The following is a 72,089-nucleotide window of genomic DNA, read 5'->3' as shown; positions in this document are numbered from 1 at the left end:
CTCTTGTGTTATGCTTAGATTGAAAGGTCTTTGGGGCAGCGGTGGGCTTTTTGTTCTGCATAGTGCCTAGCATGATGAGTTCCCTTGCTATGAATAAGGCTCCTAAACTCTAAGGCAACACAAATCGTAACAGATGTGAAATCATTTCCCACTCTTTTGACTGAGTTCTGAGCTTTCCCTTTGAAAACAATTAAATAGAAATGGAGCATCACGTTTTATTTTTGTCGTGGTACACGTAGAATTATAACAGTGCAGTCCACACTTCTGAAATCTCATCTTGAACTCAAACCAAAGACCATCTTTGTGGTGTGAAAACGTTTGTTTCTTCCACTATCGCTGTCATTATTTTTGTCCAGCTTTATGCTACAAGGTTCCTTTTAGGAATGTAAGTGCTGAAATACCAGAAGAGCGAGTAATATTGGTGTATCTGTCTCCTAGCCAGGAGCAGGTTGTGTTAATACCCTTACAAGAGAGCTTCTTCTCTAAAGATGTCATCTGGACAGGTTTCTAGGTTCCCTTTTTTAAGGCAAATGGAACACACACTCCTCAAGCTTTTACAGTTTTTTGGTCCCTAAGGACAGCGGTAGAGAGCCATGGCATGAGGATGGCTCCTGAACTAGATGAAGAGTAGATCAGTGTATCTGCAACCCTTTGCTATTAGTGGGGTGAGGCTTTAAGACTTTTGAACCAATTCTCCTGCATTAAGACCATCCCTGAGGTGTGTTACATTAATGTGGTTCTGACAAAGCTGTTGCAAACTGCCTTTGAGCCAATCAGTACTTGTCACCTCATGTTGGTTTCCAGAGCAGGTCATTTCCCTGGTAGTGATGATTTCACTTCATTCATGCATATCAAGTTTTACAAGGGTAGGATGGTGATAGGGATACTGCTGAGATTCCTTTGCCAGTGGGTGATGAGGTTCCACCTTCTTTAGCCTGCCAATGCCTGATTGCCCATCCTGGTGAGGTTCTGTGGTACTTGCTCAGCATTGCAGTGGTATTGCAGTTCTCCTGGGAGAGGACCAAAGTGCTTAGAAAGTCCATCCAAAGCTTTGTTTCCTTTGGCACTGATGCCATGGACAATACTGACTTCAAGAGGGCCAAGTTGAAAGGGCCACCTGGCTATTTCATTTTGCATGGGTAGGCTCATTGAATGATGCTTTTGCAAACATTTGTTTTGATATTTCTAATTAGAATTAGCATATCATTGGCAATCACGCTTGTGTAACAATTGGAGCCTGAGTATATAAGTTTCCTTTGGTGTTTTAATAGGTCTCATTTATTGGACGCTTGCCAGAAGAAGAAACCAAAACTAGGTTGAGTCACAATATTTAATGCTCAACATTTTGTTAGTTGAACCTGAGATATTTCTCTAAGCAACTTCTCATGAGAAGACTCATTCAGTGTTGCTTTTTACACTGAATGTGATGCAATCCAGGCTGTTCTACAGAGTGATAGAGACAAATAAAACTTGTATCCTCTACAGACAATAGCGCCTGGATACTAATGTGATGGGCAGACACCCTGTATAAACACCTAATACACCCCTATATAAACACCTAATGCACTGCGTGAATTTTAGTGCTTCCATGCAAATTCTCAAGAGCTTTACCGTGAAATGTGGCACTATCTTATAATAACATTTTGTCCTACTAGGTAAAATAAATGTACCGTGAGAATCGGGGAGATCATGCCAGGTCCCATAATAACTTGAAATCACCACGTTACTGTTTTATTGCAGTCTTAGAAATAGAAGATGGTCAGCAAGAAGCACAATATATCAGTGGCTGAGCAGATTTACAAGTTGTGATTTAAATGAACATAATTCATTAATATAGGACTGTTTGTAAATTACCTACCCTAGCTGAGTGATTGGTGAATAAAGCTACAACACACCTGGGTTACATTTAGGGCTTTTAGGCCACAGTTCATACACAACACACAGCCTCTCTATCACTTAAACCCATAGGCCTTGCGCTGACCACCTGTAGAAAGGTGAATTTCATTGTATGTGGGGACAGCGGGCGGGGGAGCCCAAGCAGGAATCCTTGGGGGCCTTCTGTGTGACTTTTCCCTTCCTCTGTCTTCCTTTTGTAATTTAATAACAGATCAAGCACTCAAAAGTCAGGAGGGAGGGATAGCTCAGTGGTTTGGCTATTGGCCTGCTAAACGCAGGGTTGTGTATTCAATCCTTGAGGGGTCCATTTGGGGATTGGTCCTGCTTCCAACCCTAATAATCTATGATTCTATCTATGAAATTCCAAAAGGTAAGGCTAGAAAAGCCAACTTAGGTTGGATACTTTGCACCCATTTTCACAGGAGACTAAGAGAGGTTGGTGCCCAACTTCCAATGGAAAATGGATTACTCACTCCTTTGGGACCATTGAATACCCCAGCCTTATTCCATGAATTGTTAGATGAGCCACAAATTTGAGTTAACCTTCTCAAAGCATCCTCAGTTACCATTTCTTCTTCTCTCATGCTTCCCAACCACAACACTGAACACACAAGACCCTTACTGGTAACCACCTGCTCTCCAAGTCCTACTAGCCCACTCAAAATGCAAATTCCCTGTCTCTCAGTGATCTTACTTTTAAAAAGTATATTGTAATCTTAGAGGTAGGAATGTGCATTAGGGGCACACCCAGATCCTGGCCTGAGAAATCAGGCTTGGGGCTGAAGAGAGAGTGGTTGGAAGGGATATGGAGAGGACAAGGTAACATCTATTCCAAGCTACTGAAGAGTGTTAGTGCAGCTCTGCTGAGTCTGTTTGACTACAGCAGGTAAGACAGAGCCTTTATGTGCATCTGTTTCCTGCTGATCTTCTCACCTTTTGTGATGGAATACACCCCTGTATTCACATCCTACATACTGTTGTAATAATCTTTGTGCAAAGTATGCCTTGTAAGGTATCAGCTGAAAACTCATAATTTGCTGGTTGAAATTGTCCTGGGAAAATAAGTGTGGCAACATTGTATGTGAAATTATAAGATTCCTCTGCATGATGTTCTTAACACATGTTCCAAACCACAGCCCTGCCCAAACAGCAGTTGGCAAACAGGTCTGTCCTAAACAATGGAATGGGTGCTTTGCTTAATTTGCATTTAAGCAGCAAACAGATTAATCAAGTAGGAAGGGAAGACAAAGGAAGTTTAAACATGTGAAAAAAAAACAGCAGGGAACATCCTTTCACACAGACACTTTGGATCCTGGTTCTCAGCTGGAAATGTTTTTCATGAGGGCTGACAAACATGCGTAAGGGCCTCTCTCTCGACCTCTGCCCATCACACCCACTGCACCTGCAGATACAAATGAAATTGCTGCTGGACTCTGGGGCAAGGAGCGTAACCTAAACCATTTGGTCAGTAAGACTGCTGAAAGCACGGGGTGAGAGAAGTTTGTTTGAATCTAATGTAGTTTGTTGTCAGGCATCAGTAAGCATTTTATCTTTATCTTTCTTGTAACCATTTCTGACTTTTATGCCTCATTACTTTTACTCACTTAAAATCTCTCTTTTCAGGGAATAATGGTGTTTTGTTGTTTTATCTAATCCAGTGTGCTCAAACTGAAGTGTCTGGTAACTCCATGTGGGGTAACAAGTTGTATGCATATTATTCCCTTAAAGAAATACACTCTGTATTTGCACTGTCCAGGAGAGGGCTGGGTAGTACAGAACATGTGTCTCTGGGGGAACATGTGGGACTGGGAGTGTTCTGGGGTCACCCTGTGATAATCTGTAAGGCTGGTGAGAGCCAAGGAGTGGCTCTCACCGGAAACATTGCTGGAAGGGACTTGCATGCTGGAGGCTGTTTGTGAGCAGCAAGACATTGTAAAGCCCCCCCCCCATGGTATTTAGTTGGGGATCAGTCCTGCTTTGAGCAGGGGGTTGGACTAGATGACCTCCTGCGGTCCCTTCCAACCCTGAGATTCTATGATTCTATGACAGAGCTACTCAGTAGTCTGGATTGTGCCCTGGTATGTCACCCCTTCTCTGACCCACTGGTTTCAAACCCATGCCCATAAGGTTCATATGAACTGCCTCACTCCAAACCCCATCTGGTAGCCTGATGGTAATAGGTCTCCTGGGACCTCCAGAGTCCAGCCCCAGTGTGAGGCTCTTCCCTTGAGGTCTGATTGGCAGCATCCCAGAGCAGCTAACTGGCCCTCTGACCCTACTTAAACCCATAGCGGGAGCAGGAAGCTGTCTGAACTCCGGGGTCCATTTTACTCTGGACTATGGGACTTGTGGCTCCCTTGGCTTGATTTCCTGGCATCCTGACTGGTATTGATTCCTGCCATCTGACTTGTATTCCTGACCTCCAGTTTAGCTCCTGCTTCTGACTTTCCTGTCTCCTGACTCAGGCAACTCCTGTCTTGTGGTGGCATGGTCCGGCTGCACAAGACATGGCCATGACATCATGATACATAGCTGAAAAGCACCAGCTGTGCTGCACAGGGCCCTCTGCAGTTGTGGAGGAAAGGGCTGTGTTAGCCCCTAAATTCCAGTTCTGGATCTCCAATTTTCAACACCTTACTGCATCAGGTACTTGCTCTTGTTAGATGGCTTTTCAGGGATCTTCGCATGCCCCGTGAAATATATTGTGTGAAATATGGGCTAAGACTTCAGCTATCACTTATAGTACAGTTTGCTTATGAATTACTGTGCAGTTAGCAATGAGCATCAGCACTGTCTCCCCAACCCTCCAGAGTGATGTTAAGATATACAGGTTTCAGAGTAGCAGCCGTGTTAGTCTGTATCTGCAAAAAGAATAGGAGTATTTGTGGCACCTTAGAGACACAAATTTATTGTAGCATAAGCTTTCGTGGGCTACAGCTCACTGGATGCGATGAAATAAGATATATAGGTTATCCTTTGGTGCTGATCCAGTAGCTTTCTCTAAAGCCCTGCATTCAGTAATTAAAACATTTCATGTTACATTTCGGAAGTCATGCAATACAGAATTCCAGGATATATTCTGTCCTATTGCCCTGTGAGTCTACTGAATTCATTATTAGGGATGTTAATTGACTGCCAATGCTGCTCTGAGCCCCTGTAGAAGAAGATGGAGCAGGATTTCCAGAGCCTCAGAAAAGTTGTGCTTCCCAGTCCTGGCATAAGCGGACCTCTCCAATTATAACTCAGTAATGAGTTTATTAAAAAAGATGGATGAGGTCAGTAAGTGGTGAGATCACAATTGTTTTTCATAACTGACCTTACTAAATTTAATTTGAATAGACATGCATAATGTTAACTCGGAGGATTTAATTTTGGTTGAGATAATCATGGTTCGAACATTGCAAGCTGCCTTAATTCAAGACATTAATATATTCAGGGCTCTCTTAAGGGCCTTGGACATATAGTTTTGTCAACAGACATGCAGCAGATTGAGTTGGTAATAATTTAAGGGTAGTAGTAGAAAGTTACTTTTTATTGTAGTTTATAATAGGCAGATAGTTTTTAATTTAAAAAATATATTAGGTTGAATGGATGCCTTCAAATATTTGCAATTCTCAGGCACTTAACACTAGTTTCCATTCATGGTAAATGATGATGATTTACATTATGCTAATATGTATTCATTATTTAAATCCTTAATTAAGTGTGCAGCCATGTGGCACAGTGAAATGATAAAAGAGTAATACATGCAGAAAGCAATGGTTCTTTCAAGCACATTGGAAGTCAGGTGGCCACTACATTTCAAGGGGAGAGGTCAGGGGTAATCATGTTTGTGTCACAGCGTATGGCTCTTTGCATGATTGTTGTTGGAAATGGGAGGCAATTTGGTCTACTTGAGTGGAACTTGGGAGACCTGGCTCTGATATTGACCTGCTGTGTGATCTCAGAGAGTCATTTTCCCTCTCTGCTTCTGTTTCCCTCCCCACCCTTTGTCTATCTAGCCTATAGGTAGTTTGAGGCAACCTGCCCCTCCCACAGACCCTTCCCTGTTGGAACTGCTTCTCTGGTGAGTTCCATATTAAATGTCTGGGTTTTCTTGATCCGTGGTGCTTTTTTTGGTTCTCCAGATCAGCTTAAGCCTGTCCATTGCTGGTGTGCTGTGACCCTTTGTGTTCACTGCCTTGGAGCATCATTGGGTCCCATTCAGAGTCTGGTAGCATTTCCTGGACCCCTTTCCAGTTCAGTGTCTCAATGCTTTGGTGCTTTGTATCAGTATTCCAGCCCTTAGTGTGTTGCCTGGGCTTTGGCAGATATTTTGAATGCCCAGGCTTTGCAGGGCTCAGAGTTCCATGTCAGGACACTGGTGAATTGTCCTTTCTCATTCCTCAGTCCTTCTGCCCAACCTCTCAAGTGTTTCTGGAGCTTCAGCCCATTCCTTCTGAGGCCAGTCTCCTTTCCAAATAATGATCGGACAGTCACACAGTAAATTTCCAGTTTCCTCCTCTGTTTTTATTTCCATGCAGCGAGTGATTTGGTCCTAAGACAAGTGCATGGTTCCCTGTACTTTCATGGTCTCCATCACCTCAACTTGTTCTGCTGCTGTGTTTAGATATTGCTGAGGATAATCATAATTCCTTTGACTAACTCTAGGCAAAGCTGCGGGTTAGGTTTTTCCCAGGAGCAGATAGTCCTTAACGCTGGACTAAAGCTGATTTGGGATTTTTCAATGGAATATGAGTTTTGTTGTCATTGTTGAAAAATACCAATTCATTGAAACTGAAATTTCCATGGGAACATACCAATTCTGTTGGGAAGATTTCTCAGGTCCATAATGGAATTTTACACACACACACACACACACACACACACACACACACACACACACACACACACACACACACACACACACACACACACAAGTTTCATAGTTAGGGTCATCACTTGAGATGTTGGAGTCCTGCACTGCCTGATTCAGACCAGGGATTCTTTCTTTCTGGTTTTTCATGAAAACTTCTCAATACTCTGGTTTCATTCAAAAAAGAACTAGATAAATTCATGGAGGATAGGTCCATTAATGGCTATTAGCCAGGATGGGCAGGGATGATGTCCCTCTCCTCTGTTTGCCAGATTCTGGGAATGGGTGACAGGGGATGGATCATTTGATCATTATCTGTTCTGTTCATTCCCTCTGGGGCACTTGGTATTGGCTCCTGTTGGAAAACAGGATACTGGGCTAGAGGGACCTTTGGTCTGACCCAGTATGGCCATTCTTATGTTATGTTCATTCCTGATGCAGAATAGGGAATCTTTGTGTGATAGGAAAACCATTTCCTGCCCAGCTTTACTCACGAGGCTAAACTAAGCAGAAATTGCTTTTCAACTGCTAGATATGCATCATGCAAATCGAACATTGCAATGTCCACTCAGTGCTCAGAGAAATTCACACAGGGCCCAATTCCCCAAGTCCTCACTCCAAAATCCCTTCAATATCAATGGGAACTTTGCTTCAGTAAGGACTTCATGAGTGGACCCAGAGATTAATGATACTACAACTACACAAGACCTCTCTGTCGCTGCTGTGAATTGCTATCATAGCAACACATACTAACTCTGTTAATTGGAGTAGAAGTCACTGGCAAGTTTTCCATATATAGTCAAAACTTGTGAAGAAAGAATCCCCACATGATTTAATTACCCTATCAGCACCTGCTAGGTCAAGTTAATACTTCTTAGTAACTAATAAGGCTTGGCAGATTAATGCATGCTTAGAATAACTCTCCCAGAGATTTGTAGACACACAATTACTGGTGGTTGCCTTAATTCTTTCCCATAACTGTGAGCTTTTGTAAAGCACAGTTTTTGTATCAAGTCCAATATTAGGTACACTTTACACAAACTGAATACATGTGATCATATTTGGCAGCTGACAGGCAAGAATGGGTCCGGGAATGATTACCAAAACATTGATGTCATGTTAGATTAGCCCAATGCCTCAGTTGTGTTGGGCCAGCATTCAGAAATACTAGGCAGGATGTAAAAATTGCATGGACGAAAGCAACTCTATTTGGCAGTGGACCAGATTTCTCAGGGGTTGCCTGTCAATTTTCAATGTTTCCTTTTCCTTCCAAACAAAATAGCCAATCTAGAGCTATCAAAAATTAATAGCTAAGGGCCTATCATCAGCCTGAAACCTCCTATTGCAATTAACAAGATGAATGGCTTCCGTTTTGGCAGGGAACCCAAAAGGAGTGTGGAAATGGCATTGCTTATAAAATCTAAGGGCTCCATCCAACTCCCTTCGAAGCAAAGGGATTGACACCCATCCTCTTCATGGGGGCTGGATCAGGCCCCTAATCTCTTGTTTATATGGTCGGGGTAGCTGGTGTCTAGCCCCTGTGTGTGTCTGCTAGGTGGGAGAGGGTGCAGGGCAACTACTTTCCACTAGGGTCAGTCAAACTCACAATCCCGGCTCCTGTGGGAATACCATTGTCCCAAAGTGAATGGGGCCCTAGTTCTCCTCAAGATTCCCCCAGCGTTAGGGAGCCTACCTTGCTCCCAACCCAGGACGTTAATGATGCAGTCTATTCCTAAATGCCTTCAGTATAAGGACCAGCAGTCCCCCTGGTCCCAGCGATCTCCTGAACATTCTGCCCCTGCCTTCAGTGGGGTGCAGATCAGGCTCTCAGTTATAGACAACCAAGGGCAGAGTGTGTGGTACCTACAGGTCTTTGCAGGGGGCGGTGCACGGCCACACTGAGCCACAGGGAGTCTTGGGAAGGTTGGGTCCCCAGGGTGAATAATTCCTCCAGGCGTCCTAGCACACAGCAGAACTGACAGTGCCCTCCGCAAGATTTATGGAGAAGGGAAGGTCCGTTATCCATATCCTCTTTTCACTGGTTCCTGCCTCTTTAGGACATCATACATCCCCTCCCAGGGCCCATTAACAGTTCACCAATCCCTGCCATGAGGGGGTCATGCCAGGTGTGGGAGCCTCTTTGCACGCTATCCCTGCCACAACCTCAGAAGGGGTAGCAGTAACAGCATTATAATACCACTTGTAACCATACTTCCCAAGGTTTCAGGTGGCTAAAGCAGAATGCAGTGCCACTCAGATTTGGCCCATCTGCCCTTCCGTAGATGGGGACAGATGGGCCAAACCTCTGGGAGGCCCTGAATGTGGGAAACATTGTGTTTCAACTGGAACGGGGGTGGGAGGGTTGGATGTCAGTGTGAGACAGTCCCCGGTACTGCTGGGAGATCTGAGGTGTAGCACCTTTAATGAAGGTACCTCACTGCCTCCTGCCAAGTGAATTCTATTTTAGAATGGTATCTAGATAATGTAAATAGAGCCAGCTATTGCCAGCAAGATCACCAATGCTACTACGTAAGTCTGTAGCTTCTGTAAAGTTGGCGAAAGTTTCCTCAATGCAGCTCTGGTGTCAGAAGCAAATATTTCTTTCTCTTTGCTGCAGCTAACCAGATGCACCATGTCACTTCAGCCATGGCCGCGAACAACCTTTGCACTCCGTGCAGGTAGGCAAATAAACACGTTGGGGCAGAGGCGGTCCTTTTGTTCTGTGTTCTTGCAATGCCTAGCACAATGTGGTCCTGCTCCATGACTGGATAAATCCAGGATGGCAGTTAGAATGACCACATTAAATCCTGCAATGGATGAGTAGCGCTTTCTATCTGCCAGTTTCTAGGGCTGGGTAGGTGTTGGGAATCCCAATAGAACCCATTCAGATATTGCAATTGGTCTATGTCAATATTTGTTGGCCACTCCTAGTTTTATCGGGTGGATCAGCAGCCACAGATGTGTGGACTCCAGGGCTGGCTCTAGCAATTTCGCTGCCCCAAGCACGGCGGCACACCACGGGGTGTGCTCTGCCACTCTCCGGTCCGGCGGCTCCGGTGGACCTCCTGCAGGCGTGCCTGCGGATGCTCCACCAGAGCCGCGGGACCAGCGGACCCTCTGCAGGCACGCCTGCGGGAGGTCCACCGGAGCAGTCTGCTGCCCTCCCGGCAACCAGCAGAGCGCCCCCCATGGCGTGCCACCCCAAGCACATGCTTGGCATGCTGTGGTCTGGAGCCAGCCCTGGTGGACTCCATTGTTCTGTTTCAAATCCAAGTAGCCAGCTAGATTCAGGAGAAGGCAACTGAAAATGTTCAACTGGAATTTCTTCTAAGGGGGAGTATGCAATCTTGCCTCTTATGTGCCAGGTTTTGGAAGGGAGGAGTGTAAGAAAAGAATGGCTCCTGCTTCTCCCAGCAGCATGTCCTTGAGCTGCCTGGTTTAGATTTAAAGAAGCAGAACATATATCCCCACCAATCTTCTTGGAGATTATTCCTGTTTATTCTATACTTTGTTCCCTACCTTTCCAAAACTCCTGCAGCTTCATTCCCCCTATCCCTTACCCATTTTATTATGGTTGCTCTGGCCGCCAGGAATCTTGAGATCAGATATTTTACAAATGCGATCTGTGTTTGATTCGAGCATTTAATTTCAAACATGTTCCAATCTGTCTTTGAGCCATTGATTAAGATTCATGCACCGTGGGATGATGCTGCGAGAAACAGGAGTTCATTAAATGTCAGCTTTGATAGGCCTGAAATAAACATATTAAGGGCCAGCCCTTCAGCTGAGGATCTGTCCCAAAGAATATACATAATGGATATTTTCAAAAAGACCTAAGTCACATTTTAAAAAGTGATTTAGGCACCTAAGGTAGGATTCACAAAGGCATTTAGGTGCCTAACTCTTGTTGATTTCAGTGGGAACTGGATGTCTAAATGCTTTCTGGGTCTAGGTGTCTGCACCACCTTTGAAAGTGGGATATAGGCTCCTAAATCACTTCGGCCTTTTTGAAACTATTACCCATTAACTGTATCTAAGACCACTTCAAGTTAACTCTGCTTGTTCCTTTCATTTGAACTGCATAATCTCTGCAACTCAGCCAAAGATCATTTTAGGGATTCTTTTTAAAAACGAGGCTCACACCTGAGAAGCTGTTAACTTCCCAACTGGCTTATTCTGTCTGTGGGCTGTTTGTACTTTGCCATGGCTGAGAGAGCAGCCCTAGCTGCAGGACAACACTCACAGTAATACTTAGCTCTCATAAATCGGTTTTCAGCCTCCAGTATCCAAGGGAGGCTGAATATCACTCCCCACCTGTGGTGCGCCACAATAGCGATCCTCTAACAAAGCACAGCCAGTGTGTCAGATTGCTCAATTCTCTTCCGTAGGCTTTTCCCAGCTCAAATCTTAATTCTCTCCACCTGTTCACAGTCCAAATCCTCCCCCACCTGCTTCCAGCCCTGCACAGTCCATTTCCCCTACAGTTCTGTTCCCCACCCTCTCCCACCCTGACCCCTGGATCCCAACTTCTCTCCCCGACATACTGCCCTGTGTAAACCCACCTCTTCACTTGTCACATGCTCACATCCCTGGTCCCCACCATGCCAAATGCTAACCTTCATTCCCCAGACAGCTCCTACCCCATGGCACTCTGGTCACCCTCCCACATCCACTTCTAAAAGTCAATCCCTTGCCTTCTCACCCTTGCTCCGGTCTCACTCCTGACCGTTCAGAACCAAGGAGGGCCCCACAGCACAGAAAGATTTTGGAGGCCCTCTTTTGGCCTGCACCTTCCCCTGGGTAGAGATGGGACTCTCTTACATTTCATTAATATGAACTAGGGACCTTTCATTTTGCTCCTGCAGCACCAACCCAGGGGTGTTAAAGTGCAGCATATTTTTACAGCCTTTTAATACTGTAGTGCAGAGGATGAGAGAGGACTCGTTTAATGGAATCTCTCTTTGCATCCGTGCGCTCGGGCTACAGGGAAACAATACACTGAGCTCCCCTAATCCAATGAAGTCAATGCAAGATTTTACCTGCTATTGTGAATATTTTGATCACGTTTTTTCCCTGGGCTCTGAGGCCTGTGCCATTAAGGGTCACAGAACCCACCACCTACTCTCAGATTTGCCCGTCACGTATGCTTGATGCAGAAAAGAGACAAAGGTGCCCTGATGTAGCAATTTGCTCTCTGGCTTTGGGGCTGCAGCAAGGGGAACACCAGGGGCCAGATTGTGAATGTCCCATGCAGGAGGGTGCTGGGCACAAGGATCTTCCTCCTTTTGTGTGTCCCTAAACCCAGGCCACTTGCACTTGCTATCCTTGCCCTGCAGGGAGTTCAGCAACTCCTACTGGGGTAGAACACACCATCCTTCAGAGTCCCATTCCCTCCTCCTTCATTTCTCAGGCTCTTTTTTGCCATTCAGCATCAGAGACATTGTTCTCCCTGGGTGCAGCATTTTTCACAGAGTGCTGCTAAACAGCACTAGCCGCTTTATATTCCCACATACTGGCAAATCAGACTCCTGCTCCACTGGGCAGTGCAGGCTCAGGCTACAACAGGCACACCCGCTTAGCGCACCAGCAGCTGGACAGATTTATGTGAGTTCAGAAAGAATCAAGCGAGAGAAGCAGAGGTGGGAGTCTGATACAGAGCAGGAGGGAGCCTGGTCGTCACGTGGCCTGGGAAAGCCTGGCTGCACTGCAAAAGTCAATGGGAGTTTTTCTGCTCAGCCCAATGGAAGCAGGATTGGGGCCAGAATGTAGCCTTGTTAAATAATGGTGCTAGAAAGTTTCCGCACTTACTTATTTTATCCATAAACACAGGTTCTTTTTCTCAAGTAGGCAACACAGAAGATTCTCTCCAAAACTCCTCTCCCATTAAGGGATTGACATAATTTACGACAGAGAAGTATAGATTCAATTACACCTTTATAAAGAAACCAAATGATTATATTACCTAAAATTATTAACCAGCATAAAGCCTATCCTTCTGAACACCCGTGTACCCAGAGCAGTAGAGAGAACTGTATTCCATACATACATTGGAAAAGATGAGACAATATAGGGACGAAGAATCATTAAGTGGAGCACCACGCAGACGGCCTTGGAGCCTCAAGGAACTGGATAATAGGCAAGCAAACAAAGTATTCATACCCCACTTCCATGTAACCTGTCGGATATATAACCATATTTGACCACCTTCTGTGACCATAATAAGATTGCTACCTGTCTGTTAGCCTTCTGTGGTCTTCTGGGTGTCTGTAGCCATGTCCCCAATTATTAATAGTAATCAACTGCATCACTTAATTCCTATACATAAATGTGGATTAACTGTCTAGTTACTGTTTCTTAACCTTAATTCACAAACTCCTCTCTTGCAGAATTAGGTGGTGTACTGTACTTGTTTGTGATTACTTGCTGGTCTCTCAGAATGAGAATGCAGAATTTATGACCTGGAATTATCTCCTTAGGCCTATGCTATTTTAGCTAAAATCCAGCCATTAGCATAACTGCTTCCATAAGCCCATAATAACCCGGTCACTTGTGTTCACCTATTTGCCCCCAGGCATGTTCCAAACTAGTAAGCTTTACATAACTCAATATATACCACTACAATATCATTCTACTTATAATAAGCTTAAAATCCATTATGAAACATGAGACAGGGTCATAGGTCAACAAGCATGACGAATTCACGGTCTGTGCTGTCTTAGCCAAGCCATAGAAAACAAATTTAACTGGTAAATGTGAATACGAGTTGTCTTTGCTTAAATGATCATTCCTATAGTAAAGCTCCTTTTTTGTATCACAAACATCCTGATAGTTCAGTGGTTTGAGCATTGGTCTGCTAAACCCTGGGTTGTGAGCTCAGTTGTTGAGGGGGCTATTTAGGGATCTAGGGCAAAAATCTGTCTGGGGATTGGTCTTGCTTTGAGCAGGTGAGTGGACTAGATGACCTCCTGAGGTCCCTTCTGTCATGGTATAATCCCCAATCTGAACCTTAGCGTCCAAAAGATGGGGTACCAGCATGAATTCCTCTAAGCTTAATTACCCGCTTAGAACCTGTAGCACTGCCACCAACCAGGAATTCCAGTGCCTGGTACACTCTGGTCCCCCCAAAACCTGGCCCAGAGACCCCCAAGACCCAGACCCTCTGGATCTTAACACAAGGAAAGTAAACCCTTTCCCCTACCGTTGCCTCTCCCAGACTTCCCCTCCCTGGGTTACCCTGGAAGATCACTGTGATTCAAACTCCTTGAATCTTTAAACAGAGAGGACAATTCACCTTCCTCCCTCCTTCTCTTTCCCCCTCCCAGACTCTTCCTGAGAGAGAAAGTAATCCTGTCACAGAGAGAAATTAGCCTTTCTCTCCCCCTTCCCTCCTTTCTCCCCACCAATTCCCTGGTGAATCCAGACCCCGTCCCCTGGGTTCTCACACCAGAATAAAAAAACAATCAGGTTCTTGAACAAGAAACACTTTTAATTAAAGAAAGAAAAAACAGTAAAAATTATCTTTGTAAATTAAAAAAAAATGGAATAGGTACATGGTCTTTCAGCTATAGACTCTGGGAATACCCTCCCAGCCTAAGTATACAAGTACAAATTAAAATCTTTTCAGCAAAATACCAATCTGAACTCCTTCCAGCCAAATACACATTTGAACTCCTCCCAGCCAAATACACATTTGCAAATAAAAAAAACAACCATAAGCCTAACTCGCTTTATCTACCTAGTACTCACTAGTCTGAACTTATAAGAGCCTATATTGGAGAGAAACCTGGTTGCACGTCTGGTCCCTCTGAGCCCCCAGAGTGAACAACCACCAAAATCTAACAGCACACACAGAAACTTCCCTCCCTCAAGATTTGAAAGTATCCTGTCCCCTGATTGGTCCTCTGGTCAGGTGACAGCCAGGCTTACTGAACTTGTTAACCCTTTATAGTCAAAGAGATATAAAGTACTTCTGTGCTATTAACGTTTCTTATCTGTTTATGACACCTTCCAACTCCAATATTCTATGATCATTTGGCTTGCACTTTCTCAAGATGTGTTTAAAAATCAGAGAGAACTGAACATGCACAACTGGAAACAAGCGCTTCTGCCAAGAGCAAAATCCCAGGTGATATTTTTGGATGCTTCATGTGTTTGAAACTGGCAAATCTGCTCAGGAATTGAACTTTGATTTGAAGCATGGCCTCATGATCTCACCTTTTTACAATGTCTCACGGTGCATATTTAATTGCCACACTTATTATGCTAAATGTTCCATGTGCTAATTTGAGCTTCTGTGATACTTGTGCTGAAAACATCTGTCTGGTGCTTGTGACTGAAATGACCCCCATGACTGGAATATCACAGCACTTCCCAAACTTTAATGTATTTATCCTCAGAACATAGCTGTAGGGTAGGGAACCCTATTATATAAATGCGGACCTGAGGTACAGAGAAGCTAAACTACTCGGGTCCCAAAGGAAGTCTGTGAGGGGAGACCTAGGCTCAATGCCTTGCTCTAAGTCCTGGCCTAGTGACCTAACCACTGGTCTATCCTTTCTGAGTGGGTATATCTGAGAAAACAGACATGTAAAGAGTAGCTGAATACACCTGGTACCATCCAGCTTTCTTGAGAAGTGTCTACCAACCTGTAGCACGCAGCACTGTTGTAGTGGTGTTGATCCCAGGATATTAGACAGACAAGGCTGTTGAGGTAATATTTTTTATTGGACCAACTTCTTACAGTTGGGCCAATAAAAGATATTGCCTCACCCACCTAGTCTGTCTACCAGCTTGTGTGCATTTCTGGCTCCAGTGTATAGGTTCATAGATTCCAGTGTCAGAAGGGACCATTGTGATCATCTAGTCTGACCTGATGTATAATGCAGGCCTCAAAATAATTCCTAGAGCAGATCTTTTAGAATGACATCCAATCTTGATTTAAAAATTGTCAGTGATGAAGAATCCATCAGAACCTTTGGTAAGCTGTTCCAATGGTTAGTTATTCTCACTGTACACCTTATTTCCAAGCTGAATTTATCTAGCTTCAACTTCCAGCCACTGGATCACATTATACCCTTCTCTGCTAATATGAAGGGTCCACTATTAAATATCAGAGGGGTAGTTGTGTTAGTCTGGATCTGTGAAAGCAGCAAAGAGTCCTGTGGCACCTTATAGACTAACAGACGTTTTGGAGCATGAGCTTTCGTGGGTGAATACCCACTTCGTCAGATGCATGTAGTGGAAATTTCCAGGGGCAGGTATATATATGCAAGCAAGCTAGAGATAATGAGGTTAGTTCAGTCAGGGAGGATGAGGCCCTGTTCTAGCAGTTGAGGTGTGAAAACCAAGGGAGGAGAAACTGGTTTTGTAGCTGGCAAGCCATTCACAGTCTTTGTTTAATCCTGAGCTGATGGTGTCAAATTTGCAGATGAACTGAAGCTCAGCAGTTTCTCTTTGAAGTCTGGTCCTGAAGTTTTTTTTTGCTGCAGGATGGCCACCTTAAGGTCTGCTATAGTGTGGCCAGGGAGGTTGAAGTGTTCTCCTACAGGGTTTTGTATATTGCCATTCCTAATATCTGACTTGTGTCCCTTTATCCTTTTCCGTAGAGACTGTCCAATTTGGCCGATGTACATAGCAGGGGGGCATTGCTGGCATATGATGGCGTATATTACATTGGTGGACGTGCAGGTGAATGAACCGGTGATGGTGTGGCTGATCTGGTTAGGTCCTGTGATGGTGTCGCTGGTGTAGATATGTGGGCAGAGCTGGCATTGAGGTTTGTTGCATGGATTGGTTCCTGAGCTAGAATTACTATGGTGCAGTGTGCACTTACTGGTGAGAATATGTTTCAGGTTGGCAGGTTGTCTGTGGGCAAGGACTGGGCTGCCACCCAAGACCTGTGAAAGTGTGGGATCATTGTCCAGGATGGGTTGTAGATCCCTGATGATGCCTTGGAGGAGTTTTAGCTGGAGACTGTATGTGATGGCCAATGGAGTCCTGTTGGTTTCTTTCTTGGGTTTGTCTTGCAGTAGGAGGCTTCTGGGTACACGTCTGGCTCTGTTGATCTGTTTCCTTATTTTCTCCTGCAGGTATTGTAGTTTTGAGAATGCTTGGTGGAGCCACACCATCACCGGTTCATTCATCTGCATGTCCACCAATGTAATATATGCCATCATATGCCAGCAATGCCCCTCTGCTATGTACATTGGCCAAACTGGACAGTCTCTACGGAAAAGGATAAAGGAACACAAGTCAGATATTAGGAATGGCAATATACAAAATCCTGTAGGAGAACACTTCAACCTCCCTGGCCACACTATAGCAGACCTTAAGGTGGCCATCCTGCAGCAAAAAAAAACTTCAGGACCAGACTTCAAAGAGAAACTGCTGAGCTTCAGTTCATCTGCAAATTTGACACCATCAGCTCAGGATTAAACAAAGACTGTGAATGGCTTGCCAGCTACAAAACCAGTTTCTTCTCCCTTGGTTTTCACACCTCAACTGCTAGAACAGGGCCTCATCCTCCCTGATTGAACTAACCTCATTATCTCTAGCTTGCCTGCATATATATACCTGCCCCTGGAAATTTCCACTACATGCATCTGACGAAGTGGGTATTCACCCACGAAAGCTCATGCTCCAAAATGTCTGTTAGTCTATAGGGTGCCACAGGATTCTTTGCTGCTTTTACACTATTAAATAGTTCTTTCCCATACAGGTACTTAGAGACTGAAATCAAGTCACTCCTAAACCTTCGTTTTGTTAAGCTAAATGGATTGAGCTGCTTGAATCTATCACTAGGATCCATATTTTTTTAATCCTCATTTTTTAATCCTTAAAACTCATTCTCGTGGCTCTTCTCTGAATCCTCTCCTATTTGTCAACATACTTCATGAATGCTGGATACCAGAACTGGACACAGTATTCCAGCAGTGGGTTGCATCAGTGCAATGTTTTACATTTACATTTTGAGACCTATCAGTTAGCCAGCTTTAAGCCATCTTAATTTTATATTGTTTAAGGTTTTTAATCAAAATGTCATTTGGTACCAAGTCAAATGTCTTAATGAAGTCTAAGTATGTTACATTAATACTATTAGCGTTCTTAGCTACATTTGTACTTTCATCAAAAAAAGATATCAAGTTTGACAGGATCTCTTTGCCATAAACCTAGATAGATAGGCATTAATTATATTACCCTCCTCTAATTCTTTATTAATTGAGTCCCATATCAGCCATTCAAGTATCTTGCCTGGGACTCATGTCAGACTGGCAGGTTTATAATTAACTGGGTCATCCCATTTACCCTTTTTAAATATGGGTGAATGCAAGTTAAAACATAACACTGACTAAAAAGTCTCTCTGGAAAAAATGTTTATTCAAAGTTACTCATCGTAACATAGCCTCACTGAAGGGTTAAAATCCGTGTGCATTTTATATAACAACCTGGTATATGAATTGTGCCAGCTCTTTCTCAGACCCAAAGTCCAGAGTTTGGTCAAGAGACCAGAGGCCTAGCAAATAGTGATTAGCTAAGAGAAAACTGGGGTAAACAGATAATCTTGTTTTGCTAAAATAGGCCTGATCAGCAAATTGCCAGGTGTTGGAGCTAAGAACTAAATAATTGTGTCTTATTCAGAGTTGCAAATTGAACAAAGGATCCCTGTTCCTATTGTGTCAGTCTCTTCTATAGGGAACGTTCTTCCTACAGATCCAACCCTGAGTTTATGAAAAGTTGGACGTCAGTGTAAGATATGGCATCCTTCCACCTCTCTTCCCAGGGACCAATGCCTGCCTTAAGACATAAAGGGGACAATCTTTATTGCCATATACTTTCACTGTTTCGTTGCTTTAACCTCTAGGAATGAACCTGTTGGACAATCAAAGGAGTTGCTCCATTCCTATGGACCCCAAATCAGAATTCAACATATATATTTTATACTAATAACATTTCAAAGTATTAATTAAATGTTAACTTGCTAACTTGAGACCATGGGCGGAGACATTATGTAACCTTTTAACCATTGGCTAATGTGCTATCTTGTCTTGCTGCAAAACCTATCCCAGGGTGTGGAACTGCCTACCCCGTCACTTTCCCCCGCCCATGGAAAATCTATATATTCTATTGTAATCAATTGATTGACAGTATCTCTGAGCCTAATAAGCCAGGTGACACTCCGCCAGCGCTGTGTGTAATAAACTGCTATGCTTGGCCTCTACACGGTATGGACTGATGTCCTTCACCCATTCTTTGTTCAGTCATGCTCTTGCATGTGATCAGGGTTGGAATTCCCCAGGTTAAAAGTTTTAAATGGGGGCAGGGGGCTCCTTGTATCATTTAGTGCTCCAACTATTTGTTCCATTGTGACTCAGATCAGTAAAGAGGAGCACTTGGGATCACTGTGGCTGGATTTCCCAGACTGCATGTCTGCTTAGCACACTACAAAACCTCAGATGCTCCCTTTTCTTACCTACCATGGGAGCATGCTTTCATCAACCTCTGGAACAAGGGTTAGATTAATTTTTGCAGACACAGGCTGTTGAATCAGACTGAAGCCACATGTATCTAGAATAGGATGCAATGTAGTATTGGCAGGGCCGGCTCTAGCCATTTCGCCGCCCCAAGCACGGTAGCACACCGCGAGGGGCGCTCTGCTGCTCGCTGGTCCCACGGCTCCGGTGGATCTCCCACATACATGGCCGCGGAGGGTCCGCTGGTCTCTCAGCTCCAGTGGACCTCCCGCAGGCGTGCCTGCGGATGCTCCACCGGAGCTGCGGGACCGGCGGACCCTCTGCAGGCATGCCTGTGGGAGGTCTACCGGAGCCACCTGCCGCCCTCCCAGCAACCGGCAGAGTGCCCCCACGGCATGCAGCCCCAAGTACGTGCTTGGCGTGCTGGGGCCTGGAGCTGGCCCTGAGTATTGGAGCTTCCTGCACCCCCATGTGTATATCTCAAAGCACTTTACAAAGAGGTTACGTGTCGTTATTGCCATTTTACAGATGGGGAAACTTGAGAAGTAGCGGCTGGAATTTAATGGGATTTGAGTGGCCATGAGCTATTTTGAAAATCCCCCCAACTCTACCCATTAGGTTAGTAACAGAACCAGAGGTAGAATCCTGGTATCCTTACTCCCAGCCCTCCACTCTCTTAACTGGACCATGTGACACAAAAAGCATGTCCTTTTCTGATAGTTCGCAGGTTTGGCACTAGAGAATATAGTCTAGAGCAATTTCCCAACCAAGATATCCTAGCTATTTTCTGTAGATGTTTGCTTCTCTCCTTCCCGCATGCCTATTACTCTCACATGGGCCAATGACATGACAACAACACATCTTTCCAGCATGGCTGTCCCTTCCCTGTGGAATTAATATGCTGTTTCCCAAAGCCAAATTCAACCAATGCACCATTGTAGTCAAGGGAAAACAATAGTATAACTACAGTTTTCAACATCAAACTGCTCACACCTTAAATGATTCTTGAAATAGCTAGCGTGAGAGCACACAAGGATTCACAGAATTTAAGCTCAGAACGGACCATTAGATCATCTAGTCTGACCGCCCTGTAACATAGTCCAGAAAATTTCATCCAGTTACTCTTGTGTTGAGTCCAATACTTGTGCTGGACTAAAGCAGGCCTTCCAAAAAGGCAGGATTTGAAGGTCAGGCTACTCTCAGCTTTGTGCTAAGGAACTCAAAGGAGCTGGTTAGGGAGGAACTATATTTGAGCATCTAAGTAATAGTGGCTGCAAGATGATTAAGCTCAGCATTCTTGGGAGAGGATTCACACCAGAAACTAGCACAGTGGCACTAAATTTTGGAAAAGGAGATTTTAGAAAAGTGAGGAGACCATTTTTTAAAAAAAACAACAACAACCCTCAAAAGACAAAATCTGAAGATGGAAGTGAGCAGTGATGTGGCAAAATGTTTGTATGAGACAATTATTTAGGATAGTCAGGGCTGGAGAAGACTATGAGTAAGTCTGGAGGAACCTTAACAAAGGGACATGACCGGGCAGTATGCTGGCATTTGAAATTCAGTGTTGTCTAATACGATGCAATATACCTGCAGTATGGGGAAATGCAATGTAGCACACAGGTTGAAACGGATCATTCCAATGACACACAGTTCTAGGTTCTAAATTAATTCTATTTGAAAATAGACCTTCCTCCCTCTCTTCCTTCCTGGACCCTGCTGCTGTGCACCCCTATGAATGGTCCTCTGCTGCCCCCAGGGGGGCACGCCCCACAGTTTGGGAACCACTGCACTAAAACTATGGGCTTACACTGCAAAAAAAAAAAACATTGGGGTGCATTTGTACCCCACATACCTTTTTGATATAGAAAAAATGTTTTTCATGCAATGTTAAATTTTTTAAAGCTGAATTGTGGACATGTGCCTCGGTAGCAATGGCCTAAATCAACATAGTTGGAGGGCCACTAGTCTATGAGTTATCACAGCAGATATGCTTGTAGGTACAACATTACCCCAGAATGTGGATGATGGTTAAAAACAACTTTTACCACTCTCTAAAACTGGGCGGTTCCCCAGTATTTGCAGGGCTGAAGGTTAGGGGGAAAATATTTTTACTTGTAACCCACAGAATTTATATATAGTTGCAATCAACAATCATAGAACCGTACACCACAAAAAAAAATTTATAGGGCCTGATCCTTAGCTTATGTGAATCATAGAATCATAGGACTGGAAGAGACCTTGAGAGGCCATCTAGTCCAGTCCCCTGCACTCATGGGAAGACTAACTATTATCTAGATCAGTGGTGGGCAACCTGCGGCCTGCGGGCCACACTCTCAGAGTAATCCTCTGGCAGGCTGCGAGACAGTTTGTTTACTTTGACCATCCACAGGCATGGCCGCCCGCAGCTCCCAGTGTCCGTGGTTTGCCATTCCCAGCCAAGTTCTAGCCCTCTCATTGGCTCTTTTGGTCAGGTGCCCACTCCCTTTCCTATACCTGGGAACTTTGTTAACTCTTTACAGGTAAAGCGAGCAGAGAACAGCCACCAAGAGGGACTTTATAGCTAACTGGCCATCTGGGTGTCCATAAAAGGAAGCTACCGCCCCACGTCATTTATCACACTTCCTATCTTTCCTATGCAGTGGGATAGTTTGCTGTTGTATCCTTAATAATGTCTCTTTGAAAAACTGCCAACTGTCTTCAATTGTTTTTTTTCTCTTAGGTTTACTTCTCATGGGATCTTACCTACCAACTCCCTGAGTCTGCTAAAGTCGCCTTCTTGAAATCCATTGGCTTTATTTTGCTGATCTTCCTTAGAATCATGAACTCTATCATCTCATGATCACTTTCACCCAAGCTGCCTTCCACTGTCAAATTCTCAAATTCTCATAGTTCATCATAGCTTCTGTTATGTCAGTGGAACTTTGGCAATCTATGCCAGATCATGATCTGGCCCATAGAGTCCTTTTTCGGATTAGAATTGGCCTTTTTACTAGATATCTCCTTAATATAAGATCCTGCAAAGAACTTTGAATAGTGAGCTTGCTTTTTTGCCAAGTGTCCAGTCTTGGCAGATCTGCCTCTGCCAGAATTAGATTCCTTCACTTAAAGTGGCCCCTTGAAGCATGCATTTTAAAATAAAGTATTTTACAGGCTTGCGTGTCTGATCTGAAGGGCAAGCTTCTCTGCTGGTTTAAATGGGTGCAACTTCATTGAAGTCACTGGGTTGGATCTGTTTACACCAGCTGAGCATCTGACCCACGACTTGTAAATACACTATTGGATGATTTCAGCGTGTATGTATGATAGTGAATGTGAAATAAGTTCCCAAAGACTATTCTGAAGTAAACAGACCCTTTTCATTATTATGAGAGAACTGCTTCCTTTGGTATTTGAGTTAAAATAACCTAGTGTGCTATCATACAAATGCAACAAGAACTTCACAAGTGAAATGAAACCTCCGGAGGTCTGGTTATTATTTGGAAATAAAACCTTCATTTTTAATTCAAAAAAGGGAATTTGAAAGTCTTTTATAAAGAAGAAAAGCAGCTTGGGTTAATTTCCACTAAAATTACTCCTGAGTTTTTATTTCCCCCCCTTCTTTGATTAAGATAGTTCCTGGGTACATTTTGGAAAGGCGTTTAAAGAAAGTTTCCTTGGAAGCTGTTGACTTTTTTTTGAAGGTTAGCTCAAGGAGGCAAGAGGACATAGAGTTTGTCCCTTGGCAATACCCAGCTGCCTGCAGCCTCTTCTTTTTTCATTCTCATCCTGCTGTGAAAGGCTTCACTTTGTGGTTTTGGTTGTTTGTGAGTCTCCTTTTCTCTGAATTGCTTTCCTATCAAAGTTTGTCAATGTGTCTTCGGAGACGTACTCTCGGGAACTGCAATCTTGTTGTGTTGGTTTAAAAGAAGGTGGGTCAAAAAGAAAGCACTCAGAATTAGTTTTGTACCAAGTTTTCAAAGGGGATAGAAGAAGTTAGCCACCCAACTTCTATTGACTTTCAAAAAGAGTCAAACACCTAGCTCCCTCAAGGCTCTTTGAAAAGCCCCCATCTAAAAGCTTTTTTCCAAAGTTCCCATTTGTACTAAGAAATAAGCCAGGCGGTTTTTCAATAGAAACAATCCAATAGGGATCTAGGTATTATGCTTACAGTCTTGTCAAATGCTTTTAAAAAAAACATATCTGTGTTGTTTCTAGACAGGATGATAATTTATTGCAATATATTTCACCTGAAGCTTATTGGGGATGGGGGGAGGGTATGGATACTTACTCTTATATAGCACTTTTCATCCATACATGTTAAAGCACTTTAATAAAGGGTGTAAGCATCACTTGCACAATTTTACAGATAGGGAAACTGAGGCACAAGAGGGGATGCTGAAGTGACTTGCCTAACAGTGCAGTAGAAGAGTTGGGACTAGAACCCAGGTCCTCTCAGTCCCTTTCCAGTGCACCATCCTCATGGCCATGCTGCCTCCCTTAGAAAGCTGCGTCTGCTTGTATTAAACACTGTATTGACTCAATAGCAAGTTTGTAAAACTTTACCTTCAATTTTTTGAACCTGGCTGAGTCTGATGATGATTAGTTATTTGTATTGCTGTAGCTCCTACCTAGCCCATGCAGGGATCAAGGCCTCATTGTGCTAGGCATCGTATGAACACACAACCAAAAGGTGTGATATGCCCTGAAGAGCTTACACAGGGGAAAGAGCTATGGCAATTTTGTATAGCTCCACAGATGGATGATTTAAGGGTATCTAAGAACTAAAATACTGCAATATTCCTCTCTTATGTCCCCAGAGAGGAAAGATGGGCATGAGGCTAAGGCACTGGACCATGTAGCTAATTACTTATATAGTTATGTCATCAATGTATGGGCAATAGGTTGGATTTGAATTGTAGGTTTAAGTGGCAAAGCATAAGTAGGACCACACCTCAGAAGTGTAGGACTGGCAAGGGAGTGAATGTCACAGAGTGCAGTCACTGCTGGGGTGCCTCCTGGTGGCCACTTTAGGGCATTAGTTCCACCCTGCTCTGACCCCTTTTCTCGCCTTGTGGTTTCTCTCACTCTGGGACTTGGGGTGCTCAGTCTTGATTCAGCCCTCCAGCCTGGTCACTATCATCATCTTCTTCTGGGGTATCAAAGTCCAACTGGATCAGCAGCCATCTTGCTCTTCCCGTCAGCCCTCCGGTCCAAGACCAGGTCCAGCGCCTCTTTTCCTGAGGCTGGTAGGGGGACCTGGGCCCACCCACTACTCTGGGTTCCAGTCCAAGGACCCTACATCTGGCAGCTGTAGTGAGGCTAATCAGCACAGAGTAGTGGACAAATTTCATCTCCTGTCCTGCTTACAACACTCATGCTGATGCATCCTAGAATGACGTTGCCTTTTTTTGCAACAGTGTTACACTGTTGTCTCATATTTAGCTTGTGATCCACTAACAGATCCCTTTCTGCAGTACTCCTTCCTAGGCAGTCATTTCCCATTTTGTGTGTGCGCAATTGATTGTTCCTTCATAAATGGAATACTTTGCATACGTCCTTATTGAATTTTATCCCATGTACTTGAGACCATTTCTCCAGTTTGTCCAGATCATTCTGAATTTTAATCCTATCCTCCAAAGCATTTGAAACACTTCCCAGCGTGGTATCGTCCACAAACTTTATAAGTGTACTCTCTATGCTATTATCTAAATCATTCATGAAGGTATTGAACAGAACCAGACCTAGATCTGATCCCTGCTGGACCCCCATCTATATACCTTGCTGCTTAACTGTGAACCACTGGTGTCTGGGAGTGATTTTCCAACCAGTTATGCACCAACCTTATAGTAGCTCCATCTAGACTGTATTTCCCTAGAAATATGCGAGGGATCTGCCCCTCAGTCTCTCTTTGCTTCATTTTCCCACTTGTAAAGTGAGGATAAGACTCTTCTGCCCCTCAGGGTGTTGAAGATAAATCTTTTAGTGATTATTAAGCACTCAGATATTATTATAACTGGGACCCTGTAGGTACCTAGACAGATGGTTGTGGGGTTCCATTGGATATTATAAATCTAAACAAAATGTCTTGTTTTTATTCATGAAAAAATAAATGGAACATTGCAAGCATGATGAAACTCTGGAATTTTTTTCTTTTGGTGGAAAAGCCATTTCAATTCTAACAAATATTGCAATGAAAAAATGTTGACCAGCCTACCATGCCCGCCTTCATGTGCATAGATTCCAGAAGAGATCATTATGTTTATCTGATCTGACCTCCTGTATAACATAAATTACAGAACCTCATACAGACAAGTCATGGGAGAGTCAGGGAAAAGAATACAGCTCTTCTGAGTGCAAGCCTAGTGCTCTACCCTTTAAGAAACATTGCTTCTTTATTTGGGCTATATTTCTACCAGAATTAGGGTGAGTTCTGAGCAAACCCAGGCTGATGTTTGTTTTGGTATTGAAACCATGTGAAACTCTGTCAAAACTTTAGCCATTTGGGTTGAGATTAGAATAGAAATAAATGACTTGACTGAAACATTTATTTTCAGTGAAAAATGCCGATTTGGGTCAATCAAAATTTTGCAAATTCACCTTGAATTCACTCAAGTTGCTTTGGTTGGGAAAAAAAAACCTACAAGAAATTCTGTAAAATTAAAATTTTCATGTTAATATTTTCTAAATAAATTTTGATTTTTTTCAATATGAAATGACTTGCAATTCCCTTCAATTTATTTTTTTAATTAAATAGTAAAAAAAGATTGAAATTTTAAAAAACACCTTCATTTTGAGTCTACTGAAACAATTCATTTGACCTGATTACTTTTCTGATTTGCTGAACGTTTTGAAACACACTTTTTAATTTTTTTTCAAAATTTCAAATGAACCAAAAAATCAATTCCTTGCACAGCTGTAGCTGATATTTTGGGTTCCTTTGAGTCTGAATCTCTAAGCACAGCTCAGGAGATGCAAACATTCTTAGACACAGAAGTTCACACAAACTCCAGAGAGGAAGTCCTGGCAAAGCACTAATTAAAACAGCAAATTGTAAAGTTGCAGGAGCTATAAAGCAATTTTATATGGGAAAAAATGCAATCACACGCACTGCTGGAGAAACAAAATACACTTCAACATGATACTGAGTTATGCTAAACTGTTTGATGCTAAGAGAATGTGTGGGATACTAAAAACATTTTCATATATTTGTTTTTAAAACACATCTGTGTATTTTAAGTGACCCTAAACATTGGCCTTTTAAAGCTATGGGGATGACCACTGGACATAGTCTAGGTGCGGGTGGGCAAACTACAGACCGTGGGCCATGTCTGACCCATCAGACCTTTTAATCTGGCCATCGAGCTCCCACTGGGGGGTGGGGTCAGGGGCTTTCTCTGCTCTGTGCCTGCTGTGGCTCCATGCGGCTCCTGAAAGCAGCAGCATGTCCCCTCTCCAGCTCCTACGGGTAAGGGCAGCCAGCGGGGCTACACATGCTGCCCACTCATCAAGCAGTGGCTCTGCAGCTCCCATTGGCTGGGAACCATAACCAATGAAAGTTGCAGGGGCAGCACCTGCATATGGGGCAGCGCGCAGAGCCGCCTGGCTGACACCTCATCTCCGTGTAGGAGCCAGAGGGGGGACATGCCACTGCTTCTGGGAGCTGCTTGAGGTAAGCACCACCTGGAGTCTGCACCTCTGACCTCCTCTCACACCCCAATCCCTTGCCCCAGCCCTGATCCCCCTCCTACCCTATGAACCCCTCGGTCCCAGCCTGAAGCACCCTCCTGCACCCCAAACTCCTCATTCCCAGTCCCACCCCAGAACCTGCACCTCCAGCCAGAGCCCTTACCCCCTTCTGCACCCCAATCCCTCATTTTGTCAGCATTCATGGCCCGCCATACAATTTCCATACCCAGATGTGGCCCTCAGGCCAAAATGTTTGCCCATCCCTGTCTAGCTTTATAGCAATAAGACAGCCCATCTGATTAAAAAGAGGGGAGAAAACACTTCATGCTTTGCCTACAGCCAGAGCGAGGAGGCACACACTTTTACTAACAAACAGCCATTATGCGAAGCATAAAATTAACGGCTTGTTTTACAATCAGATTTTAAAACTTCCTGCAGAATGTCAGGAGTGGAGGATTAGAAAGCGCGTGATGGAAGATGGAAGCTGTGGTTCTGGCCTTTCCAAAAGAACTCTGTGCTGCCTTAAATTTGCTTTAGCTGTAAGGACAAGTTGCTACCAGGACCTCAGCAGAGCTGAAGATCTACCAGGATCAGGCCTGGATTATGTGAGTTAAGTAGTGGGTCTCTTAGGTCTGTGCAGAATTATGATTAAAATAGGGCTCTGCACAGGCAGAGGGGTTGGCCCATGTAGAGCAATTGACAGGATCAGGACTTAGTCCTCTTCCCCTCCGTGACAAGACATTATCAAACCCTAATACCCTAAGAACCACCCTTACCTCTACTAAATAGCACTGGCACCAGGCAAGAGTCTCTCACTGTGAGGAAGGGGCGCAGAGTCCATGTCCAATAGTTTAGCCACTTATGTATCTAGCCCGGAAGTCTTCATCCTCTAGAGATCTTGAGTTAAGTAGGGTGGACGTGACCAGGTTGTCCCTACCTGTGTCAAGGAAATTTAACCAAGCATCACTGTACGGAGTTCCCTACACATTCTCCCATCAGCAAGTAGACATGCCCAGTGGAAATAGGTAGCCCTAAAGCTGTGGGGTCCCCAGGGGGTTGTGGGTAACTTAGGGGATCAGCAAAGAGCCAACGCCATTTGCATGGAGGCGCTGTGCCTCCACACTAGCTATGACCTCCCGTGTTGCTCTCTTCATCTGCTGGACAGTGCAGCTCTGTCAGAGCACTGCTAAAAGGAGCTAACCCATTGCTACAGCAGCACCCAGGGTAAATTCCGTGGGACCAAGGGAATTCTCCCACCTGAGGCTCACCCCAGAACCACATGAGCCAACCTTCTGTCTGCAGAAGGGGGAGGTTCTCCATACTCAGCTGCTCCAGCCCTTACAGAGGACACCTGGCAGGAAAGCTCAGGTAATTGGGGAAGTTGCAATAAATGCATTCTTCCCCTTACACCAGCCCATTCCCTGGCCTGTCACAGTGCCATTGGAAGTGGGACAATTTGGATGGGGCATAAAGCCAAGACCTCCATTGCTAATGGTGATTCAGCAGTGGCAATTTTTCACAAGATTAGGAGGTAAATGTTCTTCCCAGATTCTAGCTCACGTAATTAAAGTACAGCTACCTACATTGCTCCCTCTACTTTCAGCTGACATGTTGTTCTTTACTAAAACTCCAAAAAATCTTGCTGCTGGGGCAGCATTGTGCTGTCATACCCCAGAGGCTGCTGCATTACATTAAAAGGTGAAACATTTATTTGTTTGCACAGAGATATTTCCTCCACCAGTGAAATGCAGCAGCCAGACTCAGCCGCTCTGGATTTTAGACCCAACTCTGCCACTGACCTTGGGCTAGACACATGACCTCTCTGTGCCTCAGTTTCCCAGCTGCAAAGTTCTTTTAAATCTATGGAAGAAAAGTTCTATATAGGAGGTAACAATTATTATCATTATCAGACGGAGAGATGCCCTTTTTGCATTTCCATCTAATAAATAAAATAAATGAATAATCTAGTATTTCATGTTCATTTTTAGAAATAAGTTATCAATTTGTATTGTAGTGCCACCTAGGATTCCCAGTCATGGATCAAGACCCCATGCTGCTAGACCCTGTGAACCTATAGAACAAAGAGACAGTTAAGGGAGCCCAAAGGGAAGCCAGATGCAATCCCTGGCTATGTTTTGCTGTAGTTGCAACACAATATTCAGAACATTCATGGAGACCCTTAACATGCTTTGTGTTTTATGAGAAAAAATGTGTTCCACTTAAAAATCCTATTTGGCAGTGTCTTTGGGGGGGCGCTTTCTTAGATATGGATCTGAATCAGAACCTTAGTTATACACCCTTCTTCATGTGGGGAAGTTTGGGTTTGCAATGTCTGTCTATCTGTGATGGGGTGTGCAAGAGTGGTGCCAGGGTTTTTGGTGCCCTCGGCAGAATTCAGGGGGCAGCATTTTGTGCTCTCCCTACGGGGTGCGTGGGAGCTTCCGGTTCTGCTCCCATCGCGTCATCGAAGAAAGATCCTCTGCTGAAATGCCGCAAGCTACAGTGGCAGTCATTGAGCTGCTCAATTGCCTGCCTCTGTTTTCCGCGGCACATCGACGGAGGGTCCTTCTTCAGCGGTGTGACGGGAGCGGAACCGGAAGCTCCCGTGCACCCCGTGGGGAGCACACAAAATGCCGCCCCCCAAATCCTGGCACCCTAGGCGACCGCCTAGGGTCACCTAATGGAAGCGCCAGCCTTGGGGGAGTGCCAGGCCTTCGTGGCTCCCTGCTAGAAGCCCCACTGCTCTGTTGCACCACGTCCCAGGAAACAGAAGAAAAGAACAGCCAGAAGGGCTGGGGACCAACAGCAGCCAATCAGGGCTCACCACGCCACAATAAAAGGAGCTGGCTGCCATCAGCAAGTCAGTTCCTAGCTGGAGCCAGAGGTGTGAGGAGGGATTCTCTCCAGGCTGCAGCCACAGGAGACACTCTGGGCTAGTGCTTCTTACTAGCCAGTGGCAGTAGCTAGGAAGGAACTCTGCTGCTTTAGCCACACAGAGGGAATTTAGTGCAGAAAGGGTAAGAAGCTGCATTGTTTATAAGTGGCCTGGAGTTTGTCATCCCAGAAGAGGTTTTGAACTGACACCCAGCTGGCGGGCTGAGTCAGACGACCCACAGCGGCAGGCTGACAACCTGCAGGGGATGCCGGTAGCTGATGAGAATGGCAACACTGTGATGACAAGGGGGAGTGCAACCCACCATGCTCTCTTTTACTGACTTACACACACACGGTACATGCACATTTGTGGCAGCATGTAGAGTACAGGCACTGCATGCCTAGTTAGCACCACCGTAAAGAGCAATGTAGGAGGTTATGCATGGCTTTGGGGAGTAGAGTGCCCAACACCCCTGAACCCTACGGTATGTACCCTGCATGGCTCTCTATGTGCCCAAGCACTGCCCCCCAAATCTGCTCTGCTATTTGTAGCAGTATAGTTTCCTGCTGCCCCCCCCCAAACCCATAGGGGGACCCTTTCCATGTTACAGTGAAAGGCTCTGGTGGTAGGGAGGCATCAGAGAAAAGCTCTGGCAGGTCCCAGCTCTTGGAGCCTTTCATTGAGGTGTGTAGTTAGGCACCTTAGTCACCAGTGTGGCTGTAGCCCACTTTCAATGTGGTATATAGTCCACACTGTAAAGAAAGTGTAACCAAAGTCAAACACACGTGCATCCTCTTCCCTTGTCTTTACCCATAGTCAGGGCCACCCAGAGGATTCAGGGAGCCTAGGGTCTTCGGCGGCAGGGGGCCCCTGCTTTGGCGGTAATTCGGAGGCAGAGGAGTCTTTCCACTCTGGGACCCGCTGCCGAAGTGCCCCGAAGACCCACGGCTGGGGCACCCTGCAGCCAAATTACCGTCGAAATGGGACCCGGCACTTTGGCGGCGGGTCCCGTTTTGGTGGTAATTCAGCGACTCAGGGCAGAAGGACCCCCTGCTGCCGAAGACCAGGAGCGGAAGAAGCTCCGGGGTCCTGGGCCCCTCGAGAGTTTTCGAGAGCCCCCGGAGCGAGTGAAGGACCCTGCTCCAGGGGCCCCGAAAAACTCTGAGGGGGCCCCTGTGGGACCCGGGTCAAATTGCCCCACTTCCTCCTCCCCCTCTGGGCGGCCCTGCCCATAGTTTACCACAGTCATTCAATTTCCACACATTAGGAGAAGGCAACTGAACATACTAGAGCCACTGGAGGTCGCCTGCGTGTGTTCTTTGCTTTGCTTCTGGACCATTATCTTTATTGCACAAGACTTTTCTCCAACTGTGACACACAATCCAAATGGGGAAAGTAGAGGCACAGTTCTCCATTGCATATCGATGTTTTGCTTAATTTCCAGCAACGTGCTGTGTTCTCTGAACAGAATACTATATTCACCCACACTCGCATTTAGCTTTGAACCAAAATTACATATACCCACGTCTTTATTCTTCATAAGTCAATTTAATGACTGTTTTCATTGGGAAGGATTTTTAAAAAAAATCTGTTTTTTGAATTCATCTAATCTGTTAAAGATGTGGCACTGCTGAAGAATATCTTGATGACTCTAGAGTGCTATTTTTGGTGATCTGAGGTTTTTTCCAGGATGTATTTAGGAGTCTCAAGAAAAAAAATCACTTGAATGCAATAAAATTGGTGGTGTACATTTACTTCAATGATATCAGTGATTTCAGAACATTCCAAGTGTTCAAGTGTGTAGGGTCAGATTTTCAAAAGACCTTGTCTCCTGTTTAAACTCTTAATTTAAATGGATGCATTATCAAAAGGACTCACCACCCAACAACAGCAGATGCTGGGTGCTGAGCACTTTTGGAAGTCTGGCCCATAGAGAATCATGAACATTTGTAAACAACCTGTTATGTGTGCATTAGCTCCTGAGAATTGACCAAGAGATGGAAAGAGCTCTTTGTTTATGGGGGATTCAGATAGTAGCTATTATGAGCACAATCCACTGCCCAGGGAAGTCAGCTGGAAGGCTCCCATTGGCACAAATCGGCACCATCTCATATATTGCACTTGTATATTATACTATTATACAGACAGAAGGGATTATTAGATCATCTAATCTAATCTCCTACATAACGCAGGCCAGAGAATTTCCCTGAACTAATTTCTGTTTGTACTAGCAAATATCTTTTAGAACAAATCTCATCTTGATATAAAAATGTCCTGTGGTGGAGAATTCTTGGTAAATTGTTCCAGTGGTTAGAAATTGGGTGTAATCTTTTAAATCTGAATTTATCAAGTGTAAACTTCCAGCCTTTGAATCTTGTACCTTTGCTGCCTAGATTAAAGAGTTCTGTTATCACATTTCTGTTCCCCATGCAGGAACTTACAGACTGTGATTAAGACACCTCTTAATCATCTGTGTTAGGCTAAACCACAGTATCTGAGCACCTCACCCTCTTTAAGGGCATGTCTATATTATGCGCTGGATTGACGGGCAGTAACCGATCCAGCAGTAGTCAATTTATCGCGTCTAATCTAGACACAATTAATTAACCACCGAGCACTCTCCCGTCGACTTCGGTACTCCACCAGAGTGAGAAGCATAGGCAGAGTCGATGGGGGAGCGTCAGCCTTCGACTGCCCTAGTGAAGACACCACGGTAAGTAGATCTAAGTACTTCGAGTTCAGCTACGTACTTAGTTATTCACGTAGCTGAAGTTATGTAACTTAGATCAATTTCTTCTTTCTCCACAGAGTAGACCAGGCCTAAGATAGCAAACCTCACAACACACCTGTGAGGTAGGGCAGTACTGTTATCCCCACTGTAAACTGTGGCACAGAGAGACTAAGTGACTTGCCCAAGGTCACTCAGGAAGTCTGAGATAGAAAAGCAAATTGAACCTAAGTCTTCTGAGTCCCAACCTCCATGCGTCTGATGAAGTGGGTATTCAGCTACAAAAGCTTATGCTCCAATACTTCTATTAGTCTATAAGGTGCCACAGGACTCCTTGTTGCTTTTTACAGATCCAGACTAATCACAGAATCATAGAATATCAGGGTTGGAAGGGGCCTCAGGAGGTCATCTAGTCCAACGCCCTGCTCAAAGCAGGACCAATCCCCAACTAACACGGCTATCCCTCATACCCAAACTATACTGTAACTGACTGGCTACTCTACATGACAGCTGTTTGACACTCACTCCCAGTCAACGTTAGGTGAATTATGGGGAAGAGGGGTTCTCTTCCTCTAAAACATTAGCTATTCATGATTGTCAAAGGACAATATGCCAATATGATGATGATGTGTTTGTTGTTATTTCAGAAATGTACTGTAGACTTGATGTACCATTGATCTCGTGTATAGCAAATCTCTGTGCTTACGTACCAAGGTAATAGATGCCTTAGAATTCTGATAGCAAGGTAGTTAGATCCTTTGTTCCAGTATGTTCCTATACCTGATGAGTACAGTATTCACACTGATGTCCTCTGCCATGCTGGCTTCAGTACTGAAGCTGTCATCTCAAATCAATGCAACGAAGTGTAGCCTGATCTATGGATTGCGTTAATTATCTGGATTACTTAAAATTTCCCAGTTATCACTCTGTTTGACAGGTTGATGTCCCAAGATCAGGCCCAGTATTATTAAAATTACTGTTCAGCTGGGAACCCTAATGTGCAACACTCATGCTTTAGGAACACTTCTGTATTTGTAATAATTTATTAATACATTTAGCAAAGTCACAAACACTCTAACCCAGCAAGGTAGAGAGAGACAACACAGAATGTACATCTGGACATCTGTATACTCACACCATCCCCCGCAGAACAACCTGAAATATTAGCCACGATGTTCATCACCATCACCTCCATCATCATCACCAGTGGCCATAATCCTGGCACCTCTCAAGGGCTACATCTCTCTCTTCCTGTACACAGACCGGGATACAACATTTATATGTTTCTGATCCCACTATGTCTCATACATATTCAGTAGGGGTTTCTTCCTCTCTTCCTTATTTGTTTCCTCAACCTGCTAATGTTGGGGTGCTCTTCTCCTATAGGTTAGTACATTAATGATTTCAACTCATTATCATCTATTTCAGTTCCTTGCCACGGCACTCTTATGGACAAACTTTCTGCTTAAACACTCTGTCTCAGTTCATTTAAACTTAGAGGTGACCGTCGGACCATTTCTTTGTACCAAAGTTCAGAGGCCTCATGCTAACTGCTGAAGTCCATGTCTTCCAGGATACAGGCCTGTAGGTTCCTTGCTTTACTGCTGAATAAAAGAAATGCTAAAGCTAGCTCTATGGGCTACAGAAGTAACAATCCGTTTAGATAAAACACACCAAGAGCTTGGCCTTTCCATCTGGGAGGGGGCTTAAAGGCAGCATCCCTGAAATAGTCCTGGGAATCAGCCTAGGATTTCCCAATTTTAACACACTCTGCCTAAAGAAGCTCAGATACCACAATGGACAGGGCATTTTTAAACCCTGAACAGAACAGAATGGCTCTGCCTTTCTGTTTTGGCTGTAATCAAAGGTCTGGCTGGGGGTTGTGTTTAGACTAAGCTTTCTTACTCATCTCCACACCGCCTGCCTCAAACCCTGAATAGGAAACAGTGAACTCTTGTGCCATCCCACGTGCAGCCTAGGAAGAAAGTGTCTTGCAACATCTCCTGGTCCTGGGGAAAGTCATTTGCTGCAACCATTTTTCTGAGTGCCGCATGCAACATATATCAGAGGGAGGGATAGCTCATAGACTCATAGACTCTAGGACTGGAAGGGACCTTGAGAGGTCATCGAGTCCAGTCCCCTGCCATCATGGCAGGACCAAATACTGTCTAGACCATCCCTAATAGATATTTATCTAACCTACTCTTAAATATCTCCAGAGATGGAGATTTCACAACTTCCCTAGGCAATCTATTCCAGTGTTTAACTACCCTGACAGTTAGGAACTTTTTCCTAATATCCAACCTAAATCTCCCTTGCTGCAGTTTAAGCCCATTGCTTCTTGTTCTATCATTGGAGGCTAAGGTGAACAAGTTTTCTCCCTCCTCCTGATGACACCCTTTTAGATACCTGAAAACTGCTATCATGTCCCCTCTCAGTCTTCTCTTTTCCAAACTAAACAAACCCTGTTCCTTCAGCCTTCCTTCATAGGTCATGTTCTCAAGACATTTAATCATTCTTGTTGCTCTTCTTTGGACCCTCTCCAATTTCTCCACATCTTTCTTGAAATGCGGTGCCCAGAACTGGACACAATACTCCAGCTGAGGCCTGACCAGCGCAGAGTAAAGCGGAAGAATGACTTCTCGTGTCTTGTTTACAACACACCTGTTAATGCATCCCAGAAACATGTTTGCTTTTTTTGCAACAGTATCACACTGTTGACTCATATTAAGCTTGTGGTCTACTATGACCCCTAGATCTCTTTCTGCCATACTCCTTCCTAGACAGTCTCTTCCCATTCTGTATGTGTGAAACTGATTGTTCCTTCCTAAGTGGAGCACTTTGCATTTATCTTTATCGAACTTCATCCTGTTTACCTCAGACCATTTCTCCAATTTGTCCAGATCATTTTGAATTTTGACCCTGTCCTCCAAAGCAGTTGCAATCCCTCCCAGTTTGGTATCGTCTGCAAACTTAATAAGCGTACTTTCTATGCCAACATCTAAATCGTTGATGAAGATATTGAACAGAGCCGGTCCCAAAACAGACCCCTGCGGAACCCCACTTGTTATACCTTTCCAGCAGGATTGGGAGCCATTAATAACTACTCTCTGAGTATGGTTATCCAGCCAGTTATGCACCCACCTTGTAGTAGCCCCATCTAAATTGTACTTTCCTAGTTTATCTATAAGAATATCATGTGAGACCGTATCAAATGCCTTACTAAAGTCTAGGTATATCACATCCACCGCTTCTCCCTTATCCACAAGGCTTGTTATCCTATCAAAGAATGTTATCAGATTAGTTTGACACGATTTGTTCTTTACAAATCCATGCTGGCTCTTCCCTATCACCTTACCACCTTCCAAGTGTTTGCAGATGATTTCTTTAATTACTTGCTCCATTATCTTCCCTGGCACAGAAGTTAAACTAACTGGTCTGTAGTTTCCTGGGTTGTTTTTATTTCCCTTTTTATAGATGGGCACTATATTTGCCCCCTTCTAGTCTTCTGGAATCTCCCCCGTCTTCCTTGATTTCCCAAAGATAATAGCTAGAGGCTCAGATACCTCCTCTATTAACTCCTTGAGTATTCTAGGGTGCATTTCATCAGGCCCTGGTGACTTGCAGGCATCTAACTTTTCTAAGTGATTTTTTACTTGCTCTTTTTTTATTTTCTCTTCTAAACCTACCCTCTTCCCGTAAGCATTCACTATACTAGACATTCCTTCCGACTTCTCAGTGAAGACCGAAACAAAGAAGTCATTAAGCATCTCTGCCATTTCCAAGTCTCCCGTTACTGTTTCCCCCTCCTCACTGAGCAGTGGGCCTACCCTCTCCTTGGTCTTCCTCTTGCTTCTAATGTATTGATAAAAAGTCTTCTTGTTTCCCTTTATTCCCATAGCTAGTTTGAGTTCATTTTGTGCCTTTGCCTTTCTAATCTTGCCTCTGCATTCCTGTGTTATTTGCCTATATTCGTCCTTTGTGATCTGACCTAGTTTCCATTTTTTATATGACGCCTTTTTATTTTGTAGGTCACGCAAGATCTCGTGGTTAAGCCAAGGTGGTCTTTTGCCACATTTTCTATCTTTCCTAACCATCGGAATAGCTTGCTTTTGGGCCCTTAATAGCGTCCCTTTGAAAAACTGCCAACTCTCCTCAGTTGTTTTTCCCCTCAGTCTTGATTCCCATGAGACCTTACCTATCAGCTCTCTGAGCTTACCAAAATCCGCCTTCCTGAAATCCATTGTCTCTATTTTGCTGTACTCCCTTCTACCCTTCCTTAGAATTGCAAACTCTATGATTTCATGATCACTTTCACCCAAGCTTCCTTCTACTTTCAAATTCTCAACAAGTTCCTCCTTATTTGTTAAAATCAAGTCTAGAACAGCTTCCCCCCTAGTAGCTTTTTCAACTTTCTGAAATAAAAAGTTGTCTGCAATGCAGTCCAGGAACTTATTGGATAGTCTGTGCCCCGCAGTGTTATTTTCCCAACATATATCTGGATAGTTGAAGTCCCCCATCACCACCAAATCTTGTGCTTTGGATGATTTTGTTAGTTGTTTGAAAAAAGCCTCATCCACCTCTTCCACCCGATTAGGTGGCCTGTAGTAGACTCCCAGCACGACATCACCTGTGTTTTTTACCCCTTTTAGCCTAACCCAGAGACTTTCAACACTTCCATCTCCTATGTCCATCTCCACCTCAGTCCAAGTGTGTACATTTTTAATATATAAGGCAACACCTCCTCCCTTTTTCCCCTGTCTGTCTTTCCTGAGCAAACTATACCCATCCACACCAACATTCCAGTCGTGTGTATTATCCCACCAAGTTTCAGTAATGCCAACAATGTCATAGTTGTATTTATTTATTAGCATTTCCAGTTCTTCCTACTTATTACCCATACTTCTCGCATTTGTATATAGGCATCTAAGATACTGGTTTGATCTTGCCTCCCAGCTTTGCCCTGACCCTCCTTTCTCTCTGCCATTATAGCCCGTGCTCCCTCTTGTTTCCAACACATCTCCCAGGTCTTGTTCCCCACTTACCTGTGGGGTTTGCTTACCTGTCCCCGTCGAACCTAGTTTAAAGCCCTCCTTACTAGGTTAGCCAGTCTGTGTGCAAATAAGGCCTTTCCCCTTCTCGAAAGGTGAACGCCATCTGTGCCTAGCAGTCCTTCCTCGAATAGCATCCCGTGGTCGAGGAAGCCAAAGCCCTCCTGGCGACACCATCTTCGCAGCCAGGCATTCACCTCCACGATGCATCTGTCTCTGCCCGGGCCCCTACCTTCGACAGGAAGAATCAAAGAGAATACCACCTGCGCTTCAAACTCCTTAACCCGTACTCCCAGAGCCCTGTAGTCACTCTTGATCTGCTCAGCATCACACCTCGCAGTATCATTTGTGCCCACATGGATGAGTAGCATGGAGTAGTAGTCAGAAGGCTGGATAATCCTCGACAATGCCTCTGTGACATGTCAGATACGGGCCCCTGGCAGGCAGCATACCTCCCGGGATGAACGGTCAGGGCGACAGATGGATGTCTCCGTCCCCATCAGCAGAGAGTCTCCAACCACCACTACCCTACGTTTCTTATTATCAGTGGTGGCAGCAGACCTCCCAGCCTTAGGGGTACGAGGCTTCACCTCCCTAACTGTTGGGGGTGATTCCTTCTCTCCTGTATCAAGAAGAGCATAACGGTTATCTATTACCACAGCAGGAGGGTTTGCAGCAGGGGTGGAGCACTGCCTGCTGCCAGAAGTAACCAGCTGCCAGTGTCCACCCTGAGCCATCTCCTCCTCCACTGGTGTGTCAGATACACCCTGAGCCATCTCCTCCTCCACTGGTGTGTCAGTAGTCCTGTGATCTGGGACAGCTACGTCAGCTGTCTCCACATGGATACTGTCCAGGAATTGCTCATGGATACGGATGTTCCTCAGCCTAGCCACCTCCTCCTGTAGCTCTCCCACCTGCTGCCTGAGAGATTCCACCAGTAGGCACCTTTCACATTGGATGCCACCCCCAGCCTGGATATCAGTAAGTGGAAATTGCAAGTTACAGTCTTTGCAAGCCCACACCAGAATCTGGGTAAAAGCATCCATGCTTTGGTGCTCTGTCTGGCTACAGGCGCAGGTGGAGGAGACAGAAGCAGTGCTGCCACAGGTGTTGCAGGTCCTCCTCACCATCGTAAGCCTCCCTCTGTCAAACTCTCTCAAATTCCTGTCTGCAGCTCCCTGTCCACTCTGCTCTGCTTTAAACAGAAAGGTTTTGGATGTGGCTTGGTTTATAGGTTCAGGGGACCAATGGGTCACAGATGAGACTGACAAGGGACCCCCACTCCCTTCCTACTCCCCTTCCAAACTCCCTTGCGAAACTCCCCATTAGCAGCTCCCGTTTGCTAAGCTCCCTGGTCGCTTGTGCACAGCTTTATGAAGCCCTGGCCTGAGTGAATGCCCTGCCCACTGGTTAAGGCTCAGCCAGTTACCAGAGGCTTCTAGCTTTCAAACCTTCCTTGGTAGCTCCGCCTCCAACTGCCAGCTACAGCACACGGTCCCTCAAACAAACAAACCACCACAACAACCAAACAGAGTGACAAACACAAGCTCAGCACACAGCAAGTAACCCTCAAACACAAACACACACACTGCAGACAGTCACTTACCCTACAGATGCTGTATGTGCTCCTCCTTCACCTGGAGAACTCCCTTGTGAAACTCCCTGTTAACAGCTCAGTGTTTGAGCATTGGCCTGCTAAACCCAGGGTTATGAGTTCAATCCTTGAGGGGGCTATTTAGGGATCTGGGGCAAAAATCTATCAGGGGGTTAGACTAGATGACCTCCTGGGGTCCCTTCCAATCCTGATAGTCTATGCCTTGCACCAGTTCAGCTATGCTGACTGGTATGTTGGGGTGCAAATCCAAGAGTTTGCATACTCCCTTCCTGCTGGGTGAGGTATGCTGGGCTCATAGGCCCAGCTCAAAGGCATGGAGGTCCTGTGTTTCTCTCACAGATGTATTTAGACTAGATGAGATCTGAATCTAAACAGTTAACTTGGTGAGTGCAATAATTGCAAAGGGGTAATGCCAAAGCAATTGGAGTCACTTCAGTGTCTAATCAAGTCACTGGGAATGGAGAGAGGGTGGGGGGAAAATGCTACCTTGCTTTTAATGAGCTGGCTCGTTGCATCTCACAAGTTTCCAATTCCTGAACATTTGATTTATACCTTGACTGAGCTATCTGTTGCCGCGCATCAGTCACGCTGGTTTTTAATGAATGTCATGTCATACTTATGCATAAGTAATGGCATGAAATGCGCCTCTTTGTTCTGAGAGATCAAGCTTTGCCACTGTCACTCGTGTGACCCCCAGAATGGACAGCATCTATTATTTTTATGAGATGCTTCGGTGTCATAAACATGCCTTTTTCAAAAGAGAGCTTCTCGTTCTTTCTCTCACTGTCCTGTGAAGTGTTGCTCTGAGTCCTTATCCCATACAATACTGGAGCAGTAGGTACCTAATGAAACAGGAAGAATGTATCAAGGGTGTAAAAGGTGAGACAAACTGGATAAAAAGTTGCTAATGAAGAGATAATGGTATTCAGGAGCAGGTTGAGAAATTAAAGTTTTTCACCTTATCTAGTAACTTCTAAACAGTAATGTGATAATTTTTTTTTAAAGAAAAGACTGGCATGACGTTTTCCTCAGCCCTGACTCTTGTAATGGCCAAATTGTGGATCCCTTACTCGCGTTAGTTAGCATTTATTTCTGTGCATAGTCCTAGCGTATGCCTAGGCTGCAGTCATGGGGGTGATTGCAGCTTGAGCAGACATACCTGAGCTAGCTTTAATCCAAGTGGGCTTCAGTGCAGGCTGTATGAGCTAGCCTGGAACCGTAGGTAATACTTGCATGGCTACCCCATGCTGCCATGGTTCTGCTGCTCTTGGTGCCTGTGCTAGCTAGATTAAAGCTATCTTAGATATGCTTACGTGAGCTGTGATCGCACAGTGTGACTGCGGCATAGATACAATCTCAGGTGAGAACTATGCACTTGGGCCCTTGGGTTATTGTTTAAATACCTACAGGATTATTTCTTTATTTGAAATGTGGTCAGACCTGGCTAATCTATATATGACATCTCTCAGATGGTATGTTATTGAGGAATGGGAAAGTTTTACTAGTAGACAATTTTACAGCACATATCTTTTATCTAAAGCAATAGTTCTCTCCCTTTTCTGTGCCAGGATCCCACTTTCCAGACTGGGCCTCACCTTCCCAAGTGGTTGGGCTCTATCTGGTACCCCATTCCTATGTATCATTATAGGAAAGGCCGTGGGCCCCAGATTGTGGCTGGTTGAAAAATAATAGAAAATGTCACCAAAAGAGTTTTCCTCCCCAAACATATTAATTATATTAAAAAAATCCTTTGATTCATCTGAACTGCTCTTTGACCAGCTTTATTGAGAACCCATGATCTAAAGAATCAATGATTCCTGATTGGGCATGTAAGGCTCCCTTGCCCCCAGTTACAGGGAGGCCGCTCAGGCTAGCCTTGTGGGACCAGGACCAGAGTCTGTAAGACAGGCAAAAGCCCAATGGGGCTGTGCGGTTAATGGTCCCTGCTGGGCTCTAGCCTGGAATGGGGTAGCACAAGTGATCCACCCTTAAGTACAGTCTATTAGGGCCAGCTGGGGCCTGGGTGCAGCTCAGGCTGCCAGCAAACAAACAAAGGGTGTGGGATAAGGGGGCTCTTGTCCTGGGCTAGAGCCTCCTTGCATCATGTTGGGGGTCTGCCACCCAGGGCTCAGTGGCAGGGGGACGCGGGCCCACCCTACTCCACCGCGTCCCAGCCCAGGGCCCTGGCAGGGGCAGGACTGGCTGCCCCATGTCGGCGGGGATCCAGCTCTAACACGCTGACTGAGCCACGCTGGGCTCAGCAGCCAGCTGCTCCGTGGCTGCTCCAGGCTACTTCCTGCCTCCCCAGGGCTTGGTACCTGCAGCCTTCAGGCCTCTTTCGGCTCTTCGGGGTAAACAGCAGCAGGGACTCCAGGCCAGTCCTCATCCACAGCGGGGGCTTGGGAACAGCCAGGCGCCAGTTCCTCACGAGGCCTCTGGGGAACCGGCCCAGCTTCCTCCTCTGTTGCAGGCTCACCCCCTACTGAGCTGTAAGGCCAGTCTTTTATACGTCCAGTTCCGCCCCAGTCCATCCGGTGAGGGGGGAAGGGTGATCTAAGCTCTGCCCCCTCCGGGGTGGGTAAGGCTCCCTCGCTCCCCTGGTTGGAGGGAGGCCACTCAGGCTCACTACAGGGCAGTATCACTATCATGTCTTTGATAGGTCATCTCTAGACAATTGTTAGCTCTGTTGTAAGAGACACTTGAAAAAAGGATGGCATCGGGATTTAGCCCAGCTTTGCATTCCTCCGTTGCAGGGAAAACAGGTAAAATAGCCCCACTCAAATATCACTGCTGTAGGAGGCATAGGTTATCCGTTGTAACATATTGAAGATTGTTGTTTTAATGAGTCCATTCACAGGATGCAGAAGTGGCTAAAGGGAAACTAAGCAACTCTGATTCTAAAAAAAGCCTCCTCAGGGAAGACCTTTTAGGATCGAGCCTTTATCCTAGTTGGCATCATCACCATAGCAGCACATTCTCCACCTACCTTGCCATTTCCTCCATCACCCTGAAGACAAGTGGAGCTGTCAGTGACTGCTTAAGCCAATCAGGAGCCAGATCTAGCTCCCATCTGGACTCTGGATCAGTCACATCTCCTCTGGCAGCTCAATCCACGGCAGATACCCTTTGCTGGAGAATACTTTCTCTCCAGCTCTTGTGCCCTTCATCCTGGGCTTCGTAAGCCCCATCATCCCAGAAGAGTGCAGCTGTATTAGCAGATCATGCACTGAGACTTGGTCCACTAACTCTGAAGATCAGGTTCAAGACCTTAAATTGGCTACAAAGATCAGCTGGAATTTAGTAGGTGAGGTGGGGTTGAAGCATGGAAGTGATATCCTCATGGCTGTCAGCCCTGCTGAGATGTGAATTTCTGGAGCCTTTCAATTGCTTTCTCTTGAAGTGCCAGGTATGGTGAATTACAGTAGGAGCTGGAAGCATGGACCCCTGTGGCCAGTCTCCGAGACAGCTGAAGGAGGCGAAGGTACTCTTTCCCCATGGGCACTAGCTGCTCGTGTGCAGGATAAGTGGAGAGTTGACCACAAAGTTTTTCATCACTTTGACAAATGGGAGGCAGATGCCTTCACTGGAAAGGGGAATGATGGACCAGAAAGCAAACTGGCAACCAGGTTAACCCATTGGACACTACTGATCTGGTCGGTCCTGCAGAACATTTCGTCCTCACCAGCATTGCATGGGTTGAGGTGGGCTGGCTGCTTTTTACCCAGGAGCAGACATCCTACAGGTGTTGTGACATCATGGTGACAGCACTGGTCACACTGGTGGAAAAGGGTGGACAGCTGAGTGTTGTCAGTGTCTTGTTGGCAGTGCAGCCTGTGATGTGTCATCACCTCTCCAAGAAGCTTCATGCAGATATTGAAGATGATGACCGGAGGGATCCTCATGGGACTGCTGCAGGGGAAGGTTTGGAGAGAAGAGGAGCAGTTTGCCACCATATTCCTTGGATTTAGTTGGAGAGCAATGACCTGAGCCATTGCAGTGCTGCTTTGTCCACCTTAGCTACGTCCTGTAATAACTTGTGGTCTGCTGTGACAAATACTGCTGCTACGTTGAGTGGTGAGCAATTAGATGTGGCCTCTGTTCAGTGCTTGGAGGAGATCATCCCTCCTTGGAGTCCCTCCAGGCCATTTCCTGATCTGAAGCCCCACTGTAAAGCATGCAAGATGTCAGTTGATGTCATGTGTTGTTGGAACTTGGTTCTCAATAATTTGGAATCCTGGTCATTGGAGGTTTTAAAGAGCAGGCTAGACAAATACCAGTCAGGGGTGGTCTAGGTCTACTTAATCCCACCGTTAGTGCTGGGGGTTGGGTTAAATGACCTCTTAAGATTACTTCCAGCCCTATGTTTCCTTTTCCTAGGAATAGGAGGCTGGTCACAGGCTGAAAGCTGGGTAGGTTTTCTGCATCCAGTGTGGGCACTTTTTAGACTCTCTTTGAGGGTCCTTTTGAGGTCCACTTCTCTGAAGGAAGCATTGTGACTTTCTGCTAGCAGTGGGCACAGGTATTGGTAGCTGGCTTTTAGCAGCTAAGAGGGCCAGGGCCTGTTTAACCAGGCTTGGCTCATGTTTTTGAGAGCTTCTTGAGTTTCACCATCTGTGATGGGGCTAAATTCCATCATCAGCTGTGTGAGTGGGGGTGGGTTATGCAATGTCTGGCGTAGAGTTTTCTGCCTTGGCAAGCTTATTGTGTATTCAGTTGATCTTGTTGAAGGTGTCTTCAGCACTGAGTATTAGTGCCAGATGTCTGGCTTATGCAGTCCACGTTAATTATCTGGTTTGCTGTTCAGAATAACTGTCAGCTGCCGTTCTGTGGCTATGTTAACAAAGGAGAAGGCAGCTCTCTGCACCTCCCTTACTGCAGCAGCGTAGCCCAGTAGGGAATTTGTGCCATGAGCAGATGGATTTGAGGCGGTCTTTGTGCTTAGAGTCTTCTGCCTGTGAGCGTCATCTCACAAAGTTCACTGATGAACCATGGTGAGCTTCAGAGGCCACATGGGGTGGGTGATATGCTGGGTGACCTCAATGATTCTAGCTGTATAGCTCAATGGCACATTAAACTTCCAGCTGCATGATTTCCTTGCCCCCCCTCCCACACCCTGGAGCACACATGACTTTCTCCAACCGTCTCTTCCCACAATATTTGCTCTCTGTGCCTGTGGGCAGGTTGGGTACAATGTCATCTCTCTATGGGTCCCACTGGTACACTTGCAAATTGCCACTCTGGAAAGTGGTTTGCCATCAGTGCTGGGTAGTACTAGCGCCATGGGATTAGGTTAGATGGACATGGTATGCTGAATGCTTTCTACCCATTCTATGATTGCCGAATACCTTGGGAAACGTAACCTTATAGTTTAACAAGTGAACTCTGTATCCTTTCCTTTCAGTAACCTTTTTCATAAATGATTATTTTTCTTTCAGGTGATAAACTTAGTCAGTAGAGCTGGTGGTAGAATGACAATTCCCTTTGATTTTTCACCAGCAGAAGTTGATCCAATAAGAGATATTACCTCACCCACCTTGTCTCTCAAATCCATTTCATGACATCTTTTGAGGTTTTGAAACATGTTTTTCATTCCCAATTGGAATGAAAACAAAAGCTTTTGAACATTTTCAAGAAGCAGAATTGTGTCAAAACAGCTCTTTTCCGATTGTAAAAGTAAGGTATTTTATTTGGGTCTTGATATCTCTCAGTGGAAGTTACTGGAAAATCCATCTTGAACCTCCAAAGCCTCAGCAAAAACTTAGTTGAAATTGATGTGTCTCCATGGGGGTTGGGAGAAAGGTTAATCAAAAAGGTTCAGATGAGCTTTATTAGTCACACCTAAATTAAACACAGTGATGCCGTGGTTTAAAGCCCAGCTTCTGTCTGTGAGAAATTGAAGTTCCAATATAGTTCAGACAACTTGACACTACATATAATCCTGGTAATCTTAATAGGGGAAACCTCTTAACCTACCAAGTGCCTTTGCCAATTGCAAAATATTAGAGTATTCTGCTAAATGGGTTATTTTATTACATAGAATCTGGCAAAATTGAGACACTGCTCAGTCTTATTACTCCACTAAAAATGAGGACTACTGGAAACATAAAACAAGTGAAGCATGGGTTAAAGCAAACCCATTTATTAATACTCCACAAGTTTCTGGTAATGAAAAGATAAGCACATTTCCACACATTTGCTGTGATTTAAAAATATCTTGGTCACATTTTATATTAAAGGCTCATTTATAAATACTTTATTGTGGTTCAATAATTGATAGGGTGATTTATAGTGGATTCGATGATAACATTTATGTGCACAGAGTACAGAACATTAACAATATCTGCTGAAAATACATTTTGTCATTGTAGCAGTTTGTCAGTGTATCATGTGCTAAGCATTTATTGTCCAAGCATGTTAGTTGTTTCTTTGACAGAGGGCTTGCTATATTCTGGAAGCGATGACAGTGCCCGCCTTAAGATGTGTGCGGGGCATTATGATATAGGTCTCTATGCCAGAGGCTGGGCTTCAGTGTGTCCCTAGATATTTATGTTCAGTGGACTGCTAATAAATGCAAAAGACCAGTGTGATGTTTGCTTGGCACGCCCAGAACCATAAGCCACTGTTCCTCATCTGCGTCAGCAAGAGAGAGCTTTGCTGGCGCTTAAACTGTTGTGTCAGCAGCTTGTCTGCCTCAGTAGCACACTCAGCAACTCTGCTAGTTTTAACCTTGCCTTGCAGGTAACGTTCAGTGAATCCGAATTCCTAGACCTGCTGGAAGAGCGTTCCTCTGCAGTAACCAGCCCCTATCACTGGCTGCTCACAGAAATAACCAAGTCCATTCGCTCCTGTTGGCTCGACGAAGGACTCGCGCATCAGTTTAGCACAGTGGTACTGAGATGGATTTATGCTAAAACAAGAATAAGTTTATGAATAAAGAACAACAACTGCAAGGATGCAAAGCAGAGAGAATAGAAACAGAAAATGGTTACAAATAAAACACCCTTTCTAGTGTCTTAAATTGAACAGATTACAATCCTGGTCTCAGGCAATTTCTCACCTACTGCCAATTCTCAGTGTCCTCTGCCCCTGGCAGTGGGAGCCACCTTTCATAGATTACAAGAGCACTGGCCCCTTTTGTCCTTTAAGTGATGGATAACTTTATAGTCCAGGAATGTATTCTTGTCAAAGCAAGCCCAGACACTGTTCCTCTTGGTTGGTGGTTGATCTTTGGGGTGCAAATGCCAGGTCCTTTCTTCAGCCTCTGATCAATTTGCTTTTTCAATTGGTCTGATCTCTTTGTGTACCTTACATGCAAATGTACTTTCACTGTCCTCTGGTTTCCTATCCACTAGTTAACCTGAGCTGAGGCACACAGGCACAGCCGCATTCCTTTGCCTAGGGGTGGGCTTGTTTATCAACTGCCTTCAAAGTGTATTTTAAGAATATATTTCCAGCACGTGTGTGTAACTTTGTACACACAGTGATGTTCATGACCAGCATGTCACCAGTTTTCATATGATTTCCAAACTATTCTGACACCAGTGTGTTGGGTGTGGCGAGTTTGTCAGAATGGTTGGGGTATACTGCTGCATAAGTGTGCTCTTTGCCAACTAGCACAAAGGGACTTTTAGGATCACAGCCAAGTTCCTCTGAGCTTTGTGGTTGCACACCATGTGGCTAGGCAAGAAAACAGCCCCCTCATCCAGCTTGGGGGGAGGGATAGCTCAGTGGTTTGAGCATTGGCCTCCTAAACTCAGAGTTGCGAGGTCAATCCTTGAGGAGGCCAGTTGGGAATTGGTCCTGCTTTGAAAAGGGGGTTGAACTAGATGATCTTTTGAGGTCCCTTCCAACACTAATAATCTATGATTCTATGTAAGGGCCTCCCAAAGTAGCAATTCCTGATTCTGGGGCCTTTCCTAGGGGGAAAAAAGACTTAGAAGGAGTAGAGAGAAGGCATGGCTGGAGCCCTGTCCCTCTTTGCACAACCTCACAGAGTGAAGCCAACACACCAGGAGAAACAATCTGTGCCAGCCTCCTGATTGATGCAAAGCACAACCTGCCTGCTTCTCATGCACATGGAGCAGCCCCAGAGTAGATGATACCTGCCTGAGGGACAGTCTGGTGCTTCTCATGTGCAGATTCACATTGTAACCACCCCCTGCACAGAGCAGTGGCAGAAATGCCATAATCTAGCTCAAGTGTGCCATTATATCAAATTCAAAGCAACACACTTTGAGTTCCACTGGCTATCATTGAGTTAGCAGGACTATCCATATAGCTGTACAGATCACTTTTTTTTAACCAGAATAGCCATTTACAATAGTAATTACTAACAAAAAACAGGAGTTTTGGAAGGCATCTAAACCTTCACACTTCAGGAAAATGAACCAATGTCAAGCTATCACGAATTAGGAGGAAACTTTCCCTTGGGGGGAGGCTATCCTGTAATTGCTACTGCATTGTTCCTTACACCTTTTTCTGAAGCAGCTGATGCTGGACACTGTCAGAGACAGGATACTGGGCTAGATGAACCTTGAGTCTCATCCATTTGGACAGCCATAATTTATCCAGAAGAGGTTTTGACGTAATAATAGTCCATTATATTTTGTTTGGCCTCTGTTTAGAAGACAATCTGCCTCTCCAGCCATAATGGTAATGTCTAATGCACTCAAACAGCTCATTGAGAAAAAGCATCTTGGAGAGAATCAATTTAAATAAAAAAAGGACAAACAAATAGCTCCCGGCTATACACAGTGAAATAGATGGCTGCAATCAAAAAAGATATTTCCAATTACCATTAGAATTCCAGGGTAATTCAAATGATCTGATTCGAATTCATCATTGTCGTGTGCACACCGAGCAGGGTGTTTTTCTGAAGCCAATCTACAGTATGTGATTTGCTTCATTGTACCCATTACAATTTCTTCCTATCCAACCTTATTCAAAAATTTGTCTGGATAAAAAGATGCCCACCTCAGAAATCAGTGCACGACATCGCTCATTTAACAGTTTTTAGGACAAAAAAATGCTAAGGTTAATTTAAGGTAGGATTGTTCCCTATTGTTAAATGAGCAGTCCTGCCCCCACCTGTCCCCTCTGCACCTGTCACCCCCAAGGTGGCAGGAATTTGCTGATGAATCTTCCCATTGGTTCATGACTGTGCCTCAGACTCCAAGCCTACATGTTTTAAACTAACATTTCTAGGCCTTCATTTTAGCAAGGACCTAAAATGAGTTCTTGGTGTTTTTGAAGATTGCTGTGCACCATAAATCAGCAGAATTAAAGAGAAGAGGGGAAAAAGCAGTTTGGTGCAGGTGTGACTGTAATACTAACACGGAATGTTTAGTTTACAAACCAGCCTCTAAAGGTGTAAATGAACATCTGTTGCTGTCGCTAATTGCAATGATCTAAAGCGGGTGGCTGTGATTCTGGGAGGAAGAGATTAGCAAGGCCTCTCAGCTGTATTCGTGTCTGAAAGAGGTAATTTTAGAAGTGTTCCTCACTATACTGCAATGTTTTCTAGTTGTTTGCAGTGGTGTTATATCCATGTTGGTTTCAGAATATGAGAGAAACAAGGTAGATAAAGTAATATCTTTTATTGGACCAACTTCTGTTGGTGGCAGCACTTTTGAGTTACAAAGAGCTCTTCTTCTGTTCTGGAAAAGGAAGCAGCGTGTCTGAGCTAGATAGTTGGGAGAGATTAAGTAGAAGGGTTTGAAGTGGGCAATTAAGGGTAACCGGCAGTGTGGTGTGTTACACATTGTTGGAATTAGTCAAAAACAGGGTCCTGTTAAATCCATGGTTTTGGTGTCTAGCAGAGTTATCAGTGTAAGCTCCCAGGCTCGAGGTATTGTGCAGGTTTCCTTTGAGGACAAGTATTGAAGGATCAGATATGGAGTGATTGATTTGTGAAAAGGGTTCACCCTTGGTTGATATAGGTTTTTTTGTCTTTATCATTTTCCTGTGTGAGTTCATTTGAGTGTAGTGACTGTCTGGTTCATTCATAGTTGGGGCATTTGATGTACTGGATGAGGTACACCACATGTTGTGATAAGCACGTATAGGGCCCATGGATCTTGAAAAATGTGTTATGTAGGATATCGATCGTCATAGTGGAGAAATCACTGCAGGCTTTGCATCTGTTGGTCTGGGGTTGCTTTGACTGATAAAATGACAAAAGACAAATACACCCAAGAGTTCTGAAAGAACTCAAATGTGAAATTGCAGAACTATTAACGATGGTTTGTAACCTGACCTTTAAAACAGCTTCTGTACCCAATGATTGGAAGATAGCTAATGTAATGCCAATATTTAAAAAGGGCTCTAGAGGTGATCCCGGCAATCACAGACCGGTAAGTCTAACGTCGGTACCGGGCAAATTAGTTGAAATAAGAGTAAAGAATAAAACTGTCAGACACATAGAAGAACATAAATTGTTGGGCAAAAGTCAACATGGTTTCTGTAAAGGGAAATCGTGTCTTACTAATCTATTAGAGTTCTTTGAAGGGGTAAACAAATTAGTGGACAAGGGGGATCCAGTGGACATAGTGTACTTAGATTTCCAGAAAGCCTTTGACAAGGTTCCTCACCGAAGGCTCTTACGTAAATTAAGTTGTCATGGGATAAGAGGGAAGATTCTTTCATGAACTGAGAACTAGTTAAAAGACAGGGAACAAAGGGTAGGAATAAATGGTGAATTCTCAGAATGGAGAGGGGTAACTAGTGGTGTTCCCCAAGGGTCAGTCCTAGGACCAATCCTATTCAACTTATTCATAAATGATCTGGAGAAAGGGGTAAAGAGTGAGGTGGCAAAGTTTGTAAATAATATTAAACTGCTCAAGAGAGTTAAGACAAAAGCAGACTGTGAAGAACTTCAAAAAGATCTCACAAAACTAAGTGATTGGCCAACAAAATGGCAAATGAAATTTAATGTGGATAAATGTAAAGTGATGCACATTGGGAAAAATAACCCCAACTATACATACAATATGATGGGGGCTAATTTAGCTACAACTAATCAGGAAAAAGATCTTGGAGTCATCATGGCTAGTTCTCTGAAGACGTCCATGCAGTGTGCAGAGGCGGTCAAAAAAGCAAACAGGATGTTAGGAATCATTAAAAAAAGAGATAGAGAATAAGACGGAGAATATCTTGTTGCCCTTATATAAATCCATGGTAGACCCACATCTTGAATACTGTGTACAGATGTGGTCTCCTCATCTCAAAAAAGATATACTGGCACTAGAAAAGGTTCAGAGAAGGGCAATTAAAATGATTAGGGGTTTGGAATGGGTCCCATATGAGGAGAGACTAAAGAGGCTAGGACTTTTCAGCTTGGAAAAGAGAAGGCTAAGGGTGGATATGATAGAGGTATAGAAAATCATGAGTGGTGTGGAGAAAGTGAATAAGGAAAAGTTATTTACTTGTTCCCATAATATAAGAACTAGGGGCCACCAAATGAAATTAATGAGCAGCAGATTTAAAACCAATAAAAGGAAGCTCTTCTTCACACAGCACACAGTCAACCTGTGGAACTCCTTGCCTGAGGAGGTTGTGAAGGCTAGGACTATAACAGGGTTTAAAAGAAAACTGGATAAATTCATGGAGGTTAAGTCCATTAATGACTGTTAGCCAGAGGGTGGAGATGGATGGCAGGAGAGAAATCACTTGATCATTACCTGTTAGGTTCACTCCCTTTGGGGCACCTGGCATTGGCCATTGTTGGCAGACAAGATACTGGACTGGATGGACTGTTCTTATGTTCTCAATTGTCCATTTGATTTCAAGTGACCACCTCCAACATGTGTTACCCCTTCTGTTTAACAATCTGTCCCAAATTGTATTTTGCTCAGACACTCTTCTTCCTTCCCCAGACCTGAAGAAAACCTATGTATAGCTCAAAACCTTGTACCTTCCACCAAGAGGAACTAACTAATCCAATAAAAGATATTACCCCACCTACCTTGTCTCACTCATGTTTTCTAATGACTATTTATTTACTTTTAAATCAGACACGTACTTACACAGGTAGCCCAGTCCTGCACTCATGACATCAGGGTCTATAAACATGTAGGCCTAAAGTTTCCAAAGTGACTAGAGTTTTTGACTGCTGAACTAGAGATGCCTTAAAAGCAGTGATCCCAGGGATTTGAAAACTGAGTGCCTCCCTTTGGAAAATGAACTTTATTGCATCTTTTCACCTGCAGCACTGCTATGTGGTGTTGCATCTTCTGCTCCCTCCTGGCTTAAGCCTTAATACCTCATCCTACTAGTATTGAGTGTCATAATATACTCCTTCCTCTCCTTTTAGCCATACTTCGATAAGCAATGGAATGATTTAACTTTTGTGTCATGGAGGCAAAGTACTGTTGGATGAAAACTTTCCAAGACCTTTTAGACTCTCTCTCTCTCTCTCTCTCTCTCTCTCTCTCTCTCTCTCTCTCTATATTGGAGGGGGGAAAATCCATTTTTGTTTAAATTTTTGGGGTTTTGTCAAGTTTTCTTGTTTTTTAAATGACAAAAATACTCTTTCATTTTAAACTTTTTTTGGAAAACTGGAAAAGAGTTAATATTTTGTGTGTGTGTGTTGCGGGGGGTGGTAGTTTTCTGGCTGGTTGTAGGCAGAAGATTGCAAGAATATGTGGGTATTGTTGAGTAGTGCTCCTTGGATGCCCAATCCACCCCAGACCACAGGTGTTCTGGGGAATGAGGGTTGGACTGAGTGACCATGATTCGTGGCTCGATTGACCAGATCCTCCCATGTGCAAGAGGGTTGTACTGACCATGGATGCTACAGCCCGTGGTACTACTCATGGAGCTGCTATATGGATATTCCAAGAAATTTGCAGAGGGCCTTTTCCCCGCAAACTAATGGAACACCCCTCACATAAAGCCCATTCATCCTCCCTCATAGTCAATGTCTTGTCTCCTATTGACATCAGTGGGAGGAGACTCAGACTTCTTATATGGGCTTGCTAGGGCTGAGATCTTCAGACCTACATCCCTCACTTGAGCAAAACTCCCAATGGGTTCAACGGGGCTTTTGCCTGTGTGAGAACAGAATATGGATTTTTGATGTGGGCTCCCCAAAATGCAGGTGACTTGAGGTGAAATAGGTAGAATTTTTGTAAGCACCTAAGTCACTTAGGAGCATTAAGAGTATAATTTTCAACTTTGAGTTTTACTGGAACTTAGTCTCTTAAGTGACTTAGGTGCTTTTGAAAATGAGATTTTTTTGAAAATGTTCCCTGTGCTGACCTATCCCTCTATCCATCTTCTTTTTTGAATCGATTTATTTTATTTGTTTCTTGAAACCCATTCCAGGAGATGAGCAAAACTTTGTCAGCTGGTCCCTCCTCACTGGAAAAATTCTGAGAGATGAAAGGAACAGCTTATATTAGACTTCTTGCATTACCAACCTGAGGAGCGGGCTTCAGGCCAAAGAAAGATCCTCTAGCCTTGAACTGGAGGAGGCCATTGTTGGACCAGAATAAAAGAAATGATGGATGAGATCTTACTATAGACTGCCCCACTGGTATTATTTTAGTTTACAAGAAGTGTAATGGGGAGGGAGGGAGGGAATAAAGGGACCATTGGATACAACCAAGAATGAAGACTGAATAATCTAAGGCCAGGAAAGTAATGACCAAAGAATAATGTCTTGCTGCAAAAATGCATTATCTACAGCAGAAGGGGACAAATGACTACATGTCTGTGGAGATCAGGAACAAATGTGGCCCAGTATTTAATTTTAATTTTAATTTCTGATTGCAAGACTTTATGGCATCAGTTCATACAAAGTGTTGAACAATGGACTACTCCCCCAAGGAGCCTGGTCTTGTGAAGGAAGGCAGGGCTCATGGCTTGGGGAAAATATTTTTGACAAGTAGATGGTAAATGCAAAAGATAGTGGACAAATGGCATCCTGAACTCTATTATTTCAGTAAAACTACAATAACTAACTGTGGTGGGCTGTACCAGCCACACTCGGGGCCAGAAGGAGTTACTGAGAGCCTGTGGGTGCAATCAGCCGTGCCCTGCTACACCTGCAGTAGGTGTCAAGTCTGGAGGGAGGAGATAAAAGAGCTGAACCAGGTGCAGGTGGGTGTTGACCAGGTTGGTGAGCAGGTCTCTGGCTCCTGCTCAGTGTGGGAAGCCTGGCTCGTGTCAAGGAGCAGAGCTGGATTGCTGTCAGGCAGAACCTCTCTGAAGGAACTTAGGCCTACAACAGGGAGCCCAGGGCACTTGGGAAGGACAGAGGGAGGAAATGTCTCTGCCAAGCATTCTCTGTGCTGGTGGAGATGCCTGAAGGGAGCTCAAAGATTCTGCTGGATCAGGGACTGTCCTGCTGGGGGAGTGGAGACTAGTCTCCTGCAGCAGAACCAGCTGGGTGATAAAGTGCCATGAAGCTCTGCACTGAAGAGGTTTGGAGCTGGAGCCATAGACACAGTAGGTGCCATGGAAGATTGTGCTCCACGGAGGCAGTAAGAAGTCTATATAGTTAGGCCTTGACTGCTTATTAAAGGGTCTCTGGACCAGAACCCAGTGGAGAAGGAGGAACTAGGATGCCCCTACCAGCCCGCTGAGGAAAGTGGGGCAGAAACCCTCTGACAAGGGGTTAGGACAATAAAAAAGCCCTGATAGAAGAGATAATAATTAGTGTGTCCAGAGTTGGACCAAAGGCCAAATGTGAGTTGATGAGTGGGACTATTGGTTTATTCCAGAAGAAGTGTGACATGATGTGTCCTGGCCAGAGAGCTGAGTCGTTAGAAGAAGCAGACCATTGCGGGACCAGGATGACAGTCAGCAGGGGGCACCAAAGGAAATGAGCTTGCTGTATCGCACCCAGCCAGAAGAAGGCATGCCAGATGGTAAGTCACATGCTTACGTTAACAAGCCAAACAGACCCTGATTCTTCCAGGTGTTTCAGCACTTGGCTAACTTTAAGTGCATGTTCCATTGCAATCAATGTTCCCTAAAAGGCTTTGGTCAATTTATTTTCGAGTGTGATTTAAGTCAGTTTGTTTTAATGTAGAATTTTCATAAAACAGTGCTGCAGCAGCTGCTGTAGTGTAGATATACCCATAGGCTCCTAAATCATCCAGAGTGTTAAAGGTACTTAGGTGCCTCATTGCCTGTTTGGCTAGCCTGTTGATATCAAACATGTGTAGTGCTGGATTGGGAGTTATTTTATTACCAGTCAGAAAGAGGAGGAATAACACCACAACTAGATGCTGTATAACAGGGAGACAGAAGTAACATATCCTGTAAGGTCTGTGTGTAATATTTGTTCCAGCTGGAGAGGTTCGGGTGCATCTGCTGCATTCCAGAGATGTTTTTCACCAGAAACCTTTCTAAATCATTGATAGGAAAAAGTGTGTACTCCTTGATAATAACTGAACTTGCACAAGGTCCCAGTCAGTGTGACCAAATTGCCCAAACAGGGAACTTATCCTTTTCTTAAGAAAGAAAGACAGAAAACAATTAAAAGTGATGACTGAAGTATCAAGTCCAACAGACCATATATTTAAATTTTTTCCCATCTAGGAAAGGTCATGTTCAGAAGCACTGTTTGCATAGTATTTGCTGCTTCGTGATGTGGCTTATGGAGCTCTGTTCACTCTCAAAGAAACCTGACAAATCAACTAAATTGTGTCTTTAGCTAAAAGACACAAGGACCTGAGAAAATTAGATGCACAATAAAAGGACTTATAAGTGAGTTTTAAAAGGGACTAACTCCCTGTAATACTGGATGGGTAAAAGGTTCCTCATGGGATAATTTGGGGTAACACAAATTTTCAAATCCTACTTTGTTGGCCCAGGCCATAGAGAATGGGAGCCCCTAAACTACAGCTCCCATGAGGTATTGCACCAGAATTACCATATCGGTGTGGATTGTATTTGTTCACCCCCCCCCCACATCTTGCACCCAGTTTTCAGGTTTAAGTTTTCATTTGAAAATGTTTGGTTTTCTGTTTTAAAATATTGACTGATTGATTGCCAAAGAGTAAAAGATTTGACAATAGTGAATTTCAGGGACTAGTGGGAGGGCTGGTAAAGTAAAGTGTTTTTAGGCATGGGAATATTCAGGAACCACATTGATTTATGCTGCGCTAAGGGGACATAACTGAGAAAATCGGTTGAAACTAAATTAAGGAAAATACCAGAGAAGATTTCCTGACTCTGAAATTCATTCGATTGTAGGCTCATGTCCCAAGGGAAATGATAGAAGCCCCATCAGATGAGTCACTTAGGATTAGAATGAGCAAAGCACTGAAGAATCAGTGCTACTTTCTGTTATTTCATTTTGGTTTGCCTCTTTCACCAGAGTGAACATGCGCTTTGTAACGCTGCCCTTCTGATTGATGTCCAGCAATCTGTGCTGGTTGAGCTTGCCCAATCCTAGCTAGATAACAGGGAACAATGTTACCCCTGCAATGTGGGGTTATCTCTCTCTTCTCTCTGGCAGCGGTTAAAGCAGTGCATAGCTTTCTGCTAGGGAGGAGCAGGAGAAGTCCTTATGGGTTGTGAAACAGCAAATTGAAATAAGATTGCATGTAGCATTCAAAATGATATTACACAATCTGAAAACACAATTATTAATCTGAACTGGGTGACAATAAGCACAAGTGGCATTGCCAGGCTGCCTGCGGGACCATGGCTCTGTTCTTTGCTACACATACCACAGAGGTCCCTATGGGTTGATTTTTGCACACCAGGAATTCTTTGCCTCGTGAAGCATCACATGACTGGTCAGGGAAGTGATCTTCCGGAAGTAAGGTGACAAGGTGGAGTGAATTTTTTTTCCGATTAGTTTGGGTGACGCAAAAAAGACTTTCTGGGACTAATGTGTTGGATTTTACCTGAAACGCAAAAGATACAGCAACCATCAGTCTATTTTCTTTCCTTTTAACTCCCATTCCTATGCATTAGAAAGCTTCACTTGCACTAACCAACTGACATGTGAAAGCACAAATATAAGAACTCAAGTAAGAGTGGTATTAACACTTCCTCTGAACTTCATCTAACTGCGCTTATGCCTAGTGGGAAGATCACACAGAATAAGGTTTCAGATATCGTTGAGCATTGGTTGATTTTGACAGTAGATAACTTCTGCTTGACCTCTGCTGGAAACTGCAGTCTTAGACATTAAGATGCTTTACAGAACAAAAGCACAATAGTAGTTCCAGGAGAAAGCATTTCCCTTTCTCTAGAAGAAGTAACTCTGCTCGGTGCCTAGACACAGTTGTTAGATCCTCTGTAGCACTGTTGTTTGCTTGGAGGGTGTATGTGTGTGTGAAGGGAGAATTCACATTTGGGGAAAGTATATATGTGGTATTTGAAAACAAGATTGCAGCCAGTTTCTCAGTGGGCATGCTGCTTTACACCAGTTAGTCCAAGATGTGTATCAAAATCCGTTTGTCTCTTTCTGATAGAGGAAAAACAACCCAAGGCAAGTTTTTAATCTCCGGTATTTTATACATTGCTTTTCATTCTTTTCACCGTGTCACGTGATGTTGCTGGGTTTATGCCTTTGTACAACACACCCTGCTCAGCATGCTGCATTCTGACTCACCTGATGTTTGAGAGAGATGTGACAGACTCTGTTCCAAATGCCAAGCCCGGCTTTGTAAATCTATAATAATTAAGCATTCAGCCCTCCACAAAGCAAAGTAATTAACATCTCCTTTTGTAAGGCTTAACAGCTGCAAACTTCTCTAGCTAGGAGTTCTGAGCAGGATGAGGTTGGGAGGGGTGTTTGTGTGGAGAGATTAATATAAACAAGGGGCTACTCTTGCAAAATAAATGCAATCACATTCTGCCAGAATAGCTTTAAAAACACAGAAGCACTATAGTATGATGTGCTGTTTTGGACCATTACTGTGGATGTGCTTTTTAAAAGAAAAAATACAGCTATAATCAAAATTCTGTCTTCTGTTGTATCTTTTAGGATCATAGGGGTGAAATCCCAGCCCCTTTGAGTGTCAGTGAGGCCAGGATTTCACCCATGTCTTTGTTGTTACTCTTTATGTTGTTATTCTTCAAGGCAAAATGTTAAAGGTCTCATTGGCCCTTAGAACAGGGCACCAAATGTTTGCTGGAGACCTATGTTTTCTTCACACAATAAAATGAGCCCAACGATTTCAGACGGGTGCTTAAAATTACGTGACCTGACTTTTCAGAGGTGTTGAGCATCTGGGACTATTACTAAAATTAATACAAACAATGGTTTGAGAAGAAATCTGAACTCACCCAACTAACCAAGATCCTGCCCAACTGTCCGCCAACATGGTGAGTCTAGATGGGTGGAGGTTTGCATAGTGGCATGACCCCGATTGTCTTCATGTGCCCAGCTCCATCTCAGAATGTATTGTGATATTTGACAGCAGCACCGCCCCGGCACTGGAGTATATACTTAGGATCAGATGTATTTTGCCCCTATTAGGGGGCAGTAGATACGCTCAAGTACTCTTAATCTGTTTTGTTATCTGCATTCTATACCTATGTCCAATACTGTGTAGATGTACTCTCTATGCCTGTCAGAAGACAAGACTGGAGGCCGGCCATTTATCAAGGGACTTCTGTATAATGATAGCTACATAAGCAACATCTGCCTCTACCTTACTCCACTAACACAGAAAATTGTTTAAACTACACACTGGTCTTCCAGTACATTCAGCAACTGGAAAAAATGTACATTGGCAATACTCACTTCTCAGATGACTTACTGGTTATATTATTGCTACTGCCCAAAGCTATACTCTGAAACTGTGAAATTGATACTTGCAGTTGTACGATTGGACACATTTACCAAGGGTCATGGTGGATTCTCCAGCCATCACTGACAATTTTCAAATCAAGATTGGATGTTTTTTCTAAAATCTGCTCTAGCAGTTATTTTGGGGAAGTTCTCTGGCCAGTGTTATATAGAAGATCAGACTAGATTATCACAGTGGTCCCTTCTGGATTTAGAATCAACACATCTACATGTGCCATCAAGCTGAAAAGTACAGCCTGTCTGGGGGGAGGGATAGCTCAGTGGTTTGAGCAGTGGCTTTCTAAGCCCTAAGATATGAGTTCAATCTTTGAGGGGGCCATTTAGGGAAGTAGGGTAAAGATCTGTCTGTGGATTGGTCCTGCTTTGAGCAGGAGTTGGACTAGATGAGGTCCCTTCCAACCCTGATAGTCCATGAATTCATACCTGGACACTACAAAGCTTTTTGCATATGCCAGTGCTATTCATCTATGTATCAATATGTTAAGACCATGTGGAAAGGTTGAGATTGCATTCACAATGGTGCAGGTGTTCAAAGAGTCCAGTAAACTAGACAGGGCCTGATAAATTATTAAATTCCAGCACTACATATTCAGATGTATCAGCCTTGCTGCTGAAGTATCATTTGGTACATGGTTAGTTTGAGCTTGTGTAAAGCATTAGGAGGGTAACCCTCAAGTAACCCAGGTATCTGCTCCTATATTAGAAAGGAAGAAATATAACTTCATCACTGCATGTGATATACAAAAACTTTCAGAGAAAAATCCATGTATTTTTGTAGACAAAGAAGTAGGGCAGTTATCAGATGCATGCATTTATGAATGTGCAAGGGAGAATGAGAGATCAGTCTAGGAGCCAAAAGATCCCAAAGGCCACGCTTCATAGAGAAATGAAGTAGTACTGAAATACTCCCAGTTTCCACCCCTACATAATTAGGAAGTACATGTGCAACCTGATTTAATGAAGTGGCAATTAAAATAAGATAAAACAAACAGGACCAAACAATCATTGAGTAGAGTTTACATCCTGGCTGAGTGTCCACAAAGCCACTTATTTCCAAATTAATCAAACTTGCCCAATGAGCCTGAGAAATGTAAGGAAACCTGTTGCCTAACAAAACCAAAGGTTAAAATGCAGTGACCAGTCTCTCTCTTTTCAGTGACATCTGGGTGGCTCCTTTGACTCTACTGGAGATTTATAATAGGGCTTCAATGAAACTACACCAAGTTACACTAGCTGAGGATCTGGCCCAGGGTGTGTAAGGGAGGATAGAATTTGGTTCAGTATATTGCTTACTTAAATAGTTATATTTGTGTGTGTGTGTATAATCAATGGAAGTGAGAAGCCTAGATGCTTTTGAAAATCCCACTAGGAAACTGCATCTTCAGGTGCCTAAATCCTTTTAAAATCTGCCACTAAGAACCTTTTTAAAATGAGACTTGGGGTCCTAAGTCACTTAGGTGCTTTTGAAAATGTTAGCTGATGACTTCCATGAGTGCAACAATCTGGCCAAAGGTGCTTTCCGTTAATGGTCAGAGTCTATCCAATGTACAGTATGTCAACGAAGAAAGGAGATGAAATCTAAACAATGAACTTCTTTTAGACCTTATTCAAGTTATCACGGCCCAGAGCAATAAATGAAAGAAACAAACAAAATTAATTAGACATAGCCACACAAGAATTAGTCCCTTTGAAGCAGAAAGAATCCACTCATGCCTGAGTTGGTCAGTAAATAAAGACTGGGGTATAAATTAAACTGCAGGCAAAAGCACATGTAAGAGAGAAGTCAGTAACAATGGAATGCTCATGAGTGTTTGGAGACTTCTCTGAGTGGTAGGCTGCAGAACTCTGTCAGATTTTGCTGCTCTATAAATCTAGTTGCTTGTCTTGGTAACTAGTCAGATGTTCTGTATGTGCCAGTCAATTATTCATTTACAGGTGGGTTTTCTCCCTTTTTCAAACAAAAATGGAGTTGTCACACTGAGATCAACAATTGACTGAGTAGCGCTTCAGTTTCCATTTCTCAGCCCCTTGGGAATACAGCAGGCGGAAGCTGTAGACTGGAAGCCAGCCACACTGCAATTAATCCTTAAAGAAGGGACCGCACATGCACAGATCATGTGAGGAACCATTGTTCAAATAAATACCAGTGTGCAGTGGATGAAGCATTCCAAGGAATGAATTCCACAGTCTAGCCACATTCTTCTTGCTGGGCTTTCTTGATCTTTTCCAAAAAAGACTGCATGTATAACCCACACAAGGAGACTAGAGGTATGTCTATCCTGCACACCATGGGTGGCGACATATAACGTATATGTAGCCACATGCTACAGTGAACATCAGGCTACATCCACACTGTGTGGTCTAAATGGCAGTGAAAGGTTCTGGCAGGGGGAGGCAGTGGGAAAAGATCCTCTGCTGGAGGCTTTCCTCACTGCCTCTCCTTGCCAGAGACCTTCCCCTGCTGCTGAAGCCTTTTGCTGTGGCGGAGAAAGACTCAGAATGTCAGTAATCTGCACTGCTCCCTCACTTACCTTTGTTGTTTCTGGACGTTTGTCTCTGAAACAAAGTTGTCCTATGACAAAGAGTACAGGTAGGTGGGAAATGGTGGACTATCCTCTGTGAAAAAAAATTGACTTTTCATTGAAACCCCCACCCCTCAAACCTGGAACCCTACAATGTTTTCTGAAGATAAATCACACTGTTTTGAGGAAAGGAAGCACATATTATTGGGGTCTTGAGAAAAACAAAGTGTTTTGTGGGAAGTTTTTGACCAGCCCCAAGAATCACAAGAGGGAGTCTTTCATCCAACAACAAAGTAAAAAGCATGATACGCTGTGGAACTACTGATATCCAGCCACACGATGGGGAGACATCATCCTTTTAACTGATCACACAATTGCAGAACCCACTGCATGTATTTGTAATCCACTTCTGGCAAAAGAACACTGAAACTCTCCATGGTGTATAGTTCCCTCTAATTAAAGTCGTCAAAGTCCCAATGAGGTGTTAAGTCTCAATATCTTTCCCATCTCAAGTCCTAAAAATACTGAAAATTATTCATACATTTTGAAAACACATCCCTTACCAATGCCTTCCATCTAGAGAGAAAATAAACTATTTTCACACTGAATAAAAGAGTTAAGTCCATTCAATAAATAATACATTATGCTGTCTTCAAGATACTGTGACTTGTTCAAACATTTTTTTTTGTTCTCTGGATATATTTTCATAAGTTCTTACCTTAAACTGGCTTCCACTTTTGTTACCATTTTGCATGTCCTACCAATGAAGTGGGCTTTCTTGCAACATTCTCAATTACTCTTTTGTTGTTTAAAATAATTTTTGGAAGTCAGTTGAAAGTTATTGAATGAAAAGTATTTTTTCTGTCACAAATGGCTTTTTCCCCTTCCTAAATGACCTTTTTTGGTGGGAAAAAAATGGTTGGTGTAGTTGAGATTTTCTGTTTGTTTTTGTGTAGAAGTGTGTGCCATATATAAAATCCACATGGTTCTGGAAATGTTTGGTATGGTAAAACGGTATTGGCCATATCACAAAGATAATGAAAGGAGAGCAAACTTCCAACACAGTGTCATCCCTGTCTTCGTGATGCCATGAAAGCCTTTGGGGCTCTGTGGCTTTTCGGGATGGTTAGAGATTCTTCAAAGTCAAGAGACAGCTTGTCCCAGGAACCTCATCTCTGCACAAACCCACAGAGATTTCACCATGAAAGAGGAGGCTGGAGTCCCCATTTGGCAATGTCCATCTAACCCTGAGGAGAAGAGGCTGTCCCTGATGCAGCCAGGAAACACTTAGCTTTAGAAGGGGATCATGGAGACCCTAGAACTCCCTACCAATGCCCCAACCTTTCTTTCCCAGATGTACCAAGAATCCTTATTGAGGTTGCAGGAAAAAAGTATCCCGATGTGTAGAAAGAATAGTAAATATGGCAGGAAACCAGCTTGTTTTAACAGTGAAATCCTTGCTGATCTTAAACGTAAAAAAGAAGCTTACAAGAAGTGGAAGACTGGACAAAAGACTAGGGAGGAGTATAAAAATATTGCTCAGACATGCAGCAGTGAAATCAGGAAGGCCAAATCACACTTGGAGTTGCAGCTAGCAAGAGATGTTGAGAGTAACAAGAAGGGTTTCTTCAGGTATGTTAGCAACAAGAAGAAAGTCAAGGGAAACGTGGGCCCTTACTGAATGAGGGTGGCAAACTAGTGACAGAGGATGTGGAAAAAGCTAATGTGCTCAATGATTTTTTTGCCTCCGTCTTTATGAACAAGGTCAGCTCCCAGACTGTTGCACTGGGCAGCACACCATGGGGAGGAGGTGACCAGCCCTCTGTGGAGAAAGAAGTGGTTCAGGACTGTTTAGAAAAGCTGGACGAGCACAAGTCCATAGGGTCGTATGTGCAGCATCCAAGGGTGCTAAAGGAGTTGGCAGATGTGATTGCAGAGCCATTGGCCATTATCTTTGAAAACTCATGGCGAACGGGGGAGGTCCCGGATGACTGGAAAAAGGCTAATGTAGTGCCCATCTTTTAAAAAGGGAAGGAGGAGGATCCGGGGAACTACAGGCCAATCAACCTCACCTCAGTCCCTGGAAAAATCATGGATCTGGTTGTCAAGGAATCAATTCTGAAGCACTTAGAGGAGAGGAAAGTGATCAGAAACAGTCAGCATGGATTCACCAAGGGCAAGTCATGCCTGACTAACCTAATTGCCTTCTATGAGGAGATAATTGGGTCTGTGGATGAGGGGAAAGAGTGGATGTGTTATTCCTTGACTTTAGCAAAGCTTTTGATATGGCCTCCCACAGTATTCTTGTCAGCAAGTTCAAGAACTATGGACTGGATGAATGGACTTTAAGGTGTATAGAAAGCTGGCTAGATCATCGGGCTCAACGGGCAGTGATCAACGGCTCCATGTCTAGTTGGCAGCCAGTTTCAAGTGGAGTGCCCCAAGGGTTGGTCCTGGGGGAGGTTTTGTTCAATATCTTCATTAATGATCTGGAGAATGGCATGGACTGCACTTTCAGCAAGTTTGCAGATGACACTAAACTTGGAGGAGTGGTAGATATGCTGGAGGGTAGGGATAGGATACAGAGGGACCTAGACAAATTAGAGGACTGGGCTGAAAGAAATCTGATGAGGTTCAACAAAGACAAGTGCAGAGTCCTGAACTTAGGATGGAAGAATCCCATTCACTCTTACAGACTAGGGACCAAGTGGCTAGGCAGCAATTCTGTAGAAAAGGACCTAGGGGTTACAGTGGATGAGAAGCTGGATATGAGTCAACAGTGTGCCCTTGTTGCCGGGAAGGCTAACAGCATTTTGGGCTGTATAAGTAGGGGCATTGCCAGCAGATTGAGGGACATGATCATTTCCCTGTATTCGGCATTGGTGAGGCCTCATCTGGAGTACTGTGTCCAGTTTTGGGCCCCACACTACAAGAAGGATGTGGAAAAATTGGAAAGAGTCCAGCAGAGGGCAACAAAAATGATTAGGGGGCTGGAGCACATGACTTATGAGAAGAGGCTGAGGGAACTGGGATTGTTTAGTCTGCAGAAGAGAAGAATGAGTGGGAATCTGATAGCCGCTTTCAACTAGCTGAAAGGGAGTTCCAAAGAGGATGGATCTAGACTGTTCTCAGTGGTAGCGGATGACAGAACAAGGAGTAATGGTCTCAAGTTGCAGTGGGGAAGGTTTAGGTGGATATTAGGAAAAACTTTTTCACTCCCAGGTTGGTGAAGCATTGGAATGGGTTACCTAGGGAGGTGGTGGAATCTCCTTCCTTAGAGGTTTTTAAAGTCAGGCTTGACAAGACCTGGCTGGAATGATTTAGTTGGGGATTGGTCCTGCTTTGAGCAGGGGGTTGGACTAGATGACCTCCTGAGGTCCCTTCCAACCCTGATATTCTATGGTTCTATGATTCTATGATGCATGGGGTTTCCCCCTGAGATCTTGAGATATCCATAGGGATGGATGCTCATGTCTCTTGCTGCCTACAAAAAAAGCAACTCCCTATTTTCCATTGGAATAATGCATCAGAAACTCCAGAGTCCCAATGACTCAGTCTTTTCCATCTGAATCCAGTCTGCCTATTACTCTTTTTAACAGGATGGCATAGTTTAGCTCTGAGTCAATTTCTCCTTTCCCTAGTTGCTGTGATTATTGTGTGGTCCCAACAAATAAACTGTTAGAAAGCACAGAACCTTGTTAAAATCTGATTTCATGATCTTGGAAGGTTAGAATACCCCTTGGGTGCTAAAAGTGAACAACAACATTTTCCTAAATTATTGTCTAAAGATTATGGAAAGTATATGTACTACTAATAAATCAGGTCTAGTTATCAACCTTTATCTGTCCCATAACCATACATACGGGCTTAAAGGGCTTAAGTGGGACTTAAAAATACATAGGCTTTGTGATGGCTTTATATACAGTGGTAAATTTCACCTACATTAATCACTAAGGAACTTTGAAAGTCATTGGGTCTCCAATTCAGCATCCAGTTCTTAAGCATGTGCTTCAATCCATCCCTGTGCTACAAATCATGAGCTTCACTTTTGGACTTAAACTGGGCTAGATTTTTAAAAAGATATTTAGGTGCCTAAAGATGCAGACAGATGCATTTGAAAATCCCACTAGCCTCTTAGGTGCCTAGCTCCCATTAAAAGCAGTCTCACTAGGCACCTATGTGAATCTTTATGCACCTAACTACTTTTAAAAACCAGTCCAGGACTGCTGAATTATGGACTATATACCCAGGTTTCAGCACCATGGAGAAGGATCCTGTGTAATCCTCCATGATGCTGTGGTCTTCAAGGTGAACCTTGAAGTAAAATAAAAACAATAAGCAAAATTCCTTTTACTCTGCAGTACTCCTTTATAACATGGAAAGACAGCCTCAAGTAACTGTTTTCTGAATTTTTTTCAACTCCCATAAATATCAGAGGTAGCAGAGTTCTTGTCTCTCTCTCTTTGCTGATTATATGCTGGCATGATCTTTCGAGACTTGTATGTTAGTGGGTGTTTATTCTGTAGAAGAAGAAAGCTGGTTGAAAGCCATATAGTTACAAAGAAGGAGCAAAAGAATGTTGGCTTTGATTTTTACCTTTAGGCCATAACCCAGCCAAGCATTTTATCACCTGCTTAATTTTAAGCATGTGTTCAGACATAGTGAAGTGCTTTGCTGGAGTGAGCTCTCAGGGCATGCTGTTGGTTTATGCATTCAGTGCAAAACATTTGCTGTTTGTGAAGTAGGAATGGGAAGGGGCTTTGGGGAAAATTTTCAGATGTGTCCAAAAGACAGCACAAATCTCATTGAAAGTCAATGGAGTGATCCTAAATCACCGCTTAGGTAGTTTGGAAAATCTCCTTTATGTATAATATGTTCATAATTTATAAAAATAGAAGGTTATTATTTTATTTTCTTGGTCCTATAAAAAGTAATTCTTAACAACAGCTATAGCTGCAGTTCTGTTTAACTGATGGGGTGTTTTGATTGCTATTGAAGGGCAAAAGATAACACCCTATGGTATACATCGATAGCACAAATGCAAATCAAGTGTTGTGTATAAAGAAAGATGCAAATTGCATGCATTGCTTGTCATCCGCCATTCTAATGTTAGGCGGATCTTTGCATTTGGAATACAATCTAATGTTATAGGACATTGTTGTGTTACGGTATCTAGAAACAGAAGCAGTGTTATAGGCACTACAGTATATATGATTTGTAAGGGACTGTGTTTGTATTTCATGTAGTATAATGGGGTAGTAATTCTTCTGCACATTGCCCGTTGACCTTATAATTAATTTGATGTGTCTATTATTTATTTAATTGTGCCTCAAACATCCTTAAGAGCAGTGAATAACCATGGACACTGATGATGCAGGGACTTGTGGCCAAACAGAGTAGCCATGTTGGGCTCAGTCATAGCTTTGCCACAAGCCCCGAGGATGGGAAAAGGCATAGCTGTGCAGATCCAGAGCAGGGTAGGGTCCACCCTGTGAGAGTCCCAGTTGAGTTGCTAGTTCCCCATTGCTCTAGGGCAGGCAGTAATGTGTCGTAGCTGTCTGCCTGGCACAAGTCAGGTCCCACTAGAGCTGGCGGAAGGACACAAGTTCTGTTTTTCAGGATTTTCAGATTTTGAAGCTGAGCTGCATTCCAAACCGGAACAAAACCTCAACATTTTGAAATTTCCACTATAGAAAATTCCAGAGAAAAAAAATAATCACTTTGGGTTGATCAAAACATTGTATTTCAATTTTGACACTTTTTAAAATACAAAAAGTCATCCTAGATCAAATAATATAAAATAAAAACCATTTCATAAAGAAAAGTCATCTCAATACAACGATTAAAAGGTTGTTTTGTTTTGAAAATATTGAAATGGGTGACTTGTCATTGTTGGAACTTTTTTTTCACCAGTTTACTTTCAAAGTGAAATTCTGGCAAAATTGATCCAAAAATGCACCGTGTTTGAATTCAGGTGAAACAGTATATTCCATGGGAATGTGTTTCCAGTGAAGTTTCTCAGCCATCAATGCAGGCCATTCCATGCCGGCTCAGCTATGCTGATGAATGCATTTAAGGGGGCAGAGCTCCGGCTGTGCACAATCCCAACCCAGCCCATCCACTCATTTACATCACTGGAATTGAGGGTTAACTCCACTGAAGTTAGCCTATGTCTATACTGCCCCGCAGTTCACACTACAGGGGTGTAAATGGTTGTGCGTGCCAAAGTGCTACACTGTAACTCCCCTGGGTGGATGCTGATGTGTGAACTAAAAGCGTTCCTAGTTTGCATCAATGCCATCCTCTTCAAACAGGATTACATTAATGTGAACTAGGAACCTTTCAGTTCACACCTGCAGGGCCCATCCGGGGGAATTATAGTGCAGCACTTCGGTGTGTATTGCTGTTCATCCCTCTGGAGTTCAAATTGGAGGGCAATGTAGACAAATCCAGAATGTGAGTTACCCCTGTTTAAAATTAGGATGAAAAAAGAATCAGATCCGGTCAACCCAAGAACTTGGCTTTGTTTAAATACATAGGCCTGCCCAGGATTCTCTCTCTCTTGCAGGGCTTTAATTCATCAGCAATACCTCCAGCCATAGCTGTATAGCAGTATTAGAGCAATGCATCTTCAGACTTTCTCAATGTAGTGAGTGAGTCTGCCTGGCATCATCAAAGGGGACGTGGCAGTCAGCTCTGTCACTCTCTGTTTGTTTCCCGCTTTAGTTCACTATTATTGATTCCTGAAATGAAATGAAAGTAACTTATTGGCAGCTTTGCCTGAGACTGCATGTTGTTGGGTTCATTGTTTTTGTTTGGTAATGTGGTATGAATTCTAGCTGTATTTTAATAAAACCGGTGCTGGATTTAGCTGTGTTTTCAGGGGCTAGTCAGTGTGTGCAGTTTGCTAGAGTCAATTCTGCTGGCTGGAAAATAAAAGTAAAAATAAGCATCCCAATGGGATAGTAAATAAACAAAGAGAAAGCGCAGAGCACTGTAGCAATCTGATTCTATTATTCTAGATGGTGGGAACAGTCTGTGTATAGTAAAAGTGAAGGCATGTTTTTTCTGATATAAATGTATTAAGGAATGTGTGGTATATTCATCTTAACTCAGACATGGTGGGTGCCTCTGGGAGAAGAGAATAAAAGCCACAGAGGTGCTGAAATTAAAGGGATTTACGTTGTTGCTGTACACTAATAAAAGCAAATGGTATTTCTTGGGACCAGGTAATTTGAAAGCTTTATTACACATAACTCTCAGTTCCGAGATGTAAGTCAGGAACAAAAGGCACAAAGAAGGGAATTCAAAACAAGAAAAATCTGGAATAAAGACACAGCTAAGTACAGCGGACTGGCTATTTGGCTAATGTAAATCAGTGATGCTCTGTTTACATCAGTGGAGCTATGTCTTCTTCCATCAGCTGAAGATCTGTCTCATTGCATGTGAACAATCAGGGCTCAGAAGCCCATTACGTTAAGGTCTGAGATGAGATCCTGCTTTTCAGATTCTGTTTCTTCATGAACAATACCAAGTTTTAGTGACACAGGACAAGGAGTTGTAGCCAGATCACCCCATTGTGTGGTTAAACCAACATGAGTGATTTAAGAGAGACGAGAGAGCTCCGGGGAAGGAGTCCAGGAGGGGAATTTCACAATCATTCCATCCGGTGTGGGCAGCATTGGTCTTCTGCGGAATGTGCCACAAGGCTCCATGCACAAACCTGGGGCATCCCCCCAGATCCATGCAGATCTCAAGAGGGTGAGGGCCCTCAGCACAGAGCCCCTGTGCCTCCATGCAGGTACTAATGTCCCAGTGTCCCCTCTCTGGAAGGGGGGTACCCAAAATGGATGGATCTCTTGGAACTGAAATTACATCCCAGCTGAGTGATGCCTCACTTCCATGGTGTTAGTGGAGAAATTATGTGGATCCCCCCCCCCCATATAGATGTATCCACTTCTCTCTCCTCCCCCAGCCTGTCTACATGAATACTGACCCACAGAGTAGATCTCCCCTAGGTCCTGAGTAGAAAGGCAATGCCATGGGCTAGACCAGGGTGATCTGGGGAACGGCCTCCTCTGCTTGGAGCAATCCTTAGTGGAGATTGCCTTGTATATTTTTGAGTAGCCTGGCCCATAGGGGAGAATAGGGGCATTGGAGCTGCAGTCCAACCTCCACGGGGCACTATGCCACAACAGGGAGATGCAGTTTAATGTTAACAAAAAATGTCCATACTTCAACTTTTCATCTTCACTTGGGACAACGAGAGAAATTCTGATTATGGCTCAGTGATAAGGGAGAAGTTCAGGTGCTACTTTGATGGGTGTGGTGACCAGAGATAGATGCCGGTAGCATTCCCACAGAAGGCGAGTGCTTTCACTTTACATTGTTTTCAGCCCTTTTTTTCTTTTAAAAGAGCAAGATTTGTCTTTCCTTGTTTTCTAGCCCCTTACCCTGGCGTTGCATATATTTGCTAACACTTTTGCTCTGCGCTATTGGAGAGCCGCCTGCTAAGGAATTATTATAATCAGAAATACTGACTCGTGAAATGAGCTTGCAGAGCGCTTCACATGTAGCAAAGAAATGAAGCCCATCTTCTTCCAAGCTGTCTCCTTTCTTACCTCCCCTATTTTAAAGGGAAATGACATGCATTGATTTTTGCCTCCCTGAGATCTATGGGACCTTCTTGCTGGAAAAGGACAGTGCTGTCCAGTTCAATGGCAGGGACTGTAAACCAGCCTGCTTTCACTGAAAAACATAAGTAGGGTTCTTAATATTTCAACAGAATGTTAGTGTTTTAACACAAGCCTTGGGATAACACCACGGTCTGACTGCGTGCCCCTGACATTTTGATGTACTTGGGTAAAAAGGAGGAAATGGTCTGTGCTTGATTGCTTCTGTATCACATCTAGAGACCCCCAACCCTGATGAGTTGCATTGTGCTAGGTGCTGTACAGACATAGTAAGAGACTCTCTGTAATTTCTGGGGAGCAAAATCTAAATGGACAGCACTAAGAAAGGAAGGGGTATCATCCTCATTTTACAGGAAGGGGAACTAAGACACAGGGAGATGAAGTGATTTGTCCAAGATCACACAGGAAGTTTGTAGCACAGAAGTAACTGTACCCAGGTATCCTGGGTCCCAGTCTAGTCTCAGGCCATCCTTCCCCTTGAGATGTTTCTTGAATCATTCAGTAGATCAGGTCAATTTCCAGACAAACCACTGATGCCAGGATGTGGGTCTCTTAACTCTGTGATCTCTGCAGCCCAATCCAACAGCACTGCTTCCATGAAAGGACACAGGAGCCTTCTACCACTCCTGCCCCTCATATCTTTGGGTGTGGCCGGTATGGCCTGTTTTCCCTATATGACTTTTTAAGGCCGTTTCCTAGGATAGCATTCATCTGCAGTAAGGGCCTGATCTGATCTCATTTCAGATCCTTCCATTGATTTCAATGGGCTTTGGAGCAAGCATTAAATCACAGAATCATAGAAATGTACGGCTGGAAGGAACCTTGAGAAATCACCAAGTCCAGCCCCCTGCGCTGAGGCAGAACCAGATACACCTGAACCCTCCCTGACAGGTGTTCGCCCAACCTGTTCTTAAAAACCTCCAATGGTGGGGATTCCATAACCTCCCTTGAAAGCCGATTCCAGAGCTTAACTAACCTGTTCTTTCTCTATTTTGGTTAAAATACTTCCCCCTTGTTAATATTAATTGTGTTGAGTATTTGGTCACCATTAACCTTTGTGTGAAGACTGAAGCAAAATAGGTATTAAACACATCTGCCTTCTTGACATAATCAGTTATTAGCTCTCCTCTGCTAAGTAGAGAACCTACACTTTCTTTCATCTTTCTTTTGCTCCTAATGTATTTAAAAGACCTCTTTTTACTGCGGCTTCTTTCTTGTGCTATGTGTAACTCATTTTGAACCTTTGCTTTTCTGATTTTGTCCCTTCATACTTGTGCTATTCTTTTGTGTTCCTTAGCAATTTGTCCACTTTTCCACTTTTTGTAGGATTCCTTTTTGATCATCAGGTCATTAAAGAGCTCCTGATGGAGCCATGTTGGCCTCTTGCTATTTTTTCTAACTTACCTTTGCATCAGAGTAGTTTTTTGTTGTGCCTTTAGTAGTGTCTTGCTGAGAAACTGCCAGCTATCATGAACTCCTTTTTCCCTTAGATTTTCTTCCCATGGGATCTTATCTACCATTTTTCTGAATGTGTTAAAATCTAGGTTTTTTGAAGTCCACTGTCAATATTCTGCTCCTCATCCTTTCCTTTCCTGATAATCAGAAAATCTATCATTTCATAATCACTGTCAGCCAAATTGCATCTATCTTCAACTTTGCTGCCACTTCCTCTTTGTTGGTTGAGAATCCAGCCTAAAATGGTTGTTCCCCAGGTTACTTCCTCTAGTTTCTGAAACAAAACATTGTCCTCCACATATGATAGGAAATGACTGGGAGATTTTGCTGTATTATTTTGTATGGGTAGCTAAAGTCCCCCGTTCCTACCATGTCTTGTGATTTGGGATATTTCTGTTTTGTTCTAGAAATGCCTCGTCCCATTCTCTCTTCCTGATTTTGTGGTCTATTGTAGACCCCCTACCATGACATCAGTCCTATTTTTTACCCCTTTTATCTTTACCCAGAGACTTTCAGCTGCCTCTCATCTCCTTTTGGATCTCAGAACAAATGTATGTATTCCTGATGGATAATGCAACATCTCCTCCCTTTTTACCTTGCCAGTTCTTCCTGAGCAAGCTGTATCCCTCTACACCAATATCCTAGTGATGAGACTTACCCCACCAAGCCTCTGTGATGTCAGTTAAGTCAGAGTTTAGCTTATGTATTCATACAGTCAGTTCTTTTTTTTTCCACTGATTTCCTTCTGAATCTGGGGAAAAAAATCATGCAGGCAAAACATGATCAATTCAAACTTTTCCATCCTGGATACATCTAAAAAGTCATGCTGATAATTTTGCATTTCAAATTTACAACGACGTCATAGTCCTTCACTCAAGAATGATTCAAACTGAAATTTCAGAGGGTTATGACAGGAGAACAGTTTCTAAGCATAATTCCTCAGTGATGTCATTGTTTACCCCCTCCCCACTCCAAAAATATGGTCAATTTCAAGACCCAAAGAGGAAGTGGATGAATGACTGAAATGCGAATGTTCTCCCATTGTTCTTCCACATTTTGCACAATCATAGGCCCTACTTCTGCAACTGGATCATGCAGAGTTTCAGTGAAATCAATGGGTCTCTGCACTGGCCACGGGCTCTCTCTGCATAGAGCTAACTACAAGATCGGGGCCATAATCAGTGCAGTATTTATCCAAAGACACAAAGACCGCAGTGGTTTCAGTCCTTGCATTCCACATTGCATGCAGTGCCCAGTGTAACTATTTCTAACCTGGATATGGGTCAGGGGGAGGAGGAGAGAAACCCTGCAAAGTAGCTGCAGTTCACCTGACCCTCATTCCTGTATTGTTCATTAGTTGACAAGTTCCAACCTGGATTAAGCACAAATATTTCTTGCAGATACTGAGGATTTTCAGATCTTGCTAATGGTTAAGGAAGAGGCTTTGAGTTCAGTTCACAGAGTAAGTCATTTGCACTTTAGA

Source organism: Gopherus evgoodei, chromosome 5 (genome assembly GCF_007399415.2).
Source record: "Gopherus evgoodei ecotype Sinaloan lineage chromosome 5, rGopEvg1_v1.p, whole genome shotgun sequence".
Taxonomy (NCBI): Eukaryota; Metazoa; Chordata; order Testudines; family Testudinidae; genus Gopherus; species Gopherus evgoodei.
This window is presented reverse-complemented; position numbering follows the sequence as displayed.